Below are 72089 nucleotides of genomic sequence, written 5' to 3'. Positions count from 1 at the left end.
GTTTGAGCCCTTAAAATCTGTCAGTATGGTAAGATTACTTCATTATTTTTTAAGACAAAGTTCCTGAAAGACGTTTTTTACATAATACAGCATATTGCTATATAATGAAAACAACAACACGTCAAAAATCTCTCTTCACAGGCAAAAAGACCTTTTTTTATTCTTGGTGAATACTTGTATGCTGTTGAGTGTATGCATGCAGTTGAGTGTATGCATGCAGTAAATACCAGCGAAGTGGAACACCCTCCCTTCAGTGTCCGCATAGTGCACTTAGAGCACTCGGGGAGATGTAAAACACTGGCCGCATTTTTCTCCACATTTATGCATACTCAGAGAGGAGAAAAGTTGAGCCGTGGTTTATAATTCCCTGATTTCTCTGGAACATGCATTCAAATGTAAACGAGTACAATAAATTCAATTTTAACTGCCTTCCTGGGAATAAGGCACATAGTCTGGACTTAAGGAACTCTCAAGCTTTCATTAAAAGCCACATCATTTCTTGTTAAAGTAACAATGTCCATCTCATAGAGTCTACACACCATCTGCGCCCAGAGAGGTTGTGGCTTAAAAACATGGCGTAGGGAGCGAGCCAGTTTGGTTTTCATCAGTATCTCTTCACACTTTCCAAAATTAGTCTTTTTATAGCTGCAGTGTTGCACCTTGTTGGTTATGTTTCATATAGCTCTACTTGTTTATGTAGTGCTGTTTCTGCTGAGGGTCTCCTGCGCTGATAGATGATGACAATGGCTACACAAAAAGCTTCCAATAATGATGTTTTAATATGCATCTCCAGGGAGGCTGGCTGGACTACAGGTCAGACAGAGGGGAGGATTTCTGTTATGGATGTATAAATTACCATTGACTTCAATGTGGAGGCCTCAGCGGTTTGACACAGGAGCTCTTTTCGGGCACTGCAGGATGCAAGTCAAGCAGGGAGAGGAAGAAGGAAGGAGTTGTCTCTTTCCTCCTAAAAACCCACAAATGTGCAAATACATTTTTTCATGAACAATGTTTGCTGGTTATGACTTTTTGACGTTTAAAGGACTTTCGATATCTTTACATCCTCAATCCCCGAACACTGCATTTGTTGTTCACCGGCTAAGCTCTGGAGCTTGCAAGGCATCAATCAGCGATCTCCCCCGGTGGCGTCCGCTGGTCTTTCCAGATATGCACAGTTACAGTTGGAGCCAGTAGAATCATGCATAAAGAGAGAGAGAGCAAGAGAGAGAGAGATGGAAGACAGCAGGAGAGAGTGCAGCTATGTGCAGGGGAACTTGGGAGGCACTGGGGCGTAATTTAAACAGGCGACTGGCTGTTGCAGAGACAGGAAATGAGAGGAAGCCTAGTTCCTGGGACGGGACTGAATTGGATGTTTCAGACCCAGAGCGGTATCAGAAAGAGGAGACTTATATGGCGTTGTTAAGGGTAACAGTAAGGTCATTGAGAGCAGCATTTCCTTCTCTGATCACGGGCTGGCTTGTCAGCACTGCTATCTAGGTTCCCACATCCCTCTCAAATCATTTCAATGGTCCGAATTCAAAGTCTGAAATTCAGGCCGGAGCTGAATAAGACCTCCTGTGGCTGTGCCTGTTTATAAGCTTCGCTCCGGTCTTATAGGCTGACTGCTTTGATTTGAAGTTTTTGGGGCAGTTTCATCCGATGGAAGGAAGTGGAGTTGAAAAGGCAAGAATTATTTCAATATCACATCAAAAAACAGGATAAAAAATATGCTTAGGACTGGTCTGAGAATGCCCAAGCGACTGGGGCCTTTTTTTACTCTGTGGTTTTGATTTGAAACAGACTCCTACACAATACTCATAGTCAGAGCTCCACTCTGCCCAAGTTTGCAGCTGAGGAGCAGGCAGGCCTAAACTGCTCTGGACTGTGTAATACCAGGCCATCTTGTGAGTTCCCACTCCTCAGCCAAATAAAGTGCAGAGTCCAGTGCCAGCCCGCCAGATTACTGCCCCTAATCAATCTGATTAGTCTGCGAGGGCGGACACCTTGGCTCACATCTGGACTGCGTGCTCCGACTCCCCACAGTTTAGTCTGACAGCAACGGAGTCAAGGCGCTCGGCTGCACAGAGAGCTGATTCGGATCATTCGGTGACGTTGGTGGCAGCGATCTCTGTGTGTGTGTGTGGGCGTGTGTGTATATTCATGAATGTAAATTCAACAGTGTAAGGTGTGTACTGTGTTTCGTGTTGCGTTACAGAGAGAGTTGAGCCAAATTCTACGTAAATGAAGCGTGGAATATAATCACTGGAGGAATTTCTCACATACATTAGAAGTTAAGAGTTGATATAAGTCTCACAACATGACAGATGGCATGAAAATAACTTGGGGCAAGGGGGAGCATGGGAACTCAAGTATCTGCTCGTTTAATACGACCCCAATCTAGCTGTTCAAATGAATTAATTCTACAGTAAAAATTTCATAGCACTCCCTTGTGAACTAATTTCTACCAAGCTGCAGTGATGGTGAAATACAAGGCCGCGTGTATCAGCCCAGTTTCCCTTCACTTGCTCCGCTCATTCTGACTTCAGGCTAAAACAACAGAGACATAAGTCATTCCAGGCCTCCTATTATAAACAGGTGTCACTTTGGTGATAAAAAATGACATCTTAATTTGGAGGCGAGACGCTTTGTCAGAGCGGATTAACACATCATCATCAGCGATTTATTTTTATTGTGCCAGCATCATTTGGGTGGAGGTCTACCATGTCAGTGGTTCTGGCCTCACCTTCTCCCCGGGGAGCAGTGGAGTGACGGGCTCAGCCTTGATGACTCTGTGTGAGAGAGGAATCTCCTGACAGGAGATACAGACGGCATGCAGGCTCCTGGGAACAGATGGAGTGCTCAGGATTTACAGTAAGAAAATAAACGATTCGGAAATGTCTGTGTTTCTAAAGAATTTCTCTCCATCAAATTTGAGCCTTTACTTTGAAGCATACTTTCACATTTGCACCTCATTTGTAAATAAAATATGCTTGATGTCTCATTCATGCAGGTACATATGTTAAATTCTTAGTTAACAATTACGTTTCAATACATTGTCTCCTATATTTGAATTGACTTGCAGCTGTGGATAAAAACAACTTCAACTTTTAATCTTAGCATTCTTCATAGATACTCCATCATTATAAATGTGTTGTAGCACTCCATCCTTCACTGTCGAACAGTGCAGGGGGACCTGGCAGGCTGTGGTCTCCACAGGCTTGTGCTTGCTGTGTTTATGGACACGCCCGGCACTTACCGTCTGTTTCTTATAAAGGATATCAAACGGGGGGAGCAGCCTGAGCCACAAAGCACCTGTTTCCGACACTTCCACTACATGTGTTTGCTGCTGTGTTCAAAGGCTCTTCAGAGGACGGAGACACCAGTCGTGCTGCCTTTGGAACTACTGTACATCTAAGCGTCTTAATCAAGGACCTTTTATCAACATTGACTTGGATCTGCAGCAACGTGTGGCTATTGAATTAGACCACAGATAACTAACAGTTATATAAATGAGGATAACAAAGGTTTGGATACAATTATTCAGAAAAACACACACATCCTGTAGATTATAGAAGGAACCACTCAGAAAAACACATTCATTTGTACATTAGGTGTTTTGATGACAGAGACGGGCACGACAGGGGGATGAGCCATGAGCGATAAGCACGCGGACAAACATTTACAGGAAGGCCGAGCCTCACAACTCCTGCTGTACGAGCAGATACCAGCAATTGAAAACATACATGTGATGTGATGAAACTAAGCCCATAGGAAGGAGAGGAAACCGCGTTATCTCTCCTGTTGATGGTAACAGCAGGGAGCATCAGGTAGAACTGTGTTTGTTTGTGTGTGTATGCGTGTGTGTGGTGTTTTTACAGGCTCTCTCACACTCTACAGCTGCTTCTGTACTTACAAAGACATTTACTGGGCAACGATTGATGCGACAGATCCTGCCCAAAGACAAATCATTGACAGCAGAGGTAATAGAAGAGCAAAAACAAAGCACTTCTTTTTCACTGCTGAGTAGAAATGGCTGTACTAAAATTTCAACAAACACATTTTTAAACATTTTTGGTGTGGACTGCAATGGATGTCAACATGTTACAAATTTCCACATACAACATCTCTACTTTCAGCCACATATTCATACTGTTTTTGCCAGATCTTCACCACTGTGACACAAGCACCCTGACCAACCAGTAGTTACCTCTGCTGCACCCAAGAATACTGCAAATAGTGTTTTTGTGGGAGCACCCTACTGAGCCAATAACAGTAGCCTCACCCCCCAGGAGAAAAAAAAACAAACAACCCCCGAGCCCCCATCCACACAAAAAAGGCTCATCCAGAGTATTTAGGGGTGCTGGTGATTAATTCCAATCATCCCAGGCACCATCTGTATATGTACATACAGATGTTCTCTCTGTTTGTTGTTGGTGAATTTTGTGGAAGCTGTTTTGCAAATGACCTGAAAGTTCAGTTGAATACAGTTACAATAAAAAGTTAATCAATGTCATGCCACAGATCTTTGATGACATTGTCGGAAGGGGATGTTGGTATTTAGTTTTGTTGAGTGGTTTTGTGGGATAAGTATGAACGCTATACATCAACTGTACACACATACACATGTACACAGAAACCCTGGTTTCCACTCAAACAAGCACACACACACACACACACACACACACACACACACACACACTAAACTTCTACCTCCTTCCCTCCTCCCTCTTCCTCCTCCTGGCTCTGCCCTCCTCCCACCCCACTGACCCTCAGTAATGAAAACAAGATGTTTCAGTCTCCGAGGACACAGAGCAACAGCAGTCCAACTCAAGTTAGGACTCCCACTCCCCTCCTCACCGTGGACGCTCTATAAATACTCTTACGACTTTCTTAAATATGTGACAAAAATACATTAACAGAGGTTTATGGGCACACGTTCGGCTGGTGAAAATAAGAGTTGTGTATGTATGTATGTAGTACACAAAAGGGCCAAACCAGCTCTGGACCGTGAGGAGTCTCACTAATTTGATGGAGTGAGATGGGGCTCCATGGATTGGGGCATTGGGGTTTAAGCCTGAGATGATATACACAGACCACAATACGATAAATATACACACAGGCTTCACAATGATATTTTCACGATACTATATTTACATTACACACAAACACCACTGTCGCCACTGTATTAGTAGTATTTCCAAAGCTTAACGTGAGTAGACAGGTTAAAATAGGAAACAAAAGAGTGCTGTCAAACATTTTAGATTTGTTTTTTGTTACATATGAGCATGAAAAAGATCAAACATGCAGGAAAAGTTTACATTTGTGCTTTTACTTCATACATGAATTGATTACGGCCTTTGTTGTGGAGCAAAGGCAGGAAGTGTTTTTGTCTGTGGGTTGGTTTTTTTAACATACTTATCATACTTATCACTTTACTATGATCTACTGCAACCGCCTCTATGCAAGTTAACATCCTGACATATGTACGAGTTCCAACTTCAGCCATTATTGTGTTTTGCAAGTAGTGAGTAGGGGTGTGTATGTGTGCACGTACTGTAGCCATTCACACACAGTTTCCATACAGGAGGTGAGTATTACTTCCAGGCTCTGCACCTGATCTTCATTTTTCAATTTGTAACCAATCGTCTCACAATTGGGCATCAAATTAAAACATAAACATGCCAGATATTCATCTTGTTTGCATCAAAGCCCCAAAGGCCCGTTGCTACACCCGCCCTCCTCCGCCTCCCTCGCTCAAGCGCCCCCATCTGCAACATCCCACCCAGTCTAAACTCTGCATCAGTCTGTCACTGGTTTGCTTCCTGTCCTACATTACTCCTAATCAAGGTCAATTCCTTTTGTGCTTGCGTTTGTTTAAAGCAGCTATCTGTGGCTTGTCTGAGTGTGTGATGAGGATAGATGGATCCTCGCCTGTGTCAGTTTTGCATTTTTACTCTCATAACCAGAGCTTGTGGCTAGTTTCCAGAAACATCTGTGCCACGCTATGCAGCAGTACAGCGTTTAACATGTCTGTGTTTAAAACTTGTGCAATTTACAACCGTGTGCAATTACAAAATGTTATGAGGCAATATAAGAACATGTTCAGTTACAGCTGTCTAACTTATGTGTCAGGTTTCACAACAGTTCTGCTTCCAGTAGCTATTGGTCAATTCACAAAAGGACAAAAAGCAGCAATTGTAAAAACCTTTGCCATTATATACAACTCGAACTTAACAACTTTTCTGATACATGTTCATCGTACTATACTTTCATTATCCATAACATGGAAGTCCTGCTTTTTTCATATGATTTCACTTTAACAGAGGTTTCCCCAAGAGAACCACTACCACCATGTGAGAACAGTCTGTGCCTTATGGAGGAAACCTGGGTTAGTAATTAAAGCAGAAATCCCTGCCTGACAGAAATGTGTACCCCCTAAAGCACAGCCACGCTTTATACCAGAGCAGACGCATGCAAACACACTGTGGACCCACAATACACGCAACACTCACAAACAGCTACATGTGATAGCAGCAGGACGCAATGATGTCATAATCAGGTGAGACCAATCGCTAACTTGTGTATTGTGACAACATACCGTAGCATTACATTTACATTTATCACCGTAACAAATGTAACAGCACAACACTTAAAAGAAAGCGTCCATTCAGCACTTATTTGCCTTATTTGAGCTGCTGTTGTGAGCCAAACAGGATCCCGATCCTCAGTAAAAACACTTCATCCAGAACGAGAATCTGTGCCATTAAATCGGAGTCATAAAAACACAACTATGTATTGTGGCACTTTAACTGTCACTCTCCGTTCCATATTTAAGACAAATTCCCCACTGCTTACGTGTTAAAACGTAGACACAGAAAAATTTGGAAATATAATAAATATGAATTCCCTAGTAAGCCTTATTCAAATAATAATAATTTGGAAAATGTGGCAAATAGGTTCCGAAACATTATTCAGTATTGTTTGCTATTACCTTGTAGTGAGATAAATTCAATGTTGTCTGCATATTTGGTTTTATAGTTTTATTTTAACTGTTAGTTGCTGACACAGATTCTCATGGATGAATTATCCCAAACTTGATCTTTTTAACTGTGATTGCAAAAGAATTGGTGTGGAGGATTTCTGTGGTTTAGCTGCAACCCATTTTTCTGTACTAGTTGTGAACGTGCATGTGGGTGCACGCCTGTCTGTCTTTGTGTGCTCTGAAGCGTGAGAGCGTGAATGTGTGTGTGTATGCAGTGATTGACATTGTTTTGAAAGCTGCCTCCCAACACATTTTACAACAAGTGAGTATCTCAGTTACTCATGCTGCTCATTGTTCAGCACCTCCACACATATTAGCCTTACACAGTTCATTCGATGCCGTTTTACTCCACTTCTGTCTTTGTGAAAGTAATTGATCTCAATCAGCAGTTCATTATCTCCACCAGGCAATTATCCACATTGTCACTTTTGCATTTAGCCCTGTGACACCGAGGTCACAGGGGTCTTGTGTAACTCAAGCCGTGTGGACGACTCCCCGGCCTCTCGTATACAGAGTCTTCCAGGGTAAAGCACCCCCAAGGGGCCCTTCTAAACAGGCACACACACAAAAGGCAGTTTGACTCTGTCCTTTATGGAACCAACGCTGGAATGCTTCACACTTACTTTCTGTACTGCGACTACCACAACAACTTTCTATTTGGTTAGAAAAAATTCCTTGAGTGAGCTGGAATTGATGGAATTTGCTGAAACTGAAGGAGTCAAAAGCATCTTTGCCAGTTACATAAAAGATGTTGGACTCACTTCAGCACGGAATCTGTGTTAACCCAAGATGCTTTTTCTTTTAATCACTAACCAGTGACTCAGATAGGGTAGCATGTGTGAGTGAGCATAATGCAATCAGTTACATGGCAAAGTCTGTGGAACTTGCCAATAACCGCACTTTTTATTCATTTGCCAAGATATGTCAGGCATATATGAGCAGTGCTGCAACATAAGCAGCAAGCAAGCAGGGTAGGTAGTCATTTTTCAGCTTGCTTGCTATTTTGACTTGCTGTTTGTCACATCTTACGCTCTGTGATTGGCAAATGACTGATTTAGATTGAAGCCTCTGGTTGGCAAGAGTTCTCTGTCTGTAAATTATCTGCAATTCTGCAAAGGTTTAAGGATAATATATCGCAGGATATACTTAAGCTGGAAAATGTGAAGGTGTAACCCGATGGAATAATGTGTTGGGTGTTGAATGATGCCCGGTAATGCAGGATGCTATGTCTTGATGCGGTGCACTCAGACAATCACCATGGTTATATTTCATTCAGGGCACTATTTAAAATAATGAAAGTCAATCCAGCACAAATATGAATGGCTGACTTTAAACACCTTAATGGCCCTCAGACTAGGACTTGGCAGTGGCTGAAGTATATGAGTAATATCCGTCTTTAGGCGGCTAGTTCATTTAAGAGACGAGCAATAAATGGCTCAAGTGAGGGAGAGGAAAATTCTGTGGTTCGTTTTGAACAAGCTGTGGACTTGTACTGTTCTTGTGTTTTTGACCTCTAGAATGGGAGCTGTAAATAAGAAATAATGGTGAATATTTTGCCATTTAATCTTTAGTGCAAATACTAGACCAATAATAGGAAAGAATAACCGAATCCAGATTTCCGCCCAGAAGTTCATTGATGTCTCTGTTTTTTGAAGTCCCACATGCAAACTTTGACCTTCGAACAATTCCACCCTGAAGCTACAAGTCACCATGTTGATACACATGCAATCAGTATTGAAGACATTCTTTAACATCTTCTCTGCAGTGACACATTTGAAACAGCATTTGTTCATTACTTTGTACCCATAGGAAAAGCCCCTGTAATCTCCATGTTTCCTCTTTTAAGCCAATCCTCATGTTTTCTCTACCATTGCCTGTCCCAACCTTGGGAAAAAAGCCCATTTCCTCCTGGTTCCAAGTTCTCCTACTGAGGGGAGAAGCGTGTCCCTAAGTTCAAGCAGCACCCCGGGCTAAAGGAGGGGTGAGACAGAGAACAAGAGGTGACCCAGTGTTCCAGTCAAGCAGTACTAACCAGTGTGTGGGAGAGAATTGCAGGGTTGGTGACCTAACAGCAACAAGTCAAACAAGCTTGAGAAAATACACAACAAACAGGAGGCAGATCGCTGTCATCTTCACCTCGACGTCCTGACGAATTCCGCCCCCAAGGGTCAGGATGGACCAGAGGGTAAAAAACCAGTCCCTGCTCTGAAGCATGACAATGACATGCAGATGGCATGATGATGTCATTGTTAAGTACCTAAATCAGAGACCATATCAAAATCATCATCATATTTTCCAGCTTGCAAATTTTGTATTTCTTGGCCACATCTGAAGGAGGGGGACAGTCTAGCAGAGCGACTATGACACGAGGGGTCTTGAAATGACACTTTCAAAGGAATTGTCCCAGGAAATGAGATACAGCTACACACAGGAAGTGACTGACCCGTGAGACTGTGGTCAAATGAAATGCTCCTCAAGGCACCTACGCACTGTACTCACATGCAGCAGAGGCATATGGTCGGTTGGGCTCAGCTGTTCCACCAGCAGATGAGAGGGAGGGCACAGCTGGAATATTGACATTTTCTACAGTATTGATTTACACAATAGCATTTATAGGATTACTTGTGTTTACGTATGTTTGAGATGTCTGATGTTTTTAGACGTGTGGTCACATATAATTACATTTTGCAGACCATATACATTCATAAATGAAACAGATTGCAGATATGTGAAGTGGAAAATGTCAGAGAAACCTGAGCCGTCCTTGTGGCATATACAGTACTAACAGATGGCACTATGGCCCAATAACAGATTAGCAATGGAGATTGCATCAGGGCAGAAGAGTGTGAGCGAGAAGGATAGGGGTTGAAAGACAAATTTGACCGCAGACCAAGATTGGACAGTAGTGTGATGGATGCCCTCTGCTTCTAATGAAGCTCCTGTCTCGTATTAGCCCAGGGTGAGGGAAACAAAAAGGGAGGGAAGGAAAAGAGGCTGCAATGAGGGGGCCAGGAGTGTAGAGTTATCTCATGCTAACTTAGTTAGCTGATAGGCTCCAGGGATACAGGAGGAGAAGGGTCAAGACCCCTACCAACGTCCCCCTAGGGACCAAGGCACAGAGAAGTCAACATTCCTGAGAAACTCTGAGACCCTCCTCCCCTAGAGAGATGGAGAGATGAGGGAAAGAGTGATGGAAAGAAGAGACCCGAGGAGAAAAAAGAACGAGGATTTGTATGTTCTTTCCATTTATCCTCTTCAGAGAACAATGAATATACAAGCACAAACACACACACATACACACACACCTCTGTAGATATAGAGTAGTTATTCTCCCTTGAAACAGTGACTCATAAACTCACACTGACCTGTGTACACTCATTCTTGCCATTATTTATTAAATATTTTTAGCCAAACTCCTAAAATAGTTTTTCTTGTCTCCTCCCCTTGGCTAAGTCATTTCCAGTGCAGCAGTGGCTGGCGCCTGTAGAAGTCTGTGGAGCAGGAGGAATTCTTACGAGTTATTTGGCAGGGGGACTGTCATTAGAATGCATAAGCATGTCAGCTTCATCACTCACATGGCCGTGCAAAAACATTTGTGTAATTTCTACATGTATTTGTTTATAAAGTGCAGTTTGGCCAACATGTATTGCCATGAAATGCTCTAACTATATGTTTCAGATGTGGTGAACGAAATTGTGACGTTGTTGTTGGTGCAGGACCTTAATATTCACATTATCCATCATGCCTTGGGGTTGCCTCTCCTGAACTCTGTTTTCTGGAAGAGTAGCTGGACAAAAGTAAGTATTGTATATTGGTGTGTAGTTCAATCAGCAAGTTTACAATCACTTGGTTACCAGGACGTTTATACCCATAATTAGGTTTCTGTTAAGGTTTCTGTTGTGTTGCTCTTGTCACTTATAATGACGTCAGATCCTTTTGCCAGTGGAAAAATGAGGTTACTGACCGAACGCATGCTTACAGGGGTTTTATAGTAACCGGGTCTTGTGTATATAAATATCAGCTCATCTGGAACAGCATGTAATGTCCATCCATGTCCTTTTCTTCAAAATCACACTGATATTTTCCATGTACTAACCTCAGATCGGTAACATGCATGAGGCGTGTGCATGGAAAGTGCTTGGTAGGATTACTTAGCAAGAATCTGAGCCAGGCAGGCTGTGCAAAATTGTGCACCACCTTGTGTTATGGCCAGAACCTTTAGACACAGCAGATTTTCAGTTCTGACAATGATTCAATTGATACAGTGTAATGGTTCTTTACAAGAGGTTGTCTGACCTCACCACTGAATCCCCATCACTCCCCCTGCTGTACAGAGAGCACACAAGGCTCAAAGGAATTTCAATATGAGGCCCCTGTGGGTTTCCGATCCAAGTTGTGAAATCAGAATTTGGAGATTGCACATGTGAAACGGCTGTTTGCACGAATCTCACATGCAACATGTAACCAACATCATTTTAAATGACCACAAGCAAATTTAAGTACAAAAGCAGATTAGAGAGGCAGTGCAGAGTTACATGTTGTTTTGGTTTCCGAGCCGCTTCTCAGTTCAAAAAGAGTCCAAGCACCAAAAACAGTGATTGCTGCCTGTTCAGTGCAGCAGGAATTCTTTTTTCATCTCCTCGGCAAGCATTTGTCTTTTTTCATCAGATCTAATACAGCGAAGCTTTGACAGCCCTCATTCTGCTCTCGATCCCAGCTTGTCATCCACATGTTGCTCTTGACAGCCCATACAGCAGAAATGCCTCCTAAACATTGAGGAATGTATGGGAAATATAGCGAGTTGGAATGCCATTGGCAATCATTGCCAGCCAACAAAGGAACATGAAGACAAACAGTTACAAGCCCTCACAAAGCTCCAGAGCAGTGCAGCGACTCTAAGCAATATCAATCACTCATCAATAGCTTGTTGCCTTAATGTTTGGCATGCAACTGTGGGTCATGTGCACTGAGGTAAAGTTAATGTAGCATTTGCCGGTCATGGCACACTGCTGTCTCACTGCTCTGAATAGGAGCCATGTCCTCCTGACACCCCTACTCCAGGCTGAGATCCTGCAGTATTCTGCCAGGGTAGTTGGTTTGCTCCTGGGGGTGGGATATTCCAACTTTTATCGTTTGTTTAAAAATAGCCCACCCCCTCTCTTAAGACAAAAAAAGAGGGCCCTGCAATAATCACAGCTCTGTACAGGCTGTCTGAAGCATCTGGTCTGAGAATGTGTCATTTTTTAGGAGGGGCCTGGGAAACTGTAGACACCAAGCTTGCTGCCCAGAATAAGAACCATGGGAATGATTGAAGGGGTCTTTTTTGTGCGGGCCATTAAACTAAAACTAGCCCGTCTCGAGGAATGGGCAGCTTTCCTCGCCGCCTGCAGACTGCAGAGCCAGGCATAAGTCACTCAACAGCTGGATTACCAGAAACGGATGATTTTATGCTAACGCATTAATGGCAGGGGACACGGTGAGGTCAAGAAACGTTGGACACGGGAGATTCTCATCTCTCTGGGGTCAAATATGAGTCTCATACCATCAAGGGAGACAGCATGAGGGGAGACACGCCTGTTAGTTGCGTGCGTCGTCATATTTTTCATGAAATTAAAGAAAAAGCGAACCTCAGCCAAAAGTGGTCAAAAGCTTCACAAATTGCTGAAACCTGAATGTTGGAATTTCATCAGCTTGTGAGTGTTAAAGCGTATAAAAGTAACAGCATTAGTTCAGTCCCTCGGCGCTTCATCGGGGCTTCAGGAGTTCAGGTTTCAGGACACTTATATATACGAGGCACAGGTGCGCTCAACAAGCCAATCAGTTCACTTTATTAGCTGGCACCACGTGTTAAAATTACAAGCGCTGTTTATTTAAGGCTCAATACTTACACCTACTGAAAAGGCTTTGGTGTACATGTAATGAAATTCATAGACATCAAATCACGGCGGTTGGAATTTGGTTACATGTGCAGCTAATTGTTGGCTGAATCTGAAACGCTGTAGACTTTATTCTTGTTATGTTTTAACATTTGTATCCAACAATAACCCCAATGCTTAATTCTTAAAAACATTTGTGTGTTTGGGAAATTGATTTTTAACGTTATGACTCTGCTGCTGTTAAAGGAAAACTTTAAAATGCAACTTTTCTTTACTGCACATCATCTGTCACCTCATTAAGTGCATTGATTGGCTCATTGACATGGGCACATTAGATTCAAGCGCCATGCCGTCTTCCTGTTTTGTTGTTCCTTTACTTACACACAAAATCATAAAACACTATAAATCATTTTGTTTGTCAATTACATGATATCCGCGATCATTTAAAAGTCAAATCAATCCACTCTATCACTATTTCAGTGTGATGTGGAAGGTGACAGGTGCAGCGGTGCGAATTGTCTCAAGCGAGAATGTGGCCGGCTATAAAAGGCCTGGCTGAGGAAGAGAGGTCGCTGCCGCCCGTTAACCTGGCTAACAATTAGCCTTTATAACAGACAGAGGTGTTCATGGGAGACAAACTGGTTAATGAGTGCTGTCATGGGAAGCCCAGTGGAATTTAACCTGACGCCACAGAGACAAACTAGCATCAGAGTGGACAATCTGTGCAATAATCTGTGTCATGCTGTGAACTAAGAGCTGTATTTGAAACTGCATTTGCTATTATAACATTAATGTTAACGTTCGCTTGTATTATCAACTTTAAGGTGCATTCAAACTAACAATTTAAACCAGGTTCTCTACAGCAACAAATAACGAGCACCTTGAGAACATTTTAATTATCTTTTACAGTGAAACTGTGAAATTCCATTTAGAATTCTGTTCTTATTCAGTTCTCCTGTTTTCTTGTTCTACTTTTACTGACTACACCATTTACAAAGCAAAGTAAAGCAAAATACAGCTTAAAACGTATTTGACGGATACATGATGTTAATGATTTTACACCGTATGATGTTGACAAATAGTTTTACGTCACACTTAACGATTTCCCAAAAAAGGTTTTGCACTCCAGGTTCGTTTGTGGTGAAATTGGGCGATGCTCCTCAGTCATGTGTGTCACGCCTGTCTGACCTTTATTGCAATAGGAATGAATCACATATAAAGTCTAAATGTGTCACTAAATAGTTAGTGTATAACCACCAACAGAGAATGCAGATAAATGAGAAACTACAAATCCAGCTAACGAAACACATTATTCTTTTTATAGAATTGATATTATTTAATTCCATAAGAATGCAAGAAACTAAATAAACCCTAATTAATTAGGAAATTTTGGGTGCTATTGTACTTTATACGATATATATGATACATTCAGATATGTGTCACAAATCATCAAAATCACATATAAATATCAATACGGGGTGTTAACAAAAGATTTTTAATTAAACAACTTTTCATTTGTAAATTCAGTACTTTCACAACACATTGATTACATTTCCCTTTTGTTACCGCTGATATTTGCTCTTTGCTCCAATGGGGGTCAAACAGATTCCATTACAGTGAAGGAGCTCTCACTCTCTCTCTCGCTAGCTCTCTCTTCCTCGCTGTGTGTGTGTGTGTGTGTGTGTGTGTGTGTGTGTGTGTGTGTGTGTGTGTGTGTGTGTGTGTGTGTGTGTGTGTGTGTGTGTCTCCACTTACCACCAATCACAGCTCCATTACTACTGTGTTTTAAAGCATTAGAGATGTCAACATTGTTAAGGCGTGTGTATTGTTTTCTCAGTCAGGGAAAATTAGAAAATGAATTCCTTTGGGCTGAAGCGGAGTGCGTGCATGGGGTGGGCAAGTGAGGGCAGCATGCATGTGGGGGGTCAGAGGGCGGGTGTGTGTGTTGTGGTGGTCGTGGGGGGGATGCCAAATTGTGCTCAGTCACTCACTGGCAGACCATTTTTACTGAGACAGCTGAATTGTGGGAAAAGAGGAAGCATGGTGGCTCTGCCATTTGTTTTGCTTATGGCAGCCTCCCCACTCAGACATGCTGAGTACATACTGATTAAAGACGCTAACACACACTTTTCTATCACACACATCACCGTTGCTGATGCTGGACAAAATTGGGGGAAATTGCAGCATTTGGCAACTTTGCAGTTCACAGCTGAGACAGGACGTTGCGGTGCAGGTATGGAAGGAAAAGAGCGAGGGACTGGATTTGAGGGGAAAGCCCGCACAGCGAAAACAAGGAGACGATGAAATATCAAGATCTTATTTGTAGATTATAAAAAGTTCCTTTGTTCTTATAAGTGCAAAAATCATGCACCGGATTATTAGTTTTTTTTAAGATAATTTCCCTTGATTCTTTCCAGTTATTGAATCAAATATTTGCTCTTAATAAGTGAAAACAAATCCTACAGTGCAGTGGAATTCTTTTAACCTGTTACAAATAAAAATCAACTTGTTCTGAACATATGTTAATAAGTTACTAAATCAAGAAAATGATGCTTGACTAAATTTCTTCCACACTCACATACTCAGGTTTTTACAGACTTTGTTTGGTATTTGCAGGCCTGGCAGAAATGGTGAGTTTATATAAGAAAAAAGTTGTAAGTGGCTTCTAAATGAGCTAAATCTAGAAAAAACATTTCTGGCACCTTTAAGTTTTGTTGACACATTACTAGATTAAGTCAGAAAGTGGCTGCAAGATTACATTTTAACCTCCACTAATTAATACTAGAATTTTGGGCCAGATTGCTTTACATTATATATTATAGTTTCTCTGCACAAACTGCTCCTAAACCATAGTATATTCATTGTGTGCTCACTCTGGCTCTTTTTCTCCTGCATACCCCTCTTCCCTTCCCTTTCATTCCCCTCCCCTCCTCTCTCCATCCTTGGCAAGGAAATGGCAGCCTGAGCACAGTTGAGAGCAGTTAGAGCATTAGGACAACAGAGGCGTGGCCGGCCTTAAATGAGGGGACAAATTGTAGTGCAAGGAGGAGGGCCAGGAGCCAGCAGTGGCACATGGGAGGTGGCCCCTGAGCAGCTCGGTGGGGTCAGGCCAGCCTCCCCGCCATGTGAACAGGAAAGGTGTGCGAGCGTGAACTTTTGCCTTGTCCCACTCAGTCCATCATCCAGCAAATGGAGCACATCAGCCGCACAGCTGGGGAGAGAGAGAGAGAGCTGAGCTGGGGTGAGATTGGAGAGGTGGGTGGTGGAGGTGGAGGTGGTGCCGGTGGTGGTGGAGGTGGTGGTGGTGGGGGCTGAACACCTCACACAGGCTCCCTTTGTGCTCTGGGCAGGGGTTTGCATTGCTATGGGATGGGTGGGAGTTAAAGTGAAGTAAGTAGCATGGGCGGGGTATATTAGGAGGAATATAAGGAGAGAAACGTACTGTTGGAGCAATTACCACTTGGTCATTATGATGCCCAAACAGAGGATCATCTATCTTCTCATTCGCTGTGTCACCTGGCCTTCATTTTCTACTCAGTAGCCATCCATTATACGGTGAAAGGGCTCAAATGGGACCCAGCTCTTTCTCTGACACAGCCACAGGAGTTGTCACAGTTAATTTACACACAACTATACTAAAGCAGGCGCTTGAGTAGAATGTAGCTGTATGTTAATGTGAAGATGTTTTACGTGATCAAATGTAATAAAAAAAGTATGAAAATGCAGGATGGAAGTTTTGTTCTACATAAAAACTACAACATAACACAAAACAACAACAACATTTTCACTCTGATAAGTAAATGGTTTGTTTACATCTGTAAGTTGTGGAAACAAGGAATGAATTTTCACTAATGAGAAAATTCCGATTTTGCAGTATTTTCAGATTTTCCAGTAACATTTCACAATTATGTGTATGAGGTCTGCATAACTTTAGATGAATGAAACCTTTTGAACATTGTGACTTTCAAATTTACTGTAAGTTACAGCCTGGACATGCATCCACTTTCACACACTGTCAAATGTCCTTCCCCTTACATGTATTTAGTACCAGCACACATACACACACGCATAGTCTCTGCATGTACACCAAAATAGTTCCGAATTCCTATTTTACCATCACTGTGTCTGCCCAGGCCCACTCTGAGACTCTGAGTAAATATAGCAGATCAGCCTGATCTACTTCCTCCCAATGGGAGCTGAGTGGGAGTTCAAAAAGATTTAGGGGGACATTTCAAATCTTAATATTACACGATATGTTTATTATTCAAGAATAGCTGTCAAGTTATTTCAGTGAGCTTCCTCCTGTAAGCAACCTCAGCAGGCGGTGTGGCTGTTTATAGTTTACACTGTGGAAGTCGTGATGTTTGACTTCCTCTCCACTAACATGGCTGCCACTAGGAACTTTTTTTTGATGGTTTTTGATAGTAAATTTGGTTGACATGGTGGTGAATCGTGCCCCCTGATGCTGTGTGGAATACTAAGCCACTCTGGATCTTTTTCTACTGGCTCACTACAACATAAAGGAAGGTTCTGTTCTGTTCTACATGAGCTGGAAAGAATCAAATAAGCTGTTTGGCTTTTAACTGATCAGCAAATATGATGGTGAGCACATGTATAACTAATAATATTAACGAAGGCCCCGTTCCACTTCGTTGTGCCAGTAAGACTTGCTACTGTGGTGGAGAGCACGAGACCAGAGCCCAGCTACTGGCACGCCTAAATGGAATGCAGCCGGTAATTAAAGAATCTGAAATCTGAAAAGAAAACTCTCCCCAATGAGAAATGGATTACAGATGGATTGATTAATCACAAGCAAATTGTGAAATTAAATGTAAATGGGATGTAAAATTACTGGTTGGTACTTCTTTGTAATTATGTAGACTTATTCTTATGTTTCAGATACAATGGGAAAAGCAGTGGGAGGTTAATAGAATAAATCTTTTAAACAAGAGCTTTTATATTCCAGTCTTGGGAAGGAAAAAAAGTCCCTGGCACTCTTTCAAAACTTGCCTATGAAATGTAGTCATGTAATCTAATTAAAATGTTACTAAGTGGATGGAATATTGAAGGGAAAAAACCACAGATTTTGTCAGTCTCTACGATTGATTTAATTAACTGCAAATCTCTTGCTGTGACCCCAGTAATCCTGTTTTTTTGCCTTTTTTCACCCAGTAAAAATTAAAGTTTAACTATAAATAGAGGTGGATAATGCAGTTGACCTGAGGGGTTAATTCACAGGCTTTTGGATGCTTTCATCCCCTGGAGGCCCGCGGTCCATGCTCTCCTCAGGTTACATTACTATGAACTCGAGAACCACCACAAGGAAATGAGTTCATATGGAGAAATGAAGCCAGGATTTGGTCTGCTCGGGCACCTCTGTAGGCACTCCCAAGATGAGAGGCCGGGAACAGGCTGGGCCTAAGTCCTGATTAATACCCTGATTCCATGCGACGTCATGAGGTCAGCGGGACTCCAAATAAAGAGAGAAATGGTTGGAATAAAGGACTCGGGTGAGCACGATCCCTTTGGTGGAACGTGTGGTAGCTTTTCTGTTTCAACACCTGTCAGAAAGATAGACAAACGTACATGAGAGAGGAGAGAAACTTAAATGAAATGTTCAATTAATACCAGATGAAAAGGCCTGGTGAGTGCGATCGCCTTCAGCCGGGTCTGTGCGGCGGCTTCTCTGACTAATTACTCCTTTACATAATCCTTAAAATGTTTTTACATAATCTCAAATACAGTTTACACGTGAAAGCTCGGCAGGATTAGTGTTATAAAGCACTTCACAGCGCCAGGATAAATATACATCTTAGGTGACGCGCCCGAGCGTTTCTGCATTCATCATTTAACCTCTACATTTGTTCACCTAATCAAAATACAGTTGGATAAATAGATATATGTGTGACTTGAGTACACATACAGAAGTCAAACAGCTGATGAAATGTCAGTCAGTCAGGGGTTTTACTTGCAGTATTTATTTACCTATGTTGGTGACACTTAGGACCTGTGGCCATGACATTTGTGTGACACTGATATGATATATGCAGCAAACCACAGCGGATCACATCCACATCACACCAGCTACTGCTAACTACTACAAACTTACAATGTGCAAACAAACGCCACACGTCCCCAAAAAAGAAAAAAGAAAAAAAAAAGAGTGCTGATTGCCTGAGCAGCTGAGGTCTGGAAGCCCCATTGAAGGCTTCCTATGGTGGACGTGAAGGTAAAAGGCGCCTCCAGGGGCGCCGGGCTCTAGGCGATGAATATCACTGCGAGAGGTCTCAGTTTAGGAACGCTATTTACAGATTAGTTAATACTTATGACATTTATCTATGTGTGTATTATGCGTGTGTGTGAGAGGCCTTAGATGAAGCCGCATACGCAATTTCAGTCCCGGGATCAGTGCAGAAGCATGTACACATAACATACTGTATGTTTACATACTTTTTTTGGACTGTGCAGAGATCGCTGCTGATGATAACCCGATGGATAATCAAGCTCTGTTATTCGGAGTGAGCCAACAATGAATTATGCTAATTTCTATCTGATTATGGTGTTTATATATTTAAAAAAAAAAGATTTATTGCCTAAATCAAAGTTTCAGCAAAGATAATCTACGTAACCTGGGTGCCATGTTAACTGTACGTGTCCCTGTACGGCCCAGAATCCATATTGCTCTATTGAACCCCGGTTGCTCCAGATACACATGCCCCTGAAGCCTCCCCGCTGTCTGAACGCCCCCTCCAAACCCCCAATGCATGCATTAATCTTGTACACCCGGGAGGGGAATATCCAGCAGCTGCCAATGTAGTCCCACCCAGCAAGCGCTGTCCCAGGAGTTCTACTAATTCCAAGGTCATGTGGATGCCTCGGGCCTCTTCCTCCTCTCGCCCCGCCTGCTTACCTCGGCCGCAAGGGAAGCGGAGGAAGCGAGAGAGCGGCAGAAGAGGAAGCGGAATGTAAAGCGTTCAAAAGCTGCTCTGTCACAAAGACATTAGGTTGAGACGTGAGATGGTCCCTCATGCAGTACGGGTTGAAAACGCAGATTGCTGAGGTGTGATGGGGCGTGTATCTGTAGAGGTGGGAGGACAGGGGAGGCCTGGTGCTGTCTGCCGAGCTCTCTCCATCTTTAGTGATGGAATATTTCATTGGTGGCGCCTCGGCTGGTACCAGACATTCTTAAGTCTCCCTCCCTCCTCTGTGACGCCTCTCAGGTGGCTGAGGCAACCAGAGGAGTTCACAGAGCCTCTACTAATGTGATTCCAAAGCGAAGGCACTGGAGACGTGGAGGTTCGTGCAAAATCTGTCTTGCATTTGCAGGTGTGTTTGGAGAAAAATGGAAATCTGAGCAAAAGTGTCACTATTGTGATGTTTGTCATGATTCTACCTAATTCACACCATTCAGACTCCAGTTTCACCTGATTGGTGTGAGTGTGTGCGTGTGCATGTGTGTGTGTGTGTGTCTGTGTGTGTGTGTGTGTGTGTATGTGCGTGTGTGAGTGAGTGTTTGTGTTTCAGCATCCCTGAGGTCAAAGGTACGTTTACAGAGTGACTTTAAGCCTTTTTTAATGAGTAGCACCTATAAGTGTGTTTACTGGCCTTTTAAATTAGCAATGTGGTTGTAAATCTCAATCTATACACTTACTGAAAGACACACACACACATACTGTATATACAGGCTCTGAAACAAAGACCCTAAGCTACCTACTATTGGGATCCACAGGCACTGAGCTTGTATCCGGTGCAGTGATGAATCCCTCCTTTGACTCATCGTCTATGTGCAATAAAATAAGGTTTGCCCAGATAATTGCACAGATATGAAGCCTGTGTGCAGCCAAACTTGAGAAACTCACATTTATATTGCGTATTCAATTGCCAATGTCTGAATTGCTCGCAAGATATACGACTAATAAAGCTCTCACACACACACACTCGACTCATTGTTACAACAGAATCAAGAGTGATGAGTTCAACAACAAGCATAGCCAAAACCGAGAAATGCAATAAGTGAGACTATCAGTTTATCTATTTGTTATAAAGAAAGTTGTGTTTTACATGACGCTTACTTGTTAGTTTCATAACTTTCAGTACCTAAACTAGCAGATGTGCGTATGAAACACGTACAGTATGACCCTCATATTGGCTCATGTTCTGCATGGCTGAACCCTTTTAGTCCTGCATCATTTTCACTGCAGAAGACTTGTTGAAAGGACGCCGTCTTTGTAGTGGCTCCAAATGAGCTTCACACCGCAATAAATGGCCGCTCCTGTCAGCAGCAGCGCGGCCGTCCCTGCCAGGCGCGGATGTGCGACGAAACGGTGCAAACTCTTCTGCCACTCGCACACACACACGCGCCAAAAAATGCATTAGCCCATGATTCTGAAATACTCTACCAAAATAATGAACTCCAATGAAAACAAACATACCACCTGTGCTGTAGTACTTGAAGCCAAACTTTACTTTTGCCAGGTAATCAGCCCGACCCCCCCCCCCCCACACACACACACACCTCCCCTCCCCTCCCCTCCCCCACCTCCTCCCAGCCCCATTGTTAAACTCTAATTCAATCAGGCGGTCCATATGTTGCAAACTCCTTTGTTCATTTTTAAGCATGAGACTTATCGAGCCGCTGCATTAATCATTCCTCTCAAGCCGACTCTCCCACCAGTGTCCAACAGACTCATTAGCTGAACCTGAGACGTGGTGGTCATAAATCCTGGTGGGTGGCGGGGGAGGGGGGGGGGGGGGGGGGGGTTAGGGGCAGGCAATGGTATGTGACAACCATGGGAGAAATGATCAGATAGGTGATCCACCGTGTTTGGTCGCTGCCTTCCAACAAGGGAGGGACGTGGGGGGACTTAGGAGACAGGGGGGGGTTAGGTGTCAACAGGTCTTAGCATCCAGCCCCTTCATTGCAGGTTGGGTTGGTAGTGGGACCCTGACAGTGGGAGATGAATGGGAGGGAATTATCTACTCACTCGGCCAGATAATTGCTCCATTTGGCCCTGAGTTGGAGAATAGCTTCTAATTAGCTCCCTGCAGTCCCCTAGACCTTCACTCCTCCTCCTCCTCCTCCTCCTCCTCCCCCCCAAAAGAAAACACTCTCACACATGTTGGAGCTTTAACCAACTGGGTGACTTTGATGACACCTACAGAGTAGCAAACTCCCCGGCCAGTTGGCAACACGCGATTTGAATGATTTTCCACTTTAAAAGAAACAAAAGAGTTCTTAGTTCAGTGTCAATAAACCTTTGTCAGGTTGCCATTTTGGTGAGAGTTGGCTTTCGCTTTCACGCTGCATCAGCCCCCCCACCCCTCACACACACACACACACACCTTTGCGAGTGAAAAATTTGTAGATGTCCTCACCTTCTCGCAGCTTAGCAGTATTTCATATGCAAATGATCTTGAAATGAGCCCAAACAGTTTGGTAATAAACTAAATAACATTTGATGTGCGAAAATATTCATTGCTATGACGACAGGCCTTAACAGTGTGTGTGAGAGCTGCAGGAAAAGCTTAATCTTAATAGTCTAATCTTCCGTAAACTTTGGTTTCAGAAAAAGCGACCTTTTGCAGCTTTATTACTTTCCGGATGAGACGCAATATCCTCATTCCCTCCTCTTATTGGCAGTTTTCATCATCACTGGGAGGCAATTTACAACTGAACTCCTCTAATTGTCGCTCTTGTTTATTTATCCTCACAGTTCAAGAGCAACAAACCTCTCCCACTTCCTCCTGTTTGCTGATAGCGTCCGTAAAAACCCAGAAACTCATCAGCACACACACACACACACACATACACACACACACACACACACACACACACACACACACACACACAAAAGGGTTGCATGTGAAGAACTGTTGTGCATCAAGTTAAACAAGTTTGCAAAGATGGATTTCTTCATGTCATTTTCCTCTTGTAAATCCAAAATCAAAACGCAAACACAGTTAAAAAAAACGCAAAGGCATCAGGCGTTATTAAAGATCAAAGAGCCGCACAGTTGGCCGGGGCTTCGACGGGGAAGATAACCTCCAGCGCTGGCAGCGGCAGGAGGCGGTGACAGCTTTAGTGCACATGCCTGTGTCCACGCGATTGGGCTTCACAGGGACCTCCTGACACGTGGAAGCCTGCCGAGAGCGGCCTGGCTCTGGCCTGCTGTGGGGGTTGAGTGGGGTTAAAGTGGGTGATGATGGTTGGAAGGATAGAAAGGTAAGTTCTCGGACCGGGCGAGTCAGATGTGATGAGGACAGCAGGCCACGGGAGACACGGCATGAATGTGACACGGCATGAAGTGCAGATACGTGTGTGTTTAACATGGAGTCTTTATGAAACCCTTTGGGTGCGCGAGATGACAGGCCAGTTGACAGCGACGGCTTTATAGCGACCCTGTCAGGGAAAGTCACAGACGACGGGGGCTGGAACCAAACCGTTCCAAATCAGGAACAACATTTCACTTCTCCTCCTCTTCCTCACCCAAAGTATTTGCAAATCCTTCACGGCAGACTCAATTTCAGGTTCATATCTTAATATTTGCGGAATTCCATCTCGTCTGTCGTGTGTTTGTTTGAAGTGATTTCAGATATCCCAATGTAACCACAGGGAACGGAGGGGCTGAGGCCTGCGGTGATCTCATTGGCCGGGCTGTGGGGATAAATGGGAAAAGGCACCCTGGGTAAATAAACTGCACCCAGTGATCCGGGTGAGCAACATAATCCGGTTTTCGGCATCCATGTTTATGGATATTGGGATTTGTATCTGCAAGTGTGACATATTTCTCATCCAGATGAAGAAATAACGGTTGCATGTTTGTAGAAGAATTCATAAATTGTTGTTGCATACAATATAATAGAGTCAAATCTGTGTGCACTTTTACTACATTCTAATATATGGAAGTCCTTCAAAATAAGAGACAGGAGAGTTTGAGATAATTGTGGATTGTGGATTAGTTGTTGTAATCAATATAATTTGGAAATAGTCACATGTTATACTCAAACCAAAATAGGGCTGATTGAAGTATAAATCCCGCTATTTAAGGCGGTATTGGTGAGTTGAGAACGTGTCACACGGCACATCGGTGAGAAAGAGCGCAGTCAAAGCTCAGTGAAGTGGATGGAGCTGATAAAGCTGGATTGTCTGGCTGTAATCAGAGCCAGATGTGGTCAGGGCCCTCGCCATGGTGGTCCGAACACATCTGCTGTGTCAGAGAGGGAGAGAGAGAGAGAAGGAAAAGGAGAAGGAGAGGGGGGGGGAGGGGCCACAGCTGGATGACCTCTGACCTAAAGAGGAGGGACCCCACGAGCCCAGGCTGACAGCTGCCATCGACGAGGCCGGCCGACCTGCTCTCAGCTCCTCTGCTCACACAGTTTCTACGTGATCGGACACCCAGACGGGATCTGATCTACATATTTGGTCTCAATAAACATCTCCGATACATGTTGTAACATTCTTAGATGGGCTTTCTTGCTGCATTTACTCAAACTCATTCCACCCCTGCACATGTAAAACGCTTCAGATCGCTTGTCTTCAAGAGAAGAGGGAGATACATTCCAACAAGTGAGGAAAATCAGGCTTTAAAGGCGCCTGACAAAGAGGTATGATAAATGCAAAAGGCTTTTACAAGGTGTCAGGCGAAGGCAAAGAGCTTCTAGTGAAGCTGTCAGGGCGGCAGGTAGACTGACTGACATTATCTGCACGTTCACTATTAACCCGGAGGCAGGAACTGTAGCGCGATGATGGACAGCCTCGTGGTTGAAGCTTGCCCGGGGCTGTTAGTAGATCATTGGAAGAGTGACTTTTCCCTTCACGCCCTCAACTCTCCCCTGGAAAAGAAGGGGGGGGGGGGAGAAAAGATACTGACATGATTCAGCTGTTAGAGTGGCGCTGCCGAGGTTAGCCGAGCGTAATCCCAGAGACGCCGGATTTCCTATTTTGAAGGTAAAATACACGGCAGCTCGGAGCCGATGATTAGAAAAGCAAAAGTCTTATGCTCGTGCTGAATCTTTGACACACAATCAGGCTAAATCGCTCCCCTCCTGCAAATTCCCCACAGGTGAGGAAATGAACGGCGCTGTATGATGTCACAGCAGGAGATCTGCTTCTTCACACTTTCTGTAGGGATTCCGTTTCCTGTATCAACACATATTAAAGTCTAAGCCATGAGACAGTGGTTTGTTATCCCCTCAGTTGACATAGGGGAGATTTTATAACAGTTTTGGTTCTTGAATGCTCCTTATGTGTGATTTAGCTTGATTCACTGCGTTCATTCATTGAGGATCAATCATTTCTAACAGCATTGTTTGATCTCGTCCTGTTTTGTCTGGCTGGAATGATGGATTTGGACGAGCGGCCTGGACTCTGTGTTAAATTGTGCTATTGCTGCGCATTGGACCTTACACGTCTCGCCGGTGAGACATTCTTCCCTTATATAGAAAGTAGTTTTAAGAAGCAGCTCTAAGCGCTTCATCAATAGTCCGGCGTAACACTCCATTTCAGCCAAAAGGCAATATTCTTCATCACCGAGCCCTTTCATATCTCCCTCTTGATGGATAAGGAGGGGAAGGGCGGGCAGTCAAACATAACTCCCTGTACTTTCAGAGCTGTATGACGCGGCGATAGGGGTTAGTCGTCATCGCCGTGGCAGCGAGCTCTCTATCTACCCCGAACCTGATGATGGAGACGCCATAAAAAAAGAGATTTATCTGTCTTCGCAACGCCACGAGACGAACGAGGTGCCGCGTGAAGAATCACCGCGGCGACCTGTCTCGTGGGTTTCACCGCTTCAGGTGCCTCATATTTCCTCCCCCAACCAGCGTGCCCCTTCATTTTACTACAGCTAAAGGTATGCATGCATTTATCACAGGGGGGGTGGGGGGAGAAAATCTAAATCATTTTGTGCACCCAAAGCTGGGGGGTGTTTGGAATGCCAAGGCTGATATGGCTGAACACACTCGTGCTTGAATGTGTGCATGCTGGCCTGTATGTGTGTGTGAGCCTCTCTAGCTTTCTATGGCTCTTTGCCGCTCAGCTTCTCTCTTAACTGTGGTCTAATGGGTGCAAACAAGCCAGATGATATCCAGTAACTAAGGTAAGGAAACCATGATCATCTGTTTTTGTCACATTGTTTGGCAGCATTGGAAAGCCAGCGGGGTTATTTCAGGCTGGAGACGAAGAAAGAGCGACTCTACCGCATTCTATAAATCTCTGCCTTTGGACTGCTGGATTGGCGAGTGCAAGAGGAAGTAAATTATTGTTTGGGGCGTAATTATCGCTCGCTGTTGTTTGCCACCCAGAATGAACTTTTTCATCACCTCAGATGAATTCAGCTGTGACTTATTCAGGTATTCAGGTTTGTTGTCATTTTGAAGTGGAGCATTTGAGTTCACAGACACTTTTTTTTTCAAATCATGGAAATAGTTATAAGAGAGAGGATTATGCTTCTGAAGGAATAATGGGTTTTGTGTTGATGTTTTCACAAGTGCAAGTAGCTGCAGAGCTACAATTAAAGAGACATCAGTGTCTGTTTTGAAGGAGAAAAACCTTTTGTGACTGCTTAATTATTTTATCCCACTGGATTTATTGGTTCGCTATAATTAGTCTTGAAATACACTTCAGGTCATCTACTCTGAATGTGACTGAAATAAGATTAAATACAGTTCATGTATGTTGTGACGCACATTTTGAGCAGATTTAAGCAGATTCTGTCACATAATGTTGTCAGGTTATTGTATATCTTGATATGTGAGCAGGGAAGATTGGGCTACATGTGTTTGGATTCCATAGATTGTTGTTATTTGTGACTTTAAGACATTATATAAATTCCTAAGATGTGAAAAGTACTTCACTTCAGCTCCACTGGTTAAAAAACCCCATTACTGACTGTTATTGAGTCAGCTTTTGTGTTTTTGCCACAGAATCAGAAGAGATACGGCGTAATTGAGAGATATAAGGATTGAGACATGGTGTTATCAGCACCCAGCACTTACTATTACATAACAGTGATAACACCCAGGGCTGCCGCAAAAGAAATGGAAAGAGAAAAGATAGCGAGCCCTGCTACCTCCTTCAGAGCTCAGGCATTTCCTGCTGGGATATCCCCTTCTTATGACCTCCGAAGGAAAATGGAGAGAGATGGCGGGATGGAGGGGAAAAAGTGAGTGAGAAACTGGCACGGCTCGTCGGGGGGGGGGGGGGTCCTCCCCTCCTGCTGAGGGAAGGGGGTGGGGGGGTGGCGAGCTGCGCTGTGACCTGTAATGGATTTGAGTGACGTGCAGTCAGCGCTGGATCAGGCGGCGAGGAGTGGCCTGGAAAGAGGCCCTTTCTCTATTGTTCTCCGGGTTGCCTTCACCCCCACCCCCCCGCCATGCTCCAGTGAGGGCAGGTGCTTTACGGTGTCAAAATAGGAAAAGCCACAGACAGGCTTGGCTGCCATCCATGCTCCTCTGACACATGACAAAGACTCCAACATTCACCTCGGCACAAACGGAAAAGCTCAAAAGTGAGAGCGGGTCACTTACAAAGAGCCGCCAGAGACTCTGGGCTGCTACTTCAGCGGGAAAAGAGGCGACTGACCTTTTTGATCCCAATGAACGCTGTCCTGGAAACATTTGCTCATCTCCTTTTTGGTGTCGTGCGAGTTTGTCATAGCGTGGGTATCACACCAACACAAGCAGATCAGATCAACGCTCAAATCCTTTCGGTCTGTGATTGAAGAGATATCATTGGCGGGTCGGAGATAAAAGAATAGTAAACGAGTCGAGCGCCGCCGACTCCAAACGAAGAGCAAATGAAAGGAGCCAAGTTTTTTTTTCTTTCTGTTTTTATCAAAGCACATGTGATTATTTTCCACAAGATTTTCCTGTCAGGATGTTATGATTGTCTCTGTGTCCAGCGCTCGGTGATAAATGGTGTCGCTCTCTCGCCGCGCTGATGTCATACAACAGCCTTAAGGCCTCACTTCCGCTCCGGCAAGTGTGAGCTGAAGGATGCACGCGTCTCGTCCTGTCCGGGGCCATGCGTGTGTGTGTGTGTATGTGTGTGTGTGTGTGTGTGTGTGTGTGTGTGTGTGTGTGTGTGTGTGTGTGTGTGTGTGTGTGTTTGTGTGTGTGTGTCAGAGTGGGATAGCAGCTTTGTGTGTTCCATACTTTTCCTCACTGTATAAAGTAATGGAGTCAAATGGCGATTTTGAGTCATTTGTAACCATACGTTCCCCCCTTTCTCACGTCTCATAAGCATGAACACACGCTGCTGTACAGAAGCAATGAGATCTATCACCATTACAGCCGTGCAGCCTGTCCCCAGAGACATTATTTACTTTCTACATTATTGATCGTACTCCGTCCCCTAGTATATGCTACGCTGGAGTCGAATGTATTTTTGTTGGCAGCATCGAAACACTTTGCCCGCAGTAACGTATACATGGCATTAAATCAACAAGAGTCCACGCTTTGTTTATTGTTACAGTCTATCTATCCTTCACTTCCCAATTGGTTGATTGGGGCTCGAGATTTCCTGAAGTGGTAAAGAATGCGTATGTTTGGCTGATGAAATGGATGGAGGAGATATCAGCATGTCACTCACATCGCTGGATGATGATGATAAATATTAGAAGGTTGTGGTGTAGTGTGGCCATGCCGCACAGGTCATGGGAATGAGATACATATGGAGTATTTGAAATTGGAGCACTTTCATATATTGCCTTACAGTATACGCTTGATCACACACCACTGTATCAATGTGAGCTATAGTTAGACATATGGACCTGACATACACATATTTCTAGATGTGACTTCTTCATGTATCAAATGTCACACGTTTGATATACGACCTATAAATGTGTGGATGGTTTCACATATTTGTTATTGAAAGTTTTATATCCTATATATATAATACAGCCTACTGTGTAACAGTTTCCATAGTTTCCATGCATAGTTACTGCTGTATTTGTGGGGGAAAGTCTCCATAAAGGAAACAAGGTGTTAAAGGGTTAATTGCAGCCTGACTCATGAAGAGAATTTTCCAACCCACTTCCATTAGTTTTGTCCCGAGTGCTTGTAATCTTGATTGAGGTATTCATTAGTGTAAAAGAAAAAAAGTGTGTGTGTGTCAGTGTCATTTTTTTTTTACTCTTTTTCCTTTTTGCTTTATCTCCCATTGCTGCCTGACTCAGTTGCCGGTGTTGGAAAGGAGGTGGGTGGGAGTTTGAGGGGGGTGGGGGTCGGTGGGGGTGCACACTGCCATTGTTCTGTGACTCTGACGGCATTCGGCAGAGCCTCTCGCTGACGGACAACGCCGCTGATTCGCCTGTGCTTCCTGTGCAGACTCAGAAGGGGATTTGTTGCTTCTTCTCTCGCTCTTATCGTAGTTGTGCGCACTGACAGAGCCAAGAGGGAAGAAGAAGAAGAAGAAAAAGAAGAAGCAGAGGGGTGGACTGGGGAGAGAGAGGGAGGGTTAGTGTCAGAGGGGTTTTGCTCCTCTGTCCTCGTTTTGCTTTAAAAAAAAAAGGGCCCATATCCATTTTTTGGAGTTGGACGGCTGGAAAAGCTTTATATTGCTTTTGTTTGTTTCAGTATGATGATTCATGCAGGAGGTTCGGAGCTGAAACGTCGCTTTCGTTTTTGATTCTCCCCTCTCTCTCCCTGTTTGGGCACGACAAGATGCAAGATTGTTGCCTCTGATAAGATAAGAATGTAGCAGTCGCCTGCTCTGGTTGCTGGTGCAGAAGGAGGAAATGCCTATCTGATGGGATTTTCACATTGGGATTCCGAATGGCGCAGACGAGAGGGAAAGGAGGAAGACATTTACGCTGCTTGTACACGTCTGCAGGGTTTTTGGAACCCTGGCGTACACAACAGTGACACATCCGTTTAATACCTTTTCCAAGGCTGAATTAAGTCATGCAGTTCTTTCCTTCTTTGAATCATACCAGCTATGTTGAACACACACTTTTGCGGAACAATGTGTCCTCTCAGTTTGACCCAAACTAACCACTGAGAGCAGCAGGGACCTTCGTCAGTTGGAAAACCCGGAGGAAACACTTGGATTTCTTTGCTTTATTTATGATAAGAAGCAGGAAATTATAACATTCGTACCACAAATTGAAAATCTATTATGGATGATTCATCCCTCTTGAAGTAATTGACAAATACATCTATAAAAAAGAAACCTCGTCATGTTAAGACAAATATCTCCGTTCCTGGGTCCGTTCCTGGATCGGCAAAACAACATTTTAATGGGTTCTCCTGGGGGTCACGTCCCACCTTTCCACCAAACTCCATCAAAAATTTCTCTGTCACCTTCCGAGTCATCCCGCCAAGAAACATCGTGCATATCGCTTAATTCAATCCAGAGTTCTAAATCCATTCCTCTAAATCTGACCGTACCACCAACCCTGCAATCGTCGAGCGCATTTCCACATTTGGTCAGGCCATTATCTATCTGCTCCAAATATCTACTTTTTAAATATCACCGCTGGACCGTCCAAATAGAATGTACCCCATTTTTAATTTGTAATATTATACACATAATAGGTGCATTAGTCATAGAAAAGTGAACATTAGGACCATTTTAGGTCCGTTCCCAGCATTGCAGGGATGTTAGTCAGCAGGAGAGAGGATGACAGAGTAGATGGAAGCAGATCTGTTGATGAGAGGAAAATGTTTCTGGGCATCTGAGGTCCTTCTCCCTCTGCAAGTACTAATACATCATTTAAAGTGTGGAAATCAAACGCACACACTCATAAAACATCTAATAACCTGTGTTCTTTTCAGATAACTGGGTTTCCACTTCTTCCAAACGTGCACCAAAGAGAATTTGTTGGATGAATTCTTTCGAGTTTCGTGGAAGAACGGAGACCAATATGATGCGATTACATAAGGATATAATGAATTAAATCACTGCAAACAAACTTGCTGTTGTGTTTATTTCCATTAGCAGCGACTGCATTTCCTGTATTGCAGAAACTTTTGACTTTTCTTGAGCCCCGTCGCAGCGAAAACACACCCAGGAAGCACGGCAACAGAAGCTGCATCTGAGTGGACAAACAGGCTGGACTCCTGACCTGACTGTCGTGTGGTTGTCAGAGCCCATATGTTTGCCCTCCTGTATGCCAAAGGCGAGTCAATTATTGAGAAAATGCATGCGCGGGGAGAAGTGAGGAGGGGTGGCGGTGAGGGGGCGAGGGGGCGGGGTCAATGTATTTTCCCCTCCTGAGGTTAAATCAAGTGTGTGACCTCCACGTGGTCGATTGATGGCCGTTCTCTTGAGTTCTTTGTAAACTCTTGCTCTCATTTTGGGGGGAAAAGGAGGTTCTGCTGCTGTGCCAGGTGGCGGGGGGGGCTGCTTTCATGTCTCACCCCCCTCCTCTTACCCCCTCCCCAAATACGGCGCGGCCTGTGCAACCACCCGCCTCTTTATGAGCATGAAGTAAACAAAACATTAGGTCATCGTTAATCACCGCGTCCAATGAAACAGTCTGGAGGCCCGAGATCAGACAGGGCCAGAGTGGAGCGGCAGAGATCCAGCCCCCCGCCCCCCCAGTCTGTCCTGCTGAAGCTCTGCACTGCACTGCACCTTCTCCCAAAGTGTAAGATCATTATTCAAATTGCAGCCCAATTAAGATAAAGCTAAATGACTTTCTCCGTCTCGACCCTTTGATGTGCAGGGGATTTTTCGGCGCTCCACGCTTCAGGAGCAGGGAGGCGGGGGCGGAGCCAAGACAACCGCTTTGATCCCGCGCTCGGTGCTCTTGATTGTTGGAAATGTGTGCAAAGGATTTCAGACAAAAAGTTCAAATTCTCAAAATGAATGTTACATCTCGTTTGCTCGGGTTGCAAAGACAACTTAGCATTTTTTGGCAGAATGACTAAGGAATACGTGTGTGGGCCGCGCGTGTGTGTGTGTGTGTGCGTGTGTGTGTGTGTGTGCGTGTGTGTGCCACAGCCTCTGAGTGCTGAAACGTGACTTTTTTAGTCTGGTTCTGCCCACGTCTGATGCTGAATCGGTGTAATTGAACTTCCATTGTGTGTGTGTGTGTGTTTATTACATCCACCACAGGCAATGTAAATATCCCCCTGTTTTGATATAACGCAGATAATCGAGGAATGTAACATCAGAAAAAACCTTGTGGGTACATTTCAGTGCGTGTATTGTTTGGAATCTAAAGCGCGTAGCTTCACTGTCCATTTATTCTTCTTCTCTTTGTCTTAAAGTTCACGTTTTTGCCTGACTTCTCTCTGTAAACACGACGGCAAGAACATCAGAGGCGGGCGGACTGGAGATGTTTACACCAGCCGGAGAGCCTGGAGATGGAACAGAGATACGAGTGCTGATCTGTGAAAGGAGCCACCGCCGCATCGCCCGCCGCTCGCCATGACACACAAACACCATCTGGCCGAGCAGAGCAGAAAGAGGAGACCTCACACCTGCACACCTCACACACACATACACACACACACACCGTCTGACAAAGAATCACTGGGATAGAAAGCGAATCAAAGTGTAAGAAAAGAGTGATTGTGGCGAGCATATTGCATGAATTAACGTTAATACCTGAGGTTTGTAAAATGGCCATGCAAGATTTGACTCAAAGTGCAGACGATCCGCAAACCGCCACATCTGAACACGAGGAGCAGTCGGGGAGTTTAGCTGAAGCGTGCATGTGATGTGTGACCATCAGCTCCACCAACCACCAAAGATAATTCATAACTGGCGTGTTTTTACCCCGGGAAAAAGTCAGACGCAGTTAAAGGAGCTTAAAATGTTCCGAATTGACGTGTTTGAGTTGTAATCAATCGGCGCGGAGTGAAACATTGAAATGTTTCTCTTTTGTTGTCTGTGTTCCAAACAAACACGCAGTTCCGTTTCCTCCTTCGCCATTTCTCCCTGTTTGATTGGCGGCAGCTCTTTACACTACAAACCGAGTGTGAAAACGGAGTAAAAGCAGCACCGAGAGTGAATTAGTGAACTGGCCGGAGAGCAAACAATGGGCCGCTGAAAAAAAAAAAAGGCCCGTCGAGGAGGAAGGGTTTTCCCTCCCAGAGGTCAAAGGTTAGATTGTCCATTGACACGAGCGCCGACAACTGACACTCGAGATACATTTTGGATCACTGAGGTGTTTACGTTGCGCTCTGTGATGGCGTCTCTGTTTTCTTCCTGAATTTATTTGTATGCAGGAATTTTGTAACATTATACTTAAGGAAAATAGAAAGTTTGGATTTGATGGTATGTATATTATTTATTTATTTTTCTATCTGTTGATGGATTTTAATGCAATAGAGTAAATAGAAGCCACATGACGATTCTCTGCATCTCCTTACCACATCGTCAGCATGTTAAGTCTCCTTTACAGCAGTGTGTGTGTGTGTGTGTAGATCTCTGAGGGTGTGTGTGTGTGTGTTGAGGGGGTTGGGGATGGGGGTGTCAGCAGGTAAATCCCTGCTTCCTGCCATTCTGGTTGCAGGGACTGATCATAATCTGTAGGTGAAACATGCAGCACGCATGAATGCAAAACTGTCACTTCAACACAGCACAAGCTCTCTGTCTCTCTCTCTTAATCTCTCTCTCTCTCTCTTTCTCTCTTACATTTTTCATTCTTCTTCTCTTTGTGACGTGGTTCTTCTTCATCTCAATTGGTTTCCTTCTATGTCTCACTGAGGTTTTATTGCACTTGGAGCTGGAAAACCATTCTGTCCTTTTCCAATAAATCAGCTGTTTGTGTAGTGTGAGTGTGTGCTACATTTTCCCACGAGACACACACAGTTGTTGTCAGCATTGCCTAAATACACACACAGTCACACACACACAAACCACATCTGACTTCCAAATGAAAATGACAGCAAGGGAAAAATGTGGATATATACTTCTAAAAAAAGTATCTTCGCACATTCACATGGACACACACACAAGCACACACACCCAAAAAGAGTGTGTTAACTCTCCTCACCTCTTTATGATTCTAGTGTTCCAACCCCAGGCTCGCTCTTGGGTCTAACGAATCCCTGCCTCCTCAATCCAACACATAGAGTGATGTGTGTGTGATTGTGTATTAGAGTGTGTGTGTGAATCATGCATATCTACGGGATTTAAAATTAATAAAAATGTGCCAATTAATGATTCCTCATTTTACTCCTACTGATCTGAGTAAATTGGTAATTTTGAATTATATACATCTATATACATTAATTTAAATTATGGCTTTATATATTATACTTAATATGAATAAACTTTATAAATATATTTCTCTTCCTTCCTGACTTTTTTTGGTTTGTTTGTTTTTTACATGAGATTACACACATAACAGATTACCTGCAGTTACGTCACCACGCAGCAGTCTGGGGCCTGCTGCTGATGCGTTCACTGCCCCGTCAGTCACTGCTGCCTTGCCCCATAAAATAAGATGAGACTCATGCGAGAGACACAGACAACTGCTGCCGAGGCTCAAATAGCAGCAGCCTGAGCAGCTTTGAAGAGGGTCCCGCACGTCATAAGATACATACAAGAGTTCAAGTTTGCTCACTTTGCCCCTCCTGCACAGAAAACTCCCATGAATCCCTGCGTGTGTTTGGGTGTGTGTGTGAGTGTATATATAACTTAAACAAGCGTGTGTGTTTGCAGAATTGCTATATTAAAATAATGTTTTCAGACAATTGTCCATTTTTTTCCAGTTTTGCACACAAGATGAAAATTCGTCCTGGGATTTTTCAGTTTTCTAAACTTTAAATTTGAATTGTTTAAATTCCGTTTTATTTTATTATTATGAGCTTAAAAAAAATACCCCAAAAAATCAGAAAGTGTCCAAATTTAATTCATGAATCATTCACTGTTTGCACTGCTGCTGTGATTTCAAATAAAGGATCATTTAGAAAGAAATACACGTAAAATAAACACATTTGTAAATATAGAAACTCAACAATGATATCAATTTACCGCCCACACCTGCAGCACAGCTTCGATTCCGTGCCTGACCATTAAAAACACGACAGAAAAATAGCTCATGTGTAGTGTTTGATCACGCCAACCTAGAAATATTTACATAAAATGAAACTAAACTTGGCAGTAAATCGCTGAATGTCACGGTTGTATAATTGGGACATTCAAGTCCTCGGTTCGTAAGAAAAAACAAAAACGGAGCGCTATAATTAGAACCCGCAGGCCGGAGCAGCAGAAAAGTGGGTTCCTGTGTGTACCGTGAAGGCAGCACGTACCGTGAAGGCAGCACAGTGTTCGTGTTGGAGGTATCATGCCAAGGCTGCAGGGTTATCCGGAGGTCGCCATGTTTCCCCCCCTCGGTCTGACTCCATACTAGCCCATTATCCACACGCTTTACTTTACACAGAGACTCGCGTTGGTTCGTTTCTCTTTTCATTTGGACACGTTGGGATGATTTCAGGGTCATAATTCAGCCCCCAGAAGGCTTGTTTACTACCGCGGTGCCTCTTTGGACAAACCCGAGTGAATCATTCCTTTGAATCTGTCCATTTGTCTTTGACGCTATATGACGAAACACGGAAGAGAAAGACACTCGGTTAGTTTGGGAAGAGACAAGTGCTGGACCTCCAACCTTCCCCTCGTTTTTGGCTGCAGTATACACACACTCACACACTCATACACACACACAGTTTGCGTCTATGGATTTGTAATTAGAACCAGATGCAGCGCACACACGGGCCTTTGCTCAAGAGCTAACTCGCAGCGTATTCCCTGTGAGCTGCAGCCGGTTCAGTGAGCCCCGTACAGGTGCACGCAGTCTGCCGGGGGCTCCGCGGGCCCTCGGCGGGGCTCCCCCTCACTCTCTCCCCCCCTAAGCGGAGCCTGTACGGGGGGGATGAAGCTCCGATTACGCCCCGCGCCGCTCGGAAGGGGAGAGATTCTAATAGAGGAAAAGCGGCGACACCATGAAGTTTATATTACAACAAATGTTCAACAAATGACGTTCAAAGCATCAATTTATAAATCATATCAGAATATTAAGCATAAATAGTGCATTTGCCTCTAAAATGTCACTGTCGACATCAATGTTCCACTTTGCTGAAACTAATATGATTCTCACGCTTGTCGAGGTAAACATAACACTCATGTTGCACGATGACGTTTCAGCTCTATTATCAACGTTTTGTCTTTACAATAAAATGTAGAAAATGCTGCATTGCTCAAATAACGTATATGCGCAAGTCCACCTTCAAAATAAAAGCTGTATTGATTTATTTCCTATTTATTGGTAATTTCACCTGACCTGCCAATTCAAGTTTGTCACTCCTAGTAAGTCTGGAAACTTGAGTAAGATCGTAGAATAGAACAGATCAGGCAGTGACGTGTTGCGCAATAAAAAACAGAGAGGAGAGGGAAGAGGAAGAAGAGGAGGAGAGCTTCACCGCTGTGTGTCTATTTTGGAAATCAAACAGATGCATATGATGGCTGCAGGTTTGATACGTTAGACGCGTTTGTCTTTGGGATTTGACCCAAAGCAGCGAGGGAAGCTGCGCGTCTGCTGCAGGAATGTGGCGGAACGTTTTAGGGGGGGAAAAGTCACATTTAAAGAACCGAACACATGCAGGCTCGAACCCGAAATACTGCATGTTTCCCTGTCAATGAATCGTCATATTATTTGGGGGCAATTATTATGTGGCGGGGAAATCACTTGCGTAACCAGAAGTATATAGGGTCATAATTCTCAAAAACAAAAGACCTATTCTAGATCATTAAGCGATTCCTCTATAAGGGGAAATTAAAGTAAAATTAAACGAGTACTTATTGCTCTGGGACCCCCTCAGGACCCCCTTGGGACCACTGAAGGTCCCCGGGCCCAACTCAGGAAAATACTAATGTCAAGTAAATACAGTCAGCTCCTTTTCTACACGCAAAAAAACACCAACCTCCATAATCTTCAACACTTATTATAACTATTTAGTGTTTTATTCTGCAGCTGTTTTGTCTCTTATTTGTCTTATTTGCAACGATTATAAAGTCACACATGTGAGCCCTCTCTCTCTCTCCCTCTCTCTCTCTCTGTATGTGTGTGTGCTATGTCCTGTTACATTGTTGATGGTGCTCTGGCGGCCGACATCCTCCTCATTGACCTCCGTCTCCCTCTCTGCCTTTTCCGTCTCATGAAAAACGATTCCAGCGCTCTGATTGAATTTTATTCCTTCCTGACCTGCTCTATTCTGCGAGGGCGCCATCAATCTTTGGACTAACACGACGTTTGTTTATTAGGTCTATACTTGGGAAAGTATCTAATGACTTTTATGAGCCTGATTATAGTTACTGAAACCTGAGAGGCCAGAGAGACAAAGGCAGTATTTCACTAAACATTGTTATGTTGTTTCTTTTCTTTTTTCTTCTTTTGCACATCTTGTTGTGGTGGTTGGAGTTTACACATTCACGGCATGTCCACACACACACACGCACACACACACACACACACACACACACACACACACACACACACACACACACGCAGTTCTGATGTGTTGTTTTGCAGGCCTCATGTTGCTGAAATGGATTTTAAGAGTCATTTTAGAGGGGGACGCGTTTATATTTACTATATCAACACACACTTAACGATTATATAAAATATATGGATATTTAAGATGGTGATGCATTAAGGTGCTGATATAATATTTTATTATTATTATTTTCGCTGGAATAAATGATTGAAGTTATGTACTATAATATTATGATAGATTCATTCGTATTATCAGATTTTCAGTTATTATGTTATTGCCAAATTATTCTTAAATTCTTAATTTAATCCAGAACAAGTGTTATGCTATATTATAATTATTATTATTATTATTATTATTATTATTATTATTATTTGATAGTGATCCTGCTCCAAACCGCAGTCCTGCGCACTTTTTACGCTCTTTACGCACACTTTACGCACGCATGTACCCAAGCAAATCTGTCACCATAGTTTTGAATAAATGTGCCTGCGCTAAATCAATATTCGCAGTCCTTTGACTTCTAAGACAATGAATGAAATTAATACGATTAAATAAAAATAACATATTGTGCGATGACAGATAGAGGAATAAACAGCAGAACGATAGAATATAAATACATTTAAAACTACTTCTTCTTCTACTTCTATAACTTACTACTACTAATAATAATAATTGGTTAGTCATATTATTATATAAGCTGTCATCACAATGATTCTGTTTCATTTGTTGTCTTTGAGGGAAAACACAAATAAATATTGAAATATGTTTAAAGCACCTGCCAGGTGAGCAAACAACAACCAATGTGAACTCCAATCTGACATCTGATCATCTTATCGCGATATCACCTAATGTTCACCTCTTCGTGTCAATATTACACGAGGTGACACTCCTCCTATACACTATCTGCTGACGGTCACACACACGGTCACACACATATCCAGTACTTGTGTCCATTCACGACATGTGGTGTGAAGTCAGAAGTGTTGTGGATTGAAACGTCAAAAGTGAAGTGACAAGGCGCCTATCTTTGGCATGTGTGGTATGATATTAAGTCAGCAATGGTATGCGCCAGTAAACACACGACGCAATCCAAAACAAAGTGGTGCAGTGAGCAGGCAGGCTTGCAGAGGCTCCTGCAGGCCTCGAGTCAACAACATCCCCAATCAGCTCTTTTATAGCGATTCTAATACAACCATTAAACGTTTTGATGAGAGAGTTAAACGGCCTGTGATGAAAGACAATCCATCACATCATGGGGCGAACAGTTTGGGGACGAGAGCGCACACACAGAAAGTGTTTGGGTTCGAATCCCATCCTGGGCCTCATTTGTCGCCCTCAAAACGAGCAAAAGCTGCACAATAAAACACAATTTAGATTAGTCGCCAACAAATAGAACACAGTATAATATTGAATGTGTAATAGATTCAACTCTAAACACTCTTAATTCCTTTTCCAAATATTTTGAGTTCATTTTTACGCACGACACTAATGGATACGACCCAGATCTCTCATCGAGCTGCAACTGAGTCACACGCAGCGTCACATAGAACCTCAGGAAAAAAAAACCGGTGTGTGTGTGTTTACTTCTCACACACACTTCTCACACTGTACTATACGACGCGCCAGACAAGCGTGTGGAGTCTCACCAAGTCTGCAAGAAACGAGGCGTTAACGTTGAACTCACATAAAATGACCATTTATTTAACAAACAAAAACAAAAAAATCCTTCAAAATACTTTTCAACAAATGATTTTTTTTGAAATAGTACGGCGATATACACGTTCCTTTTTTAAAAACTTTTATAATGGAACATTTTACGGACAATTAAGGCAATTCAATTTAGAAACACTTTTTTTTTGGTGTTTGGTCCATAATATCCGGCTACAGTTTAGAAATAAATTACTATATGCAATTTACACGTCCATGAAAAAATGACAAAAAGAAACAATCTTAATAACATATCACATAAAAGCCAAAAGCAAAGAGAGACTTACGTGTTATTTGTAGTAACACTGTTCTTTATAAACCAAGATCAAGTCTGTGTGTCTTTTCTAGTATTCTGTCTCATATCAGTCCATGGTGTGGACAGGTAAGGATGGAGGGGACACGGAGGTGGGTGGGGTGGCAGGGTGGGGGAACTGGAGGGTCTCAAACACCGTGGAAATATCTCGCCTGCTTTGGTCAGAACTTGCTGCAGTCATATACAAAAGCTCCCGAAGTGCGGTAGATGGACTGGCTGGGTGGGAACGACATCTGACAGCTGTTATTCCCATTCACCGGCGAGTTATTCAAGCCAATTCTCTGGGATTCGAACATCTCTCGGACCGAGTGGAAGTTCTGCTGCTGAGCTGCTGCCGCCGGGTACGCCGCCCCCAGGTGGCCCAGGTCTCCGGCCTGGTTGAGGTACCATGAGGTCAGCCTCCCTTGGTGGGGATGGTGGGCCTCCTGACCCGAGTTTAGATTACCGTGGCCCAGGGAGGACGAGGTGGTGGTGACGGAGTAATCGGGCAACGTTTCGTCCACGGTGGTGCTCGGCGCCAGGTGGCTCGATCTGTCCCCGGCGTATAAACTCATGGCTTGCATGTTACAATGATAGGTCGCGTTGGAGGTAGTGGAGATGGAGTTTTGGTTACAGGGGGAACTATAGACCGACGTCTGACTCGGGGAATAGTTAAGGGACAAAGACGGTGTTATACCTGTCCTGGTGGAGGCGGCGACAAGGCTGGGGGCGAGCTCGGTGGTCCCTTGCGGAGACCCCCTGAGCGAGGTCATGATATTGTCCACGCTGAAGCCCTGCGTCGAGGCCTGGCCGTGGTGGTGCTGCTGCTGCTGGTGCTGCTGCTGCTGCTGCTGCTGCTCGGAGCTGTCCATGCCGGACATGGACCGGGTGGACGGGATGCTGTGCGGGCTCCCGCTGGACATGCTGCTGCTGCTGTCCGGGCTCTCGATTTTGGGCACCGTGCTCAGCGAGGGCGAGTCAGCCTGCGGGGGCGTCACCGTCCCGTTCTCGGTCTTAATATCCTGGATCCTCACCGGCTGGGAGCCCTGCACCGACTGCTCCTGATCCCGGCCTTGCTGCCTCGGCGGCACATCCTTCTGCAGCCGATCTTCCTTCTCCTTCATCGCGTCCTTCTTTTTGAACCGCCTTCTCCTCCTCAAGAAGCTCCCGTTTTCAAACATGTTGTACGAGTCCGGGTCCAGGGTCCAGTAGCTGCCCTTACCGGGTTTCTTATCATCGCGGGGCACCTTGACAAAACACTCATTCAGAGACAGATTGTGCCTGATGCTGTTCTGCCAGCCCTGCTTGTTGTCTCGGTAGAATGGAAACCTCTCCATGATAAACTGGTAAATCCCATTCAGGGTCACCTTCTTGTCAGGCGAGTTCTGGATAGCCATGGTGATGAGCGCGATGTAACTATACGGGGGTTTCACCATATCCTTCGGCTGCGGCTGCGGGGTGTACGGTCCATAAGCCCGGGCCATGCTCGCCGGGTACTGATCGTGGGCCGCATGGGAGTACATGTTCATAGGTGCGGGCATCCCGGTGTATCCTCCACCGGCCGCGGCCCTGTAGTAGCCAGGGTCGCTGCTGATGTACGGCACGACGCCCAGGGAGTTGGGACTGGAGACGGAGTAGCGAGCCTGCATGTCTGCACTGAGATCGGGGCGAGAATTAAAGCTCCAAAATATGCAGTCGAGGTGCTGGAGGGGCGGCGGGGGGGAGTTTGGAGCTCCACTTCTGCGTCCTTCTTTAAATGCTGCGGTGGCTCGAGTCAAGTCTTATACTCAAAAGCGGGGAAAAGTGGAGGAAAAAAGGTGACCAAACAAGAGCTCAAGGTGCAGGATCTCGACTGCGTTTAAGCCATTCCCATCCCCGCGTCTCTATGAAAACGCACCGAAAAAGTTCTGAAGTTTGGACATCCGTCACCGCGCAGGACTTTTTGCGCAGTTAAATTCTTTCCTCCTTTTTTTTCTGCTACCAGCTGAGCTCCTCCCCGAAAAGCGCACGACTCGGCCAATGGGGAGGCGGCAAGCGAACCCCCGGCCACGCTCACGGGCTGCAAAGGAGGAGGGGGGAGGGAGAGTGGGGGGGGGGGGGGGGGAGAGAGAGAGAGAGAGAGAGAGGAGGTGTCGGTCCCTCCCATAGTACTCCTGCCACGGACTTCAGACGCTTCAGAACTTCTCACATCGAGCAATCACACACACACAGGCACATATACTGTATTAAATAATAAATAAAATAGAAGGGGAATGAGCAGAATTTGAGCAAGGAGGGATTCAAACTAACAACTAAACATTATATAGTCGTATTATAAATCTGTTGCAATGAGGAATAATAAGAATTTATATTATTTTTGATCGAATCCCAGTGGGAATCCTCTGTTTTTGGATTCATCTATATGTCTTTACTGAAGCAAAATACGGTGGTTTGATCCACACTTTTTAAATACCAAAAGAAAGTGAATTCGTATTATGACATCATTGTGAGATCAAAGCAGGGCAGCGGTTCACCTCAGTGGCAGTTGGCGGCGAAGAGCTAACATCTCATAACAACGGGAATTAAAGACGCTTTGGGCTCGAGAGGTGTGAGAGTTTATCCAAGAGAAAAAACCAAATGGGACCAAAATCACCGCGCAGCATATGTCGATTATCATTAAAACGCTCTGATATGTGTGTGTGTGTGTGTGTGTGTGTGAGTGTGAGTGTGTGTGTGCGCGCGCGTGTGTGTGTGTGTGTGTGCGCGCGCGCGTGTGTGTGTGTGTGTGTGAGAGAGAGAGAGAGAGAGAGAGAGAGAGTGTGTCTGTGTGTGTGTTAAGGTCGCAGGGGTCGAACTGTAACCTTTATTTAATTTTAAAATGTCACTTTTTCAGCACCAATTGCGAATATATGATGAGTGTTTTTTGTCATCTGAAAAAAAAAATCTAGTTTTATAGTAAGATTTTTGATGAGATGAGACAATTGAGTTGAAAAGTAAAAGTTCAACTCTCAGCACTTTAAAATCGTCTTTTTAGAAAGAGCATCTGAAGGCCTCATCGTAGCCCCTGCTCGGGCTGTCACACAGGCGAGTCTTCACCGGAGTTTAACGGCCATTGTGAGGCAAAGTTACAGAGCCAATATCGCTGTAATCCTCCGCAGGTCGTCTTAATTAAACGTCCGTGCAGTGGCCTGACGCTCCGCCGGTTTCTCCTTACATGGACCCGGGCATGAACTTTTTCCACAGCCCCTAAGGCTGTTTACACAGTCCGCGGCGGGCCTTTTACTTAATTCCACGGGCTTTGCCCACCCAGGCCCCCTTAACGCTCCGCTTTATTAAAGGTGTCCAGGCATGAAGCTTGGAGTCAAAACTGAGCCTGGGTGAGAAAATAATAAGCAAAACAAAAGTGAGGGTTCAGGATTTTTGATGACCTTTTCCCCCCCCATTCTAAATACAATAGGAACACTATTGGGGCCAGATTATTGTTATCATACAGTGATCAGTTAAACAGCTTTCTTTTTAATTTCCTGTATTTGCACCAATAAACCAATCAGTCTATTTTAATGATTTTTGAAAAACTTATTTATATATCCAAATGAAACAAAAGCCAGTGATAATCAAGACAAACAATCCCAGTCACCATTCTTATATTATTGTGTGTTGTTTGTGAAACGTTTTTACAATAAGGTCTGGTATGCTAATTATGGAATCAGAACCAAGCAACTTGTCTCAATTACTTATATTAATAATTACATTTTTTTTCATAATCTCCCAATCTACAACAATGAGATGGAGAGAGAGAGAGAGAGAGAGAGAGAGAGAGAGAGAGAGAGAGAGAGAGAGAGAGAGAGAGAGGAAGGAGAGAGATTTCACAGGTTGTGTATAACTGTGAACATGGCTCCCTCTGGCGACCACAAATGGTAACATGCAGTTTTGTGTGCAGCGCGAAGCGTCAGTGTTTTGTTGGAACTGCCACACAGCTTTATCTTTAAAATCTTATAGTTTATGAAGAAAACTAGACTATTTCTTAATTTGTAACTATTAATTCAAGTGAAAAAACTATTAAAAACTATCTATCTATCTATCTATCTATCTATCTATCTATCTATCTATCTATCTATCTATCTGTCTGTCTGTCTGTCTGTCTGTCTGTCTGTCTGTCTGTCCGTCCGTCCGTCTGTCTATCTGTCTCCTTCTGTTTGTATGTGGCAGCATATTTAAAATACAACATTGCCATCTAGTGGAATTTATCGGTATTTCACCAATTTGCTGACAGAGCTCTTCTGTAGTCATTAAACAGCAACAACATTTTATATGTAGAGAGAGACTAACCACTGAAATGGTGGCAGAACATTGTTGGTGTTCCACTTCAGAGTATGCAGTGTATAAATAATGACCACATGTGTTTCAAGACGAAACATATCCAAGTCTGTCTGGACAGTTATAATACGATTTAGATATACCAAATTTGGCAGGTTTATAGAGGTTAAGGTCACAAACTGTAATAACCACTTTGACATTTATAACTCTGTACTTCAAAAGGATACAAAATAAGTTCAACTTTTATGAAATTATAACTTTTGAACCCTAAATCATAGAATCAAAATAGCTTTTCCTCATCTATTCATATAGGCCACGCCCATTTTCAACCATCTAGATTTTTTTAGCTTTTGGAATCTTTCTCAAATAAGTTTTTTTCCACATATCCTCAAAACAATTTAGGCTCAGTCATCACAGATGTCACATGTAGAATTTCCGGTCAAAGCTGGGAAAAAGTTCTTCCTGATATTTGAAACATAACTTTGCCTCAATTTGCTGCTAAACTGGAGTGGGCGTGGCTTATCCTTCAAAATGTTCAGCAGTCTAATGCAACCATATCTTGTGCGCATCTGCAGTCACATCCTAGGCAAAACCTCAGTTGGCCTGATGGTGGTGCTATAACAACTTTTATCTTCGTGGCCTCAGGCTGTTTGATATGAGATTTCTATATTGATGAACTTGACACTGAGAGTTTGACGTGTTAAAGACAGAAACTGAACATAACTGACTTTGTCTTTGTGCTTGATGCTCTGGTACAATGAGCTGAAATGTATTAACAATTTTTATTCATTTGTTGCTTTTATTCAACAGTTGTGTTTCAGCTGATTAGATCATTTTAAGTGCGACTATGAAGACCTGAGGGAGTTGCTGATGTGCTCTTCCTAATCAATCCATGCTGGGAGTGGCTTCTTCTGCTGAGGTCACGTTTCAGACTGCAGAGCTAAGGTCCACTGAGGTGCCTGTTGAAGATCTCCTACAGGAGGAGCTGAAGGCCCTGGATCCTCCCTTCTGTCTTCTCCTCCTGCTGCTGTATCGTCTACCACCAAATCCGTCCACTAGAGGGCCAGAAACAAACCACAACCTTTCCCCTCACCCCTACATCCGCTTGCACAACTCCAGAGATCAGCATTTGTTCTGTACATTGTGCATTATATGTCAATACATGTCTGAGTTATGAGTTATGTGCACATAGAATAAGTTTTATAATTTTTTTCTACAACTGATTGGCATCTTGACAAATAGCATTTTAATGTATTTACAGATGGACATGCAAAAGACACACTTGAAATGTCAATTAAGATAATAATTAACTCGTAAACACACTGAATGTTGATTCTAATTTTATTGTTGTTGAAGTATAAACTACATGAATGCAGCTTGCATCTGTAAATACTAAAAGCCTCCCTTTTAATTCCATCTATTAAATGTGTGTCATTGTTTACTGTCTATGTTTTGTGTGTTTGTACCATGTGACTAATACAATTGGCCCTTGGAGTGAAATAAAGTTCCTGAACAAGAACAAAGCTGATTTAGGGGCCAAACCTGCAGCCTGCTAGAGATTGTTTACATGGCCACTGTATGTATGCAGACACACGGCTGCAGCCCTCATATAATGAATAATGTACAGGCCTCACCTTTCCATAGAGCAGATGAACCTGATCACAGCTTCACTCTCACACTCAGGGTTACGGAATATTGCGTTTTCAATTTCTGTCTGCTTTATGTCATTTGCGAGTAACTTGATTCATACGGTAATTATCTTTAGGCAAACAGGCCTCAAATGAGGTCATGAGGAAAATGAGGAATTCATAACAGATAAAGCAGATGTATAAAGGTTGCACGAAAACATCCAAATGTGGCTTTTGTCACAGGTTATTGTATGAGATGGAACTTAAGTTCAGATGTTGATTGATTGATTGACTCATGTGTTTATTGTGGCCATGCAGTTTGGCGCCATTATTCATCCTGACGACTCTTCATATTTTCTCTCGTTCTCAGTTTTAGTGTTTGCTCCTAATTGACGATTTCAAATAAGCAACAATAACAATAAATAAGTATCGATTCGATCAAACTTGTTTTGTCTTTTCTGAATAATTAACAAATTGAAAATGCGAAAGTGCAATCGATCTTTTACACTCGAGTTCACTTTAAAAGGGCGAATGATTAGAAGTAATGACAGCAGGATATTTGTTGTAAACACGTTTTAAAGCTAAACTCGTCATTCATACGTACATGCGATTATTAATAAGTGCGTGTGGACAATGTGAAACACATTTAAGCCATAAAATAATAAATACACTATAAGCGTATAGAAAATGAAGCATTTTAACATTTAATTGTTTTTCTTTATTATTCTCCCCAATTAATTATGTAAACGTTATATCTACTTCTCCAGGGTTGATGATGATAATTGTACTTCCGGCAAAACAATAATTTGTCAGAAACAAGACGTCCTTTTCAACAGCCAGTAAATTCATTCAGTCTTTTTTTCTTCTTCTTCTTTATGAATTATTTCATGTATTTGTTTTCCTAATAAGTCAGACTTTGATCGCGGGGCTGTTCTGAACAAGTTTTAATGAAATAAATGCGTACTTAAGTGAAGACTGAAGCCATTGTCATCCCTTCATGCACTACGCGTACTGGCCAATAGAGGGCAGTAAAGTCACGCGCAAACAGCAACTCTCCCTTCAAACCAGTGGATCCAATCTGATATGATTTAGATTATTGTTAGATGTTATATTTACTAAATAATATGCACTGCAATAATAAACAGACCCATTTTTTATTTTCTACAAACTTCGTTTGAAACGATGTTTTAGAAACACAAACTTTGAGGGAAAATGACAAAACTGCACATTTATGACGGAAAATGTGTTACAACAGACAGCGAGGAAGTTGGTGAGCAAAACGATTTTCAAGCTATTTCTGTGTGTGTGACAGAATATACGACATCATATCTGTTTCAATAAGACCTCAAATCAATATTCAGAGGAACTTGTTCATTTAAATCAGATTTTTGAATAATGGCAAACCGGTAAAACCAACAATTCTACTGTAAGTCTGAGCAAAACCCATTCGAATGACTTTCATGGTAACGTTTTTATATAATAATGAGAACACTAATTATAATAATGATAATAATACAAGCGCACGTATTCTCCATAATTGACTGACAGGCATACGTTTATAAATAAATCTCTTTAATGTTTTGATGCAGCACACCAGTAACAATTTCAACAAAGTCAGGAAAACCAAATGAAGGCTGCATGAATAAAGAGAAGAGGACCTTGACGCGTGTGTGTGCGCGTGTGTGTGTGGATCACATGTGTGGAATATAGTCCGTAAAGTGAAGGCAGGAACCAAAGGGCCTGTAACAAAAAAGTTATAACATCAAAACGTCCTCACATGGTGCTATAGTCATGTAATAGAGTCAAAGGTCCAAGGTGACGCCGGAGGGATCTTCACATAAAACACCAAACTCCTCTTCAAGGCTGATTTGAGGAGAACCTGGTTGTGTATAGTTCTGCTCTTTGTGTCACATCACACACGGCTTTACGTCCTGATACACGCTTTGGTGGTGGTGATGAAGCTGATGGTAGTAAGATCCGCTGGAGCCTGGGTGATGCAGGGAAGAGACTCCGTTCAGGTTCAAAACAAAGTCCTTCCTGTCACACACAGGAGCCGCATGATGGCCTGAATACCGAGACAGACCCACTGTGAGGAGACACGAGACACGGTCAGGTCAAACAGAAATACAAATGTATAAGTAAAGAAGAAGACTGAGTATTTTGGGGTATTTTATATATAAAGCTGAATATTTTTGGTCTTGGACCTAACGTTTATTTGCTTTGTGTATTTAATGATGACGAATTAAGTGAAGAACGGAAAACGGAAGTCATGCGTAATTAACTCACAGCAGAAGCTTAAAAAGTCTAATCTAACTGACAAAATATATAAATAACAATCTTCTTTTCGGGGCTGGTGCAAATTATTTCCAGTATTATGATCATTTAAATAAATATACTGTCATATGCCTGAGAATCGTGATTGTTAGTGTGTGGCTTTTAATGACGTGATCTAAATTAGATTTATAATCCTGCACTCGGGCCTCTAAAGCATATCCAGTCTACATGTTATATGCATTTGTAGGATTTGGGGGGGATTCTGAATATTAAAAACTAAAAATTACCAATCAAAAACTAAAATTTGTATCGAATAAAGAAAACGCATCCGAGGATCTGCACACACGAACCAATCACATTTTAGATTTGGAATTCCCTCACACTCTCAGTATATAAGCATTTCCTTCCAATGCGTTTTGATGGATCTGATGGAGGTAAAGTCTGATTCAATAATAGAACATTTCAATTTATGTAAAGATTTCTTAATATCTACAATTTACTTGTGATAATCTGCTTTTCTCTGGATCTTAATGTGAATGCAGGCCTCTACTGTACTTTGCTTTGCTTTGAATGAGCCATGCTGGTGCCAGAGGTACATACATGCTGATTATGGAATGTACATCTATGTTCTATACCTGAAATGTCAGCAGATTCTCTTCCGTTGTGATGCACGTAGCCTTGATCCAGGGAGTAAGATGGCATCCCGGTGCTGTGCAGAGCAGAGGGCGCGTTGGTGTTCGATGCAAGGTTCTGCTGTTTGATATAGGAAGACACACCGGGTGAAGTCCAGTGTGACGCATTAGCGTAATGCGACTGACAGTCCAAAGAGCCCACCATGGCTGCAGGGGGGGACTGCAGGGGGCTGCTGCTGCTGTTGTCCGGGCAATAGTCCGGGTTCGAGGCCACCTGACACGCAGCCATGTAGGGTGACCCGGAGCCTGAAGACATGTGCGGGACGTGATGGCCCCCGCCGAGACCCTCAAAGCCGCCCGCCACCGCGTTACCCATCAAGTCTAAGTTGTAGCCGTTGTGGCGCGTTAAAGAGCCGCTCGGTGATTGGAAATCAAAGTTCTGCGGCAGCACAGACGCGCCAAACCCGATCCCGTTCATCATTCTATACATGGGCTTCAAAGCTTGACATTTCCTGCGGAATCCTCGAGGTCTGCGACGAAAGGAGCCCTCCTCGAACATAAACTCACTCCCGGGGTCAATGGTCCAGTAGTGGCCCTTGCCGGGTCTGCCCAGACCTTTGGGCAGCTTGATGAAACACTCGTTCAGAGACAGATTGTGCCTGACGGAGTTCTTCCATCCCTGGTACGAACCCCTGAAGAAAGGGAAGCGGGCCTGCAAGAACTGGTAGATCTCGCTCAGGGTGAGTCTCTTGGTGGGCGAGCTCTGGATCGCCATCACTATCAGGGCGATATAGGAGTAAGGAGGCTTCTCCGGGCGCCTCAACCCGGAGTTCCCCTTCTTCCCTTTGGATGATGCACTCTGTTGTGCGCTCTCCATCACTGGCTGTGCGCACAGCAGAGCGCCGGGAGGATTAGGTGGCTCTAAATGCTGCTGTGGGCTCTCCGTCGTCATGGTTGCTCCTGTTTCTGAGCCCTTGACAACCACCACCGTGAGCTCTACACTAGACTTTGCATATATGTTTCGAAATACGGTTGAAATCAAGCTCCCCTATAAACGCGATCACCGGAGAGTGTCCCTTTGCGGCGGAGCAGGGGGGGGCGTTCACAGCCACGATCATCAATAAACACCAGTCGCTCCTTCCTCTCTCTCTGTCCATTGCGGGTAGTGATCCCATGAGAGAGAAAGGGGAATAAAGGGTCCCCGACTTTGCCTGTGAGCGGGCAAACACAACTCGACGCGCCTATCAATCCCTAAATCTCTCTTTTGCCCCCTCGCTTCTATCCCCCCTCAAAATCCCTCGGAGAAATCGCCAGGAACTGGAGATGTTGCTCCCTCCCCATCTGGCCCGGATCCAGACTAGAAGCCGGACACAGCGCGCCGGAGTCAGACAAATCTCCTCCCACCCACCACTCACTTTCCACAACACCTCGGTCCGCATTTGTCAGAACAATATATGACATGTTAGATAAAGTCACCTTGACCTCTATACGTCTATACAAAGTGGACTATATAGTGGAGCTACACGCAAAAGGTGTGTCTGTGTGTGCGTGAGGAGTCCCGCAGGGTTCAGTTCTTCTCGTTGGGATCTGTTCAGGGTTAAGACTCTGACATGAGAGGAAACATGCTTTTTCCATCAGACCGTGCCAACATACCACACACAGCGCGCAAGTGTCAGCTTACCACACGGGAGGCTGGCTCACATCCCCGGGGAAATTAATTGATTACAACCTCTAAATATAAAATCTTAAGAAAGAAACCAGATCATGAAATATTCCAATAGAATTTGCAAAACGGTTCATGTGTACTTGGTACTTTAATGTCAATATATTATCTCTCTCTTATGTCTCTTTTGCAGGATAAGACATATAAGTCTCTCTACATATAAAACCCTTTAATTCAGAATTGACCTGTACTTAGGGGACATTTCTTTCCATTGTGCGTTTTTCTGCGCATGTGCGGCAAAAGAGGCGACAGCTATTTCCAGAGCTAGACAGAAAACATAAATATTGGATTCCAGTGTCCCCTTATCCGGAAACAGCGAGCTTCAGGGACTTAAAAGTAAATACCAAGGTGATAATACTAATACTAATACTAACACTAACACTCATACTAATACTAATTACTATTATTCTATTATGCTAATAGATGATGATGATGATGATGATGATGATGATGATGATGATGAGTCCCTTGTTGCACCTGCTGTACCCAGATCCAGCGCAGCACAGCTCTGCAGGTATTTGGTGGGCTGGATACACTCCTATATGTTGTAAATACACACACTTACACACACACACACACACACACACACACACACACACACACACACACACACACACACAAACACACCTGTGTTGTGTATGTATATTTCCATACACTGCAAAATTACGACGATGGAAAACACAAACTACCATGAAAATTCGTTTTTATTTTGTCTTGAAGTGTATTTTGAAAGAAGACAGGAAAAGAGACAGGAAGCAGCCAAAGTGCATATTTGAACACAAAGGTCATGGTCAGTTCAGGAACATTTAAAGCAATCGACACAAAACTAGCAAATATATTTATAAAAAATGAGCAAATTTACACGCAATAAAATGTTTGACACCTTTCTACCACAGAAATCCACATTTATTCCAACATAGACGAAGGGTTGTTAGGTCTTTCCCCTCCTTTCAGAGTCCAGATTCAGCTCTGATATGGCAAAAGTGTGTGTGAAAGCAGCCCGGCCGCGTAGGCGTTAAGCCCGTGAGCCTCGCGGGACTCCGTACTCCACGCTGATTTGACGTATGCAAATGACGCAGGTGTATTTGAACGCGGCATCATCAATTCAGTGTAGGGCCACGAGTATAGAGGAAGGAACGACGGTGCGTCACGGGTTCGAGCCCTGCTGAAGGGTTTGCTGAGGATGCTGTCTATGGCGAATGGACTTGTAAACTTTACGCAAGCTTCAGTCTTAGGCGCGTCCGGGGGCTGCTGGACGCTTTGCGACCTCTCCACGTGCTCGGACGCTTGTTGTTGTTGTTCCTCCTTGTTGTATTTCTTGTTAATGCGCTTTCTTCTACGCCGGAATACGCCGTCGGCAAACGTGTACTCGCTCTGGGGGTTCAGCATCCAGTAATTGTCCTTCCCCCACGGTCTGGATGGGTCCCGGAGCACTTTGAGGAAGCAGTCGTTCAGTGACAAATTGTGCCGCACCGAGTTCCTCCAGCCGGTGTAACTGCCCCTGAAGAATGGAAACTTTTTCATGAGATAGTCGTTTATTTCCGCCAAAGTCAGACGTCCAGTTTGGGAGTCCCGGATAGCCATGGCGATGAGCGCGATGTATGAGAAGGGAGGTTTGGGTCTGCGTGTGTACGGCTTCCCCTTGCTGTTTGCGCACGGAGGAACAGGTGGAGGGCTGTGCGCCGCGCAGTCTCCATCCGATCCCAGCTCCTCCTCACCAGAGAGAGGAGAGCGCACACCCCCCTCCGCATCACTGGACACCTCCAAGTGTTTCATACCGTAGTGGCCCCCACACAACACCTCCAGCTTCATGATTGTGATTCCTTTTCTCCTCAGGGATGCTGGTGATGTCACGCAGAAGAAAAAAAGAGTCCGTGGTGTTTACTGCCTTGTGTGTCAAGACGCCGAATGCCCAATATCAGCCCGGAATCCTCTGGAGCCAATCTTAGCTGTCATACCTGCCGGAGCAAATTCAAGAACGTCAACACACCTACAGCGTGTGTGTGAGGAGTATTTATAGGCAACTCACCTCAGGACTAACCCAAGAGGGCGGGGCTATCACTATCATTGCAAAAGCTTCTCTGCATCGCGTGCGTATTGATCCACAAAATAAACCCATCACCATAATAAAAGCTTCAGTATAAGCTTGGGAAATGTTAAGCAAATTTAAAGTACCGATGTGCTGAACAGTGTGTCCAGCGCAAGCATCACTCTCTCACCTGTGATATTTGAACACACACCTGGGTCACACACCTTGTGGGCTATATCACCTGAGACAAGCAGGTGGCGCATGTTTCCTGTTTTGTAACTCTTAGGTAACTCCCCGAAGGCTTCATTACAGTTTGGAATCTGTCCATTCCACCTTAACAACCCAAACAGAAAAGAGTGTTACAGGTTCTCACTCACTTGAAATTTGTTTTAACTCACATATAACATATTATTTCCCATTATTTGTTTCTCCTTTTCGTCCAGGAGAGTTTAAATGATAGAAAACTGTACACTTAAAAAGGAGGCCCCAGGGGTCTCTTATATAATTTGTGAACTTGAGTTAAGCTTCCTATAGCAAATACCAGGGTTTTATTCTCATTACGTGCCACTCCTCAACCCAGAATCTCTGTTATTTACTTCAGCTACCCTGTAAGTGATCTAATCTCCTCCCACACATACCCTCAGGTTTACCTGGTGGCCATGTTGAACTCAAGAACCCACACATGTGATAATTGTTCATGTGATTTCCTGACAATTGTAATTGTGCATACCTACGTTCAGTGTTTACGCTCCACAATGTCTCTGAATAATCAGAGAAGGTCAACGAATAGCTTCGCCTTTTCCAACCTGCTCATTAAAGACTTCCAGGATGTTTTCTTGCACACGTGTTTGTGCTTGTGCGCATGTTTTGATAGAACATTTGCAGGTGATAATCTGTTTGTGTGGTGTGTGACACCTAATCCATGGTGAAGTCACTATTTTGAAAGGTGGCATGTCAGGGATGGATTCCTGTAAGCCAACCGCACAATGACAAAAGCTCAAATACCATGTATTCATTCTGCTCGCTGCATGTAGCAGCTTGTGAGGCCGCAGTGTGTGTCTGTGTGTTCCTGTGTGGACCTTGATCTACTTAATAACAGCTTATCCATTATGGTTTGTAGGTGGAGTCAGAGAGGAGAAGGTGAACATATCTATCTATCTATCTATCTATCTATCTATCTATCTATCTATCTATCTATCTATCTATCTATCTATCTATCTATCTATCATCATTCATCTCCTGTTTCTATGCAGGAATTGAATTGATTTATACATAAAAGTACAATGAGAAGCTCCACAGGAGTTTGGTCCCTATCGCAACCTCTGACCTTTAGCTCCTTCACTGTCTATTGATGAGAAAAGTGTGATATGTTGGATTACATTCATACTATTGACACTTCAAATCATACATACATATACATACCAACAATAAGCTCAAAATTCCAGTTGGACAGTTGTATTTTACTCTCTGGACGATGAGAAAAAGCCCTTTTCTAAGCTTTCCTAATAGGTTCCCTCTGCCTGTTGTTGTTGTTTGTAAGGGGAAATACTTCTCCAGGTCATTTGGTGGGAGGAGACGAGGAAAAGGAGTAAATATTTACAGTGCTTCGCAGGTGTAAGAATCCTTTTAATGCCGAATTGTTTGTTCTGAGGTCAAGTCATTTCTCTGGCATGCTTCAAGCGGCCTCGCCTGTACCGAATTGTATCAACGCTGGGAGGTAACAGTTTAAGAGCTCACTGTTGTGTTTTCTTAGATTTCCCGTGTGTGTCATAATGTGTCATAGTTGTGTTTCCACTACGTCTTCATTTATCCTCTTTATACTCTCAAAAGGTATTTCAAAAGTACATAATCTTACTGTAGAGCACTATAGAATGTATTTCATATCATTTTCGACAACATTTGTAGATGTATTTTATGCTGGGTTACATTTGTTGGTCAATATGTTTTAATCTATTCCTGCTTTTTATGTATTTTGTAATTTTTTTATGTCTAAATCCAAGTATAGTTCTGCTAATGTTACAGCTCTTTACAGTCAATGTCTCACAGACTGTGAGACAGTACGGAGAAGTCACGCTAAGCATTTCAGTAATGTAAACTGTTGCGCCTAATTGTGCAAGATGTCTAAAAATAACCCCGAGTGAAGCCGTCACCCTGACGTGAAGTTAAAGCTGCATGAATGCGACGCAAAGGTTCGCAGGTCTCTCCCTCTCAGCAAACAAAAGAGGTTTGCGTGCGAGGCCGGCGCATAATTGGAGATGCTGAGATGTTTGTCTGTAAGATTATGTAGCTTGAGAGTGAAAGGATGGTGCTCAGATGTCCAAAATAGAAACTTAAATTCAGGTTGATACCATACATTCTTTGACTTTATTTATGGCAACGCTGTGTTTATTCTCATTGCACCATTCTTCTCACCTCAAAGTGTTTCATCAGCCGGTAATTACAGTGTTTTGACAGCTCTGTTTTGGAACCACTTTTGCCAATGTCTCAATATCCATTATGATGCTGCACAAACATGAACGGCAACAACATGAAGAAACAGCGTCTGGTGTGAGCTTTCAAGCTGATTACTACGTTAGCACGAAAGGAGAAACAAATCAAAGTATTTGCTTTGCTTTGATTCATCAGGTATAGACGATTTCGGAGCCAAAACTGTCACGATGGCGGTAAATAACGCGTGTCACGTCACGTCTGCCCCCGATAGGAAAAGCAGCAATAAAAGAAGGAATGAGTGCAGGCCCGAGCGTGTCGCTGGTTTAGGAAGTTTCTATTTTGGTCTTGCCAGTCTGGGTAAAGGGAAGGAGCTGCCAAAGATACATATAAGTAAGCCATAAAAGAAAATCAAGCAGAGAGAGAGAGGTTACCTGCAGGTGAAGAACACACACACACACTTGTGATAAAACCTCTTTTCTCATTCGCTCTTGTATCTTTAAAACTTCAACGCCGTGGGAACCACTTTGGAATTATCTCTCTATTATAATGTTCACCTACAAGGATTCCAGCATTAATAAATAATTAACAAACTTCTTAAGATTATAACATTTTAAACAATTACTGGCACCGAGCCTGGAAAGTGACTTTTCGTGACACGACGCAATTATACACCAACAATCTGTCTGGTGGCACACAAAGGAGATGACAGACTCTAAGTGCCGTTTATAGGCAGCCAGCATTAAGCCAATGTGTTGCTGTGTAAAGACGTCCTAGCTGTTCATATACTTTTGAATGAAATGTGTGTGTGTGTCCGTGTGTGTATTAATGAGTGATAAGTTACATTCACCTTGAAATGTAAGAGTAAAACCTCTTTAAATGATACCGACTCTATCTGTGAATAAAGTTGCAACACCAGCAGAATTTCCACAAGTGCCACCCCTGGGACTCGGACCACAGCTTGAGAACCTCTGCTGTATAGTGTCAGTCGCTCAGCTGTTGTTGTTTTGCATGCATTATCATTTTAATATTTTCGAGACAATGTAGTTTAGCTTCATTTTTTTTGCAATGCCGCCAAAGCACATTTCAGAACATTTGCCAAAGGGCAGCGGGAAAGAAATGTTATGCAAATGTGACAAAAAATAGGAGAAAGAAGAAGAATTGAAAACTGTGAAAAGAGTTATAGGCGGAAAAAGTTGTGTTGTGTCACACCTGAACCTGCAGGCTGAAGAGACTTCTCAGGGGCCAGGGATGAGTGTGTAAGTAAGTTTGTGTGTGTGAGTGTGTTTGTGTGTGAGTGAGTGAGTGTGTGTGTGTGAGCGCAGCACTTCAACTACTCTCTGGTGTTTAGACAAAAACAGGGGGAATGATGTAAACACGGGCTGAGAGAGGGACATGGTTCAGCCGTTTCCACGCTGAATGAGGAGGCGTAATGTCAAAACAGCAAGAGTGATCACCAGCCAATGCATGGAGAGAAGAGGGCCATCGCTTCACATCACATTAGAGAGAGAGAGAGAGAGACGGAGAGAGGGAGAGAGAGAGGGAGAGAGACCAGATCAACATCTCACTCTCAACAGAATTGGAGACGGATTTCATCACATCTTCGACTCCAACTTCTTCATTTCTAACGCTCTTCCTCGTATTTAAGGCTTCTATGAATCGCTGCCATTTTGAAGGAGATGGATTACGTGCACTATTGTTATACAAGTTGACCAGTTTGACAGAAACAAACATGTAACAATAAAAGAAAAGCTTGTCCTCCCTCTCCCACGGTGCTGCGAGCAGCGTTTCATTCGTAAAATTCCATTCCACCTGCTCTCAACTGACGACAATAACAGTCACATAAAGCTCAGCTTATGGTTTATAGACAGCGGCCAGTGACCCAAAGTTGTTAGGACAAACTCATATCTAAGTGGATCATTGTGAAACCATCCCAGGTGGTCATTTAGTTTATAGTTTATTGACGGAATGACTCATCCCGACACATAAACTGAAATATGGTCCAGGATTTAATTGTACAGTTCAAGTTTAAACGTTACAGATCGTCGTTTACCCTATCTGTTGTTTTTGCCCAAATAGATTATATTGCATTATAAAAGGCTCTCAAGGACACAAGGAATCATTTTAAGTGTCAATTTTGCAAGATCATTAAAAGGTGAACTTCAGATCAGATCAGTTCAACATGATACTCACTGGCAAAAGGACAAACCTGATTTGGATCTGATTACTGCCCTGATTACTGCTTGAACTTCACATTATATCAAATTGATTGTTAGTTATAATGTGCCAAAGAAATGGACAAACAGAATAAGAGAATGAGCAAACCCAGCACGACCCTTCAGGTTGCTGACTATCATGATGTGATGTCAGTGGGTTCATCATCAGGCAACTGTGCGCTCACTTGATTGGCAGTTTTAGTCCACTTTTGTTTCGCATACGTTTTCATGCTAGAGGCCAATGAGACCACATAACCAAAATAGAAACATATCAAAGCTGTAAACAAGCAAAGGCATGTTTCCCACAATGCCACTTGTGTGTGTATAACCTACAGCGCATTGAGTCAAATTCATTCATATGAAATACAAAGGTTCAAAGAGGAGCTAAAGCTGGGCGACCACAGCGATCAAAGCACATGTGCAATACAAGATGACGGTTTGGAGTCACAATTTCAGGGGCAAATGAGTCAAATTTGACTCTGAGTCAGAGTTATACGTCTGCTGCAAGAGGATATTATACATTTATGCATGTGAAACATTTCTTTGACATTATTTTGTTGAACATGCCGTGAAAACATCAGTCGCTCGTCAGCCTCTTTGGTTTTATTCTGCTGTGTTTGCATGTTACTGGTCAGATGTTGATGTTGTCGTGCTGCGAGCGTAAAGGAGAACTGATGTTACAGAGTTCTGTTACAACCAAACAATTTGCCCTTATTTCCCCCTCAGATCATGACATTGTCTACAAAGCTGAACTTCTATTCGAAGCGACACAGCAGCAGCAGCCAGAGGAATAAATGTAAAACAGACACAAACACCACGATGACGCTCCTGCTGCTGATTGGACGCTGAAGAATCGGCAGAGTTTCTTTTTTGCAAGATTTCCTGTGGATACAATGATGCAAAAGTTTGTCTCGGGTTAGTTCATAAATCAAGGGTAAAAACGTCTTAGATGTAACGTCAAATCATTAGTTTTATACCATTTTACTCTAGCATAGCAAACCACAAAGCCAAAGCAGGAATTGCAGCCAGTTTTCCAACCTGATTATTACATTTGATGGTGCATTTTAGGATTAAAATAGACTTAAACTAATGACAACATGATGGGAAGTGACTTAAATGACCTTAACTTTAACCATCACACTTTGGAATTTCAAAATAGAAACACTAAGTGTGTTTACATGCACATTAAAGGTATAATTGTATCTGATAAAGGCATTTAGTACTGTGACTGTTTACACATAATCTCATTAAGCAAATGAAGAACAATCCTTTTAATGATATCAATGTATACGGTTTCGTGTTAGATATGTTCTCATCTGTAATTTGCCTGCAGATTCCTGATCAGTAACAGTTACATACATGACAGATTAGTTAAAATTCGGACACTGTTGCATGTACGAACCAGAGGAAATAACTATTACAACACTTTTGCTGAAATTGATTTGCCAGCAAAACTTTTCTGCTCCAGGTATTCTTGCAGGCAGGTAAAAAGAAAAGGAGAAGAGAAAGAAGAAAAAAAAAGGCAGATCCCTGTGATGGGATGCCCCTTCAGGTGAAGTGTGCTGAGATAATATCACCGTTACTACGTCTACAGAACCTGTTTGGGTTATTTGCAAACGAGAGAAAGGGAGCGAGCGGAAAAAATGTCTCACGGCGTAGACAACAAAGGGCCCTGCGTGCAAACGGGCGGAGGAACTCCCTTTAGCTGAGTGTACGGTTTGAGTGTAGGAGTGTGTGAGTGCAGGCTTTGCACGAAAGCGACACAGGTTTGCCTGCACACACACCTTATTTACACCTACTCAGATAGGAGTCAATCAGAGGGCAATTGCCATCTTGTCATGAGCAGAGATGTGATGATAGTGCTTATCGGCGTCTTTATCTTCCTATAAACTCGGTTTGCGAAATGATAATTTCTGTCGCAGGGTGGATTTAACATCATTTTTATTGTCCTGGTCCTGTTAAGTAAAGGAAAGTAGATTTTTTTTAAATGCATTTAGTGGTTTGCTGAAGCGCAATTGACCCCACTTTTGAGTGTGTGTGTGTGATCTCTGCCTGTGATCACTGCCCATCTCTGTAATCCTCATTCCCGACGACAAAAGCTGCGTTTGGAGCGTAAAGGAATGAAGCTATTTAGATCTTTTGTGCTTAAAGCGTAATATAAAAAAAGAGCCGCCGTCTTGTTTCTCGTGTGGTCTCTGGCGGATTCCATAAACACATCTCCCAGGTGGTCTGCACGCTGTATATGTGTGTGTGTTTGTGTGTGTGTGTGGTGGCTGTTTTGTGGATGTGAGCATGTGAGTGTGTGTGTGTGTGTGTAGAAGAGAGTGAGTAGGAGAGAGAGAGAGAAAGGGAGAAAACCAGGCCTTCTCGCGTGGAGGACGGCCAAGCTCTTATGGACAGCGGAGCTCTTTTGTGGAGCCAAATGCGACCTGACAGCTGAGTTTAATGATATTTATTTCCAAGCCACACGCTTCCAGACCTGCTCTGGATCCGTTCTGCCGGGCCGGGACCCCGAGCTCGGCACGTTGCCCCGAGTCTGGAGTGAGTTTACCCGCACGTCCGTGGAATGGCAAATGTTTACAGCATGTTTGATGAGTGAGTGTGTATGTGTGTGTGTGTGTGTGTGTGTGCCTGTGTGTTCCCCTCTGAATCTTCTTACTGTCTCTCTAAGAATGTGAGACAGTAGGCGACTAATGGATCTTTAATGCCAGTTGGGATACACACAGTCCCTCCTGCAGATTGATGATCCAGCTCCTACCTGCCATCACTGCAAGATTAACAATCGCCATCATCTCCATTACCTCAACTCCAGACCAGCCTGATCGGCCTCACAAAAAAGGCCACGCGGACTCAATCCCTCACACACCAGCAGCCATTTTCTGGGGTTTTCCATAATGAATAACTCACATTGGGTTCCATTTGATGAGGTGGAGTTTCTTGAAAATTCCAAATCTGGGAGTAATCTGTAGGGGGAAATTTGATTCACGATGGAAAACGATTCCTTTCGAGGAGGTTCACCATAATGGGCTAGATCAAAGAAGAGCCTGAGTGATGGCGTATAGAGCGTAACCCACTGTTATAGGTTGCGCTGAGTGTTTACAGTGTTTAGGAACAGTGACATTCTTTAGCTTAAGTGGATTCCTAAGGTGACATTTCAGCTGAGATCCGATCACACCTTTGTGTCGAGTATCAGTGTCAGACTTGTCACGCCTTTTTTTTCAAAGATCACCTGCAGCATGTCGGTCACGGAAAACAAACACCCGGTATACAATAGCGTCCCATTACCTCATTTTATTCTTAACTACAGGTCTAGGCGAGACATAAACAGGACACAGAGTTAGACACAAGTGGAACAAAGGTAATGACAGTTCACGTAATTGCGTATAAAACAATAAATGTCTGGGTGTGTGGCTGCTCTAAAGTAATGTGTGTCAGCTTCACCTGCGAATGTGTTGACGTCGGAAATAAACACACAAAGTGTAAGTGAGGTCTGTGATGAAGTGTGTTTATAACCTGCAGCTTCATCATATATCAGCTGAATTGCAATAAACCTATTTTTGTCCTTTAATGCTCCTTTGGGAAGCAGAAGAACTTCATGTTAGTGTAAATACATTTCAGTATAAATCAAACAGTATACAGTATAGCTCTTGTGCCAAACATGTGCACGTAAAATGTGTACAAATATATGTTCCTATCCTGTTTCCTAACATTTCTAAGTTTATTCCAATAGATTTATTCTAATTCTTGCAGCCAGGGAAGCTCTACCTTCTATTTGGACAGTCAATAATAAGCTAAATGTGACACATATGAGTCATTTCCAGCTCTTTTGTTGGGACTGTCAAAGTGAAACTCAGTCATTTTTCTCAAGATTCAACTTTATTGATCCTATTTTGGATTCTATTTCATTAACTTGTAATAGAATTGTATTGAAATTTAACCAAATTCACACTGAATAGTCGTATGCCCTCTGTTTACTAAAAAGTGGATCCTGTGTGAACGTTCCGGCTCTGCTCCGGAGCGGGAATGTGCCTCTCTGTGTGTGGTATGTCGACTACGTGGAGAATGTAAACTGTGCTTGAAATGTGATCCTCTTCTCTTGTAGTTTCCCAGATTTGAAGCTCTCAAAAGACGTAAATGAGTCACGCCTGCTTTTTTTTCTCGAAGTCACCTCCAGCTCTCATTCACCTATAAAAGACGGTTTCACCTTACGAAACCTCTAACATCTCACGTTTCCTTCAATAAAAAGACAAAAGTAGCGATTAGATGATTTTTATTCTTTTTGTTGTGTCTTATGCATCCTTCGGCCTCTTGAGGTCATGTCGCATTAGCACAGGTGGGCAGCGTGGCTTTGCAGTAAACCTAACATAACCGGCCCGTAAAGGTGCGTGAGAGTCTGGGCTCCACCCCGTTTAGTCAATCATTCCTCATCTGGCAGATCGGCACCAGCACATAAAGGAGCATAAATCAGGCGTCTATATAAACATCTGTGATGATGACTGCTGCTTTGTGTTGGTTGGTACATCTTAAACCAACCGTAGAATGACGCACAAAGGAAAACCACTCAGCATACAGAGGGAATTTGAAGATCCCTTATAAACCTGGAAGGTCACCTGATGTCCTGATGTGCAAGACCTTTTAAAGCATATTGTAGTTTTGTTAATCCTCCATTTTCCCATGAAACATCCATCAAGAGAAGGAATGTCTCAGATTAATCTTGACTGGATATAAAACTGCATCGTCAACCAGGCAGAACAGTCTGTAACAGGAAAAGGGATTTGATTTGTCAGTTGGGATCAAACTACTTAATCCGAGTCATATTTCCAGCATTGACAGCTGTATTATTGTGCAATGTCAGAGTGAGTCTCAAAACCGCGGTGACTCACCAGCGTCCTGCTGTTTCCAAACAGGGGAAGTTCAGGTTCTGGGACGCTCTGCGAGAGAGACTGGGTATCTACCTTTGTCAGGAAGCTGGCAGGGAGACAACTTGTGGAAGGATGTTTTCTTTACTACACCCAGTGTTTGTCAGGTCCTAGGAGGGAAGGTGGGTTATGTTTGGGTTGACGGAGATTCTTAGATGAAATGCGATTTCTATTTGCGGTCTCTTTGAAGGGCTGAGGCATCCGTCCCTTGGGGGTCTGCGGTCTGTCTCTTACCTTTGACCCAGCTTGTAACAGCCAGACAGAAGGGGAAAGAAAGGAAATCCCTTTATTTTGTTTTATCAGAATTTCAGAACGTTTAGTGCCTTGATTGCGGCCACAAAACTATGATGATTTGTATTTACAGTTTTGTCTTTCACTCGGTATGTGTTGCTCCTTTAAAAACCCACTCCGTGTTTTGTAGCAACACCTGACCTTGACATCACAGGTTTGTCATGTGTTTGTGTCTATCCCAGATGACTGTGTCACCAAATTGGGGTGATACACCTGTAATTTACTTTAAAGAGCAGCAACAAATACCCGTGTCACCCAGCGTGACGGCCGTAACGTGGCACCCGATGACGATCTGGGAACTCCATTAAAGAAGCACAGCGTTGGGCCCCGTCAACACAATGGAGGTCCGGAGTCAAAGAGTCAGGCACGATGAAAACATTTCCCGTCCGTTGACCTCAAGTCATTCCATGCTATGGAGCGAGATCAAAACAAAGCCTTTGTAATCTGATCCGCATTCAGCATCAAACAAGCAGTACCAACAAAACAACAAACGCTGAGGTAGAAGAGCACGAAAATAGTCGAGGAAAAAGCAAACAATGCCATTGTGACTGTAGAAAAAAAGACACAGGAGACTGGCATTATGTTTGCTTTTTCAGCTGGACACACCTTCCCATAGGCTGACGCTGAATTAGATGACTTTAATCTGTTAATTACGCCTGAAGTTTGACGGAGCTGAGCTGAACGTGTCAAACGGTTATGCTGTGTGAAATGAGAGATGGAAATAAAAGGATCAAATGCTCGCAAACGCTGCTGAGGACAAGAATTAACAGCAGGAGATCAGGTTTCAAGAAAGTTACAGATTGATCTTAAATGTCTCACAGAGCAGGACAGGTGCAGAAACCTCAGTCTCTCTCTCTCTCTCTCTCTCTCTCTCTCTCTCTCTCTCTCGCTCTCTCTCTCTCTCTCTCTCTCCCTCTCTCTCTCTCTCTCTCTCTTTTTCTGTCTGTGCAGGCTTCCGTCCAACACGTCCTCTAAGAAAATGCAGTTATTATGTGTAAGAATTGTATGTTCAGGTATGTTTGAGCTGGACGATTCATATTGATTTTGATGGACGATTGATTCCCTATAAACACGTGACAAAAAGGTTATCGGAAGCACTGGGACCTGCCAAACACTCCCACGCTCCTGAAACGAAAACAAAGTATGACTCACCGTGACTCGTAAGGTCAACTTTAGAATAAAAGGTTTTTAAAAAATCCTCGGTGGCTTCCTTTAATAAACATGCCTTTCAAATATAATGGGTGTTGGGAGGCGTTTGAGACGTAAGAAGACAATAACCTCTTTGTAAACGCGCCGTGCTGAAAAGAAGATGGTATTTTAGTTGTCTCTGCTATCACATAACAACAGGTAGTAGTATCTGCTGTGCTTTGTTACCACGGCTGCAGTAGGTAAGAGGCACCGTGACCACATTAGTATCTGTGTACTAACTGATCCCGTCCCAATACTGCACAGCAGCCGGCGAACAATAAGCATCAAATATCTTAGTAAGATCGTTTTATGCACAATAACAATAAATCAGGGTGGCGCCATCTATGTCTGAGTATAGCTGCTATGATATTTGCATTACAGGTTAATTGAGGAATTTTAACATTTGACCTTTTTTTCAAATTCTATATTCTTGTCAATACACAAAGTCAGTGTTTTATTAGAATTAAAACCTTTACGGTGTGTGTACAGTTTCTTCCTATAACACTGATGTAGAATTGCTGTTTCAGTCATATTGGAAAGTTTAATCCCATTTATTTTATATATGTATATACATAAACGGGTCATGTTGCAATGTGCTGCTGAGCAACCGGTCACACAACTCAATATGATTTCCTGAACAAACTTGACAGCATTCATTGCGTCCATACTGCATGCAAATCTTATATGTGGTGAAGCATTTGTAATTAGTTTTATGGCGGTACAACATAAGTGGAGGTGGAATAACCATCACACCAAACCGTACGTATGCACATTGTGGTAAAAATGTAAATATGTCACATTAAAGTTTGCATGTCAGTTAGGAGAATTGATGCTTCTTTCAGTTTTGACGGCAGAAGGCTTTCACCATTACAGTAACATGAAAGCTGTCAGTTAGGGTGAGTCCCAAATCTAAACACAAACTGCTCTGGCATTCCTGTGTGTGTGTGTGCGTGTGTGTGTGTGTGCGTGTGTGCGTGTGTGCGTGTGTGTGTGTGTGTTGTTTTTACGAGGATTTTAGAGTTTACTTAATAATGTACCTGATGAGTAAGACACAAAGCAATGGTACAAACTGCGCCATAGTAAACAGTCATGACTAATGTTTCTGTGGAAGGGTATTCTTTTCGATGAAGTTTGGTGTTGACATGGGTGACTCCCGTCTGGCACGCGATGTGGGCTTAAGGACATAAACAAATCCGCTTCTGGCTCCGCCCAAGACCGACATGCCCGACTATCTGCTGATACAGGATAACAGCCGGGTCCCGACGGGTCCACATGGAGGCCAGTTTACGCGGCCCCTCTGAGACCGCAAAGCACCAATCAGAGATACACATGAAATACTGTCTGTTACTATTCTATGCTGATAACTTGTGAACCGATGATGAACCTGATCCAGGGAGGAACCCATTAGATGCTACTCATGATGACGCTGCACTTTTGTAAGTTTGGCCTGTAACCTTTGAACTGTAAGTCACAGATTTTTTTTCCTCCAGGATTCCTTGGGTCTGTCCACATCCATCCATTTAGGCCACACCCATTTGAGCCTAACTTGAAATTGACAATTTTGAATTTTAACAATCTCTTCCTCTGATTTTGGGTCAATTGTTCTACATGTACAATGTCTGGTTAAAGCTTTATAAAACTAAGTCTTTGCTAGTCTTTGCTGTTTAGCTGTAATTGGGAATGATCACAGTCTATTCAATATAGACTGTGATCTATATATAGACTGTGATCAATATATAGACTTGTGATAACCTCTTAAATGTTATCATTCGTGGACTCAGACTACCAGAGAGCTTAAATCGTTTTGCTTACGGGAGCAAAACGTTCTGTACGTTCTTTATCAGGAGGTCAAGAACCTGGATGAGGAAAGACGAATCATAAATGAATCATAAATGTACCCAATTATAAATGAAACATTAGTAAACTGTCAGATCATGTAGATATGATTTGCTCTAAGTCCAAACACAATAATAATACATAATCAATAAATAATACATCATATGTAACAGTGTCATGTTCTTAGATGATGTCTGGCAGCTTCTATACTTTTTGTGAATGACTTCATTTATGAGCCTTAGGATGGTTAAACTGTAAATGTAATCCACTGATGTCGCTGTGATATAAAGTAATCTATGAGTCGTTATTCTTTGGGACAAAGATAGGATAGAATAACCCCTTTACAGCCCATATAACACAATCTTAACGAGACATCTAACCTGGTTGATTCGTCACGTCGCCCTTTTGAACCTGGAGATGACGTTTTGTGAGTAAATAACGGTTTGTACCTTCAGATTTGAGGATGTATAAAGTGGATCTCAGTCATTTAATGCTGCGTTTGTTCAGTTTTAGTGATGTGCTTATGGTTTTATTATCATTTGAATAATAGATTGGAACTAATATCTCCTTAAAGAGGAGCTGGAGTATTCACAGGAATTTTTTGGGAGGTTATTCATTTTATTATGGTTACAGTACATTGTGTTGTTTGTGTTATCTCCATGTCCAAACCATAAATGTGTGACTTTTGACTTTAAGATCATCAGCCGTTCCACAGTTTGTCCCATTCATTTAGACCAGCTCGCTAATCAGTCACAAATGTTATCATGATTTACGATTCATGCTGCCTCAGATTGGCTACTGTGAAATACTGTGTTCATATTTATAGTAACAGGAAGAATTGATAAGCTTGCTGTGCAGTGATCAACTGATAAAAATCATTTAATAGTCAAGTTCTAGTTGTCGATTTTTACATTTCCAAATGCACTTTTCAAAACAATCTCAGATTTCGATCAGCCACAAGGTGTAACAGCGATAAATCTTTCCCCATGTGTGTTTGTTTGAGCGAGTATAGATGTGTGTATGCGTGTATGTGTGTGCGTGTGTGTGTCTGTGTGTCTGTGTGTCTGTGTGTCTGTGTGTCTGTGTATGGTGTGTGAGAGTGAGAGAGAGAGAGGCTTCTTGTTAACTGTTTTCACAGCTGAGAGCAGCAGAGAGGCCTTTCCACACCTCTTGACAGCTGTGTTGGGCCCAGTCACGCTACAGAGAGACACAGCAGTGGTCCCCGACTCCAACAACAGGGCCCTCTAGAGTCAGACGAACAAATAAGACTAATTTCACCACGTTGCAAAAAATTGACATATTGTGCAAAGAATGAGTTTGGTCTTCTTTTTCCTCACATCTTAGTCTATTCGCTTCTTCTTTCCTCTGTATTTTAAATCAAATAAAGTAACGTATTGCCCTCTGTTATCTGTGCCAATATCCCCTTAAACCCAAGCAAATTGAATTGCATCACTAACAGGGTAATATTGTCTGAGTGCTGATTTATAGCTGTTATGATCCTTTCAACGCAATCAGCGCTGGAGCGACACTCCTGCCTTCTACACACAGCACATTAGATAATGTCGCTCACTGCTTCCTGGTACAAAACAAGGCTGCTTCATTGTCCTCGGATTGTAGTGACACACACACAACGATTAGAATCAACAATTAATTTGTTTATATGCTTATGAAGCTGTGGTTTATTTTACCAAGTTGCCAGGACACAGGGAGGGAGGGAGTGAGAAACATGATTGTGCAGGGAGAAAAAGTGACCTGAACCTCATGGCAAAATTAGACAAAAAACTGTCTGTCTCTCTCTAATATTTCTCTTAAATCTTGTTTTATGGTGGAGAAGAAGGATTAGAGCATCCCAATGAATGCTCTAATCCTTGCAAGCCCATGATGATTGAACTCGACTCTGACCTGAGTCTTCTTCTCTTCCCATTCTTGCTGAAAGAAAGCAGCCATCTCATATAGAACAGGAATAGGAATGGCGAAGAATTCCCATCGGTGTGTTTAGCCAGCAGTCACATTGGCGGAAATCCAATACAAATGAGACAAATCAACATATGAATGATCTGAGAATGTGCTTTTACTGGAACTTCTTACCTGTACTCTCACGTGTGTTCCACCTGCGCCACGCATATCCGCAAATATCTTGTACCTGGTGATATAAACGTTGCCTTCAAGTTACACAAGAGTCAGATAGATACACTGAAATCAACAACGACAAACAAAGGTGGATCATTTTCAAATAGTATATGTCTAAACTGTGTCCCCCTGCAAATGAATAACAGAGGAAGAGGAGTGAAGGAGTGTACACTGAGGAAGAACTGACAGGATTTTTCTGCTGTGGAACTTTCGTTTCCTACGTTTTCAGTTGCATTTTGACCTTGTACGTGCAGCTCCAAGATGGGAATTGTATAGTTTGGAAAATTCTTAAGAAGAGCATCTGATTAATGACTTCATGTTGGAGGAAGTATTTAATACATTTGTGGGAAACATAGTGATGCTAATAAAAAAAAACAGTTCAAGGTCACGGCTTAGTGTTTAGTCTGTTTGAATAGGAGCCAGAGGGGAGTGTTTATGTCGCATTATAGCGAGCTGATAAGCACGAGGCACATAGTGGGAGGATCAAAGTGTTCAAAGTGTATAATGCTGCCTTAACTGAAATGTCAAACACACACATGGACACACGCACTCTTTGGTGTGGGGATGTTTTCAGTGACAGGATGCACAATTGTTTAATCGAGTGAAAATTCTTCCTCTGCAGGTTTTATTGTGTAAAATAGCCACTTTATTGTTTATTTGTTGGGGTTTTAATGGAAAGTTTGGTATAAGAGCAATTGAAAGAGTGATCTGAGAAGTGTGTTCAAACACGCCCCCTGCTGGGCATAACGATGTTTTGTGTCAACATATCTGGATGATCTGTTGCTAGTGGAAATGTTTGCAAAGCCTGAATATGATATCCAGCAAAAAATAAATAATGTCATTTGTACAACTTTCTTGTGGAGTACAGATCTCATTATTTGAGTTTTTCCTGAAAATAACAATGACAAAATAAATAACCAAACTGGAGCCATTTTCGATGCTTCACATGCTGAACAATCATATTTTATTTACTGATATTTGCATTACATTAGTCATGTTGAGCTGCAAGCTTGTTTTCCCTTTGTTAACTATAATATTGGGCGAATTTAGAGCAATCTGTCACAAATACAATAATTCCTGTTGCAGCAATAAAAGTGTAAATAAATTTAGAGATGAAAACAGATTTAGTTTCTGCTTATGTTGTTTTAGGTGAATTTAAATGATTACTGTAGTTGATTTGCATATTCTTATCACAAATATAAATACACAATATAAATAAAATGCACTTCAAACATCAGATCATTCAACAATGTTTGGTGCATTTTCACTCAAATTTAAGGCAAGGAAAAATAAGAAAAGGTAAATCATCACAAAACTTACAACAGAATAAATTCTGACCAAAAGCATTCATATAGTTTTGTTTGTATTGAACTATTGAATAAATGAAATTAAATATCTGTTTGCTAAATTATTATTACATTCATTTATATGTATTTATATTATAATTAGAGCTTATACAATATACAGCGCTTATCCAGATACTTTGATAGACTCAAACCGCAGTGTTAACTTCTCTTCCTATCTCTCGGTAAATGAATGTACAGGTTTCTGTTGTTCCTTCTGTTGTTCAGCAGGTCAGTTTAATCCAGTACTGGTCTCTTTCCTCACTGTACCAGTCTGCAGCTTGTTGTTCTAACCCGGGTCGTTCACAACCACCATCTTGCTGTTAAAAGGGCTCACAGCTAAAGCACGACAAAAAACTTTAAGTCTCACTTAATGGAAGGTCAATATTGGTACAAAGTTCAAAATCTGGACTTTTTTATTTACACAACATGGAGATTGTAATTGCGGTGGTGCACTGTAAGAATTAACGCTGTCGTAATGTTTTCCTATAATGTCAGGTCTGGTCAGTGTGTGTGTGTGTGTGTGTGTGTGTGTGTGTGTGTGTGTGCTGGGGTTCTTCTTGGACAGAAGTAAAAATTGTACACAGTCTCACTGGTTGTTCCATCAGCTGGTGCATCTCCAGCACAAGGTTCATAAAAGCTGTGACCTGGTTTATGTAAATGTTCTGATCACCTCAACAGCTCATTTATAATGTCAATGTCCAACTTCTCTGTTTTAGCTTAACACAAAGAATATTGCTATAATTTTGTAAACCATGTCCTCTAAAATGTTGATTATTGCATTCAAAGCTCTCCAATGTTGAGTGAAAAAACATCACATTTGGGAGATAATTAGTATTAGTATTTAAACTATTGTTGCATGTTAGTGTATCATGTTCAGCATTAATATATTTCCTTTTGAAATTGCATTTTACTTTTACTAATACTACTTTGAATTGAGTTTGAATGAGTTTTGAACTGAATTCATTACTTTGATTTTTCCATTGTGGTACTTTGGCTACTTCTTCTTCCCACCGTGAAAATCTTTGCAGAATCAACGACTCAAGCACACCATATTTAAATATACACATATTTCTGATCTGTTACTGTCATGAGATTTTGGTCAACCTGCCATTTGAGTGACACCCTCGTCTCTAAATGCACCGCCAGCGTCTCTGTGTGTTTACACTGTGGGCTCTGTAGGTCAGAGTGGAGGCAAAGGGGGCCACTGAGCCCTGTGTTTATGCTGTGTGTTTCCTGCGTGGCTGTTTCAGGGGCCTCTGAGGGAAGAGCCACCGCTGTCACATACCAATCCAACGTAAACACTCGACAGTGGATGATAGGCTGAGGAGGGTTTAACTCCTAAGACAGTGCTGGGGTGTCTGCTGGTAACAACCCCAATATGAGATACATCCTGCATACATGTACATACAAAATACATACTTATACATGCATACTACAACTTTTGAAGCACTGAAGAAGCACAGTCATCGCAAATATCCCCCGCAGCAATATCAAGAGTGAAAGTGACTTCCATGCCTTCACTCTCAGGGGTAATTATGCTAAGTTGTGTGTTTATTTTAACTAATCGGCCTCTTAATGTTTGACCACAGCCGAAGCAGCGATCACAAAGGCACATGTGCTCGACCCGCAGCGTGAACGCCACGGGAAAGTTTATCGGGCCGGGTTTGCAACGCTATAAAAGCACTATCTCTTCTTTTCTAATCACAGCAAGGAGCACCGCTGCAGCCTCGCACCACTACAGACCTCATGGCTTCCTGGGTGGTCTCAGCGCTGAGCTTTATAAAAGCGAAATACAGCGGGAACTGCTTCGTTTCAACCAGAAAGGAATAATGGCGGAATAACCTAGATGCGACTGATAACACGCTCTCGTCAGGCTGCTTCACATGTATTATCAGGACTTTATGCTCATGTTAGAATCACACGCGTTAAACCCAGAATAGCACATCCAGTGTTTGTGTTGAATTTGTGAGGGTTCTATATTTCAGGGTTACGACAGTGGAGCTGCAAGGGGATGATGTAACAAAAGGTCCAGTGTGTCCGTGTCCCGTGTCCCTGATGTGGACCTGGACTTTGCTCAGGAGCGGAGGACAGAATAAGGGGGGGGGAGGTGTGGCCTGTTCTTGTCTAACCCATTTCCTGCCCTCCACACTAGCTCTAATTGGAAATTTGGGTGGCCCTGTTTATTTACATGGTTGAAATGTACTGAGGGTTGTATTTATATTTTCATGGCGCGTTCTCAGCAGTGCTCCATTACATTGCCCTCCCTTGAGATTACTGTGGGACAGAAAGTAGGGCGTAAGTGGACGGCTGAGCGTGCGCGTGTGCCTGCGAGAGGTTACGCGAGGTCAGATCGCCTTGCGTTGTGAATCTGCACATCGTGATGGGAGAAAAAAAGGAAGGAAAGAAATGTGTCTTTTTGTTTTTATTTGTTTAATCTGCAAAACAGGAAAACAATTTTTTTTAAACCTTTTAAAAAAAGTTTCAAGTCCTAAAAAGGTGAGAATTGCTTGATTACACTTTTCACAGTAATGCAGTCTTTTCGGTGACTTTCTTTATTATAATTATCTGGAGATGAACAACACTAAAGTTTTGTTATTTGTTCCCCCCCCCCCACAAAAATAGTTTATTTCTCTGGACTTTTTTGTGTCCAGAAAAGTCACTACAGTCAGTGTGTGTGTAGGAGCGCTTACATAATAAAAAGTTTTTCTTAATTGAATGGAGCTTATTTTTTAAGTTTTTAAACATCATTTTACAAAAAGAACAGATAAATGTTTTATTCTAATTGACTAATTGATACTGTTATGAATACCCCTCTTTTTTTTCAACAAAGCATTTTACATTATACATCACATGCTAATGCTTTGTTATAAAATACAGTAAATGCAAATCTGGAACTCTTATTTCTTGAAGTTGAATTTTTTTACAATTATGATAAATATAGAATATAGATATTAAAAACAGAAGTGTAAGATTATAAACGTTGTTGGCTTCTAATCCACTCCTGTTGGGGAAAACAGTGGTACACTTGCTCAACACAAGGCCATACTTTTAGAAATTATACACTAGCCTGAGGCCTCATCCTAAAGGTCCCTCAGGTCCCTTAAGTATACATGGATAAAAATTATCCGTAGATGAGCCATGTCAGAGTGATGGCAGTGTGTGTTTATCTTTCAGACCGGGGCTGCTGAGTGGCGGAAGGCAGGGCTTTCTAGTCAAGCCATGGCTACAGAGAGCCTAGACCTGACTCTGGATAAAGTAAACACATGTGTGCGCGTACACACACGCACACACACACACACACACACACACACACACACATACACACACATACACACACACTCGTTGGGCTCTCCCGTCCTCCTCCCTGCCCGTCAGCTGGAGACCACACACCCAGACCACACAGAGTCTGAGAACAGCCAGAGTCACTCTCACGCAACAACGGCCCACGAGCTGTCACTCTGACCACCTTCCAACCCCCCGTCTCTCTGTCAGTATTGACTGTTCGTGTGTGTTGACATGCAAAACAAAGTGTAACTGTTTAGAAAGACATAACGGCTGATATTAAGGAATCCCTCTTCTGATAGGGTACGCATTATTCTGACTCCAAAATCATGATTTGAAATTAATATTGGCAAATTTAGTGTGTGTGTGTGTGTGCATGCACTCCTGTATGTTGGTCTTAGAAGTTGGGGTGTTAGGTCCATGCATCATTAACAGTGATCAAAGGATTTGTAAATGCACCAATCACTGCAGTCCAACCACCCATGTGTGCGTGTGTGTGTGT

General features: G+C 43.0%; 3 protein-coding genes across 3 annotated transcripts; all 3 read right to left on the bottom strand.

Annotated features, from left to right (window-relative positions):
• Positions 1–39067: 39067 nt before the first annotated feature.
• foxc1a (forkhead box C1a) lies at positions 39068–41300 on the bottom strand. The gene has a single exon (XM_076144906.1). The coding sequence runs from the start codon at positions 41017–41019 to the stop codon at positions 39553–39555; it is 1467 nt and encodes a 488-aa protein (XP_076001021.1). The 5' UTR covers positions 41020–41300; the 3' UTR covers positions 39068–39552.
• A 5134-nt stretch (positions 41301–46434) lies between these two features.
• foxf2a (forkhead box F2a) lies at positions 46435–49544 on the bottom strand. The gene is made up of 2 exons (XM_076145148.1): positions 48204–49544; positions 46435–47380 (listed from the first exon to the last, which is right to left on the bottom strand). The coding sequence occupies exons 1-2, from the start codon at positions 49150–49152 to the stop codon at positions 47202–47204; spliced, it is 1128 nt and encodes a 375-aa protein (XP_076001263.1). The 5' UTR covers positions 49153–49544; the 3' UTR covers positions 46435–47201.
• Positions 49545–50609: 1065 nt separating this feature from the next.
• foxq1a (forkhead box Q1a) lies at positions 50610–51930 on the bottom strand. The gene has a single exon (XM_076144460.1). The coding sequence runs from the start codon at positions 51733–51735 to the stop codon at positions 50887–50889; it is 849 nt and encodes a 282-aa protein (XP_076000575.1). The 5' UTR covers positions 51736–51930; the 3' UTR covers positions 50610–50886.
• Positions 51931–72089: the final 20159 nt, after the last annotated feature.

This window comes from Genypterus blacodes, unplaced genomic scaffold, assembly GCF_046128005.1.
Source record: "Genypterus blacodes isolate CSIRO-AG114 ecotype Tasmania unplaced genomic scaffold, CSIRO-AGI_Gbla_v1 ptg000029l_1, whole genome shotgun sequence".
NCBI classification, from domain to species: domain Eukaryota; kingdom Metazoa; phylum Chordata; class Actinopteri; order Ophidiiformes; family Ophidiidae; genus Genypterus; species Genypterus blacodes.
This window is presented reverse-complemented; position numbering and strand designations above follow the sequence as displayed.

Bases quoted from the DNA above. Each gene is read 5' to 3' on its own strand.
- foxc1a (XM_076144906.1), bottom strand. From the start codon at position 41,019: ATGCAGGCTCGCTACTCCGTCTCCAGTCCCAACTCCCTGGGCGTCGTG.
- foxf2a (XM_076145148.1), bottom strand. From the start codon at position 49,152: ATGACGACGGAGAGCCCACAGCAGCATTTAGAGCCACCTAATCCTCCC. The intron at 47,381-48,203 runs GTATAGAACATA...GTCTCCTCACAG, and splicing joins AGAATCTGCTGACATTTCAG to TGGGTCTGTCTCGGTATTCA.
- foxq1a (XM_076144460.1), bottom strand. From the start codon at position 51,735: ATGAAGCTGGAGGTGTTGTGTGGGGGCCACTACGGTATGAAACACTTG.